The 72089-nt window shown below is 45.0% G+C and overlaps 1 protein-coding gene across 1 annotated transcript; it reads left to right on the plus strand.

Moving 5' to 3' along the window:
* The first annotated feature begins 7 nt into the window (after positions 1-7).
* LOC140108404 (protein Wnt-9a) lies at positions 8-28505 on the plus strand. The gene is made up of 3 exons (XM_072131714.1): positions 8-135; positions 13508-13770; positions 22840-28505. The coding sequence occupies exons 1-3, from the start codon at positions 30-32 to the stop codon at positions 23311-23313; spliced, it is 843 nt and encodes a 280-aa protein (XP_071987815.1). The 5' UTR covers positions 8-29; the 3' UTR covers positions 23314-28505.
* Positions 28506-72089: the final 43584 nt, after the last annotated feature.

A 72089-nucleotide genomic window follows, 5' to 3' on the forward strand; every position in this document is an offset into this window, starting at 1 on the left:
GGCGAGACCCCGGGGTGGCGGAGACCCTGATGGAAGCCATTAGTATGAGCGCCCAGGAATGCGAATATCAATTTCACTTTGAACGCTGGAACTGCACACTGGAGGGACGGTATCGCATCAGTCTGCTGAAACAAGGTGCGGTATTATCACTGATGGCTTCTGCTATGGATGTTGTTGATTCCCCAGATAGTGGGAAACCATGGACTTCACTATCCACGTCTCTGCTACTTTGTTACAAAGGGGCTCATTAACTAAAAGTTCCCAGTATCCTGCATGTGTCACTTCCCCGCTCAGGTCCACGGACTTCTTCTTCCTGGTTCTTTACTGTAAGAGCTGTGACTCTGTAGAATGGTCTCCTCAGGAGCCGGTTCCTTACTGTAAGAGCTGTGACTCTGTAGAATGGTCTCCTCAGGAGCCGGTTCTGTACTGTAAGAGCTGTGACTCTGTAGAATAGTCTCCTCAGGAGCCGGTTCCTTGCTGTAAGAGCTGTGACTCTGTAGAATAGTCTCCTCAGGAGCCGGTTCTGTACTGTAAGAGCTGTGACTCTGTAGAATAGTCTCCTCAGGAGCCGGTTCCTTGCTGTAAGAGCTGTGACTCTGTAGAATAGTCTCCTCAGGAGCCGGTTCTGTACTGTAAGAGCTGTGACTCTGTAGAATAGTCTCCTCAGGAGCCGGTTCTGTACTGTAAGAGCTGTGACTCTGTAGAATAGTCTCCTCAGGAGCCGGTTCCTTACTGTAAGAGCTGTGATTCTGTAGAATAGTCTCCTCAGGAGCCGGTTCTTTACTGTAAGAGCTGTGACTCTGTAGAATAGTCTCCTCAGGAGCCGGTTCTTTACTGTAAGAGCTGTGACTCTGTAGAATAGTCTCCTCAGGAGCCGGTTCCTTACTGTAAGAGCTGTGACTCTGTAGAATAGTCTCCTCAGGAGCTGGTTCTTTACTGTAAGAGCTGTGACTCTGTAGAATAGTCTCCTCAGGAGCCGGTTCCTTACTGTAAGAGCTGTGACTCTGTTGAATAGTCTCCTCAGGAGCCGGTTCTGTACTGTAAGAGCTGTGACTCTGTAGAATAGTCTCCTCAGGAGCCGGTTCCTTACTGTAAGAGCTGTGACTCTGTTGAATAGTCTCCTCAGGAGCCGGTTCTGTACTGTAAGAGCTGTGACTCTGTAGAATAGTCTCCTCAGGAGCCGGTTCTATACTGTAAGAGCTGTGACTCTGTAGAATAGTCTTCTCAGGAGCCGGTTCCTTACTGTAAGAGCTGTGACTCTGTAGAATAGTCTCCTCAGGAGCCGGTTCCTTACTGTAAGAGCTGTGGCTCTGTAGAATAGTCTCCCACGGAGCTGGTTCTATACTGTAAGAGCTGTGATTCTGTAGAATAGTCTCCTCAGGAGCCGGTTCTGTACTGTAAGAGCTGTAACTCTGTAGAATAGTCTCCTCAGGAGCCGGTTCTGTACTGTAAGAGCTGTGACTCTGTAGAATAGTCTCCCCAGGAGCCGGTTCCTTACTGTAAGAGCTGTGACTCTGTAGAATAGTCTCCTCAGGAGCCGGTTCTGTACTGTAAGAGCTGTGACTCTGTAGAATAGTCTCCTCAGGAGCCGGTTCCTTACTGTAAGAGCTGTGACTCTGTAGAATAGTCTCCTCAGGAGCTGGTTCTATACTGTAAGAGCTGTGATTCTGTAGAATAGTCTCCTCAGGAGCCGGTTCCTTACTGTAAGAGCTGTGACTCTGTAGAATAGTCTCCTCAGGAGCCGGTTCTGTACTGTAAGAGCTGTGACTCTGTAGAATAGTCTCCTCAGGAGCCGGTTCTATACTGTAAGAGCTGTGACTCTGTAGAATAGTCTCCTCAGGAGCTGGTTCTGTACTGTAAGAGCTGTGACTCTGTAGAATAGTCTCCTCAGGAGCCGGTTCCTTACTGTAAGAGCTGTGATTCTGTAGAATAGTCTCCTCAGGAGCCGGTTCCTTACTGTAAGAGCTGTGACTCTGTAGAATACTCTCCTCGGGAGCCGGTTCCTTACTGTAAGAGCTGTGACTCTGTAGAATACTCTCCTCGGGAGCCGGTTCCTTACTGTAAGAGCTGTGACTCTGTAGAATACTCTCCTCGGGAGCCGGTTCCTTACTGTAAGAGCTGTGACTCTGTAGAATAGTCTCCTTAGGAGCCGGTTCTATACTGTAAGAGCTGTGACTCTGTAGAATAGTCTCCTCAGGAGCTGGTTCTATACTGTAAGAGCTGTGACTCTGTAGAATAGTCTCCTCAGGAGCCGGTTATGTACTGTTAGAGCTGTGACTCTGTAGAATAGTTTCCTCAGGAGCCGGTTCCTTACTGTAAGAGCTGTGACTCTGTAGAATAGTCTCCTCAGGAGCCGGTTCCTTACTGTAAGAGCTGTGACTCTGTAGAATAGTCTCCTCAGGAGCCGGTTCTATACTGTAAGAGCTGTGACTCTGTAGAATAGTCTCCTCAGGAGCCGGTTCCTTACTGTAAGAGCTGTGACTCTGTAGAATATTCTCCTCAGGAGCCGGTTCTGTACTGTAAGAGCTGTGACTCTGTAGCATAGTCTCCTCAGGAGCCGGTTCCTTACTGTAAGAGCTGTGACTCTGTAGAATAGTCTCCTCAGGAGCCGGTTCTGTACTGTAAGAGCTGTGACTCTGTAGAATAGTCTCCTTAGGAGCCGGTTCCTTCCTGTAAGAGCTGTGACTCTGTAGAATAGTCTCCTCAGGAGCCGGTTCCTTACTGTAAGAGCTGTGACTCTGTAGAATAGTCTCCTCAGGAGCCGGTTCCTTACTGTAAGAGCTGTGACTCTGTAGAATAGTCTCCTCATGAGCCGGTTCCTTACTGTAAGAGCTGTAACTCTGTAGAATAGTCTCCTCAGGAGCCGGTTCCTTTAAGTAAAAACTGTGACTCTGTAGAATAGTTTCCTCAGGAGCCGGTTCTGTACTGTAAGAGCTGTGACTCTGTAGCATAGTCTCCTCAGGAGCCGGTTCCTTACTGTAAGAGCTGTGACTCTGTAGAATAGTCTCCTCAGGAGCCGGTTCCTTTAAGTAAAAACTGTGACTCTGTAGAATAGTTTCCTCAGGAGCTGGTTCTGTACTGTAAGAGCTGTGACTCTGTAGCATAGTCTCCTCAGGAGCCGGTTCCTTACTGTAAGAGCTGTGACTCTGTAGAATAGTCTCCTCAGGAGCCGGTTCTGTACTGTAAGAGCTGTGACTCTGTAGAATAGTCTCCTCAGGAGCCGGTTCCTTACTGTAAGAGCTGTGACTCTGTAGAATAGTCTCCTCATGAGCCGGTTCCTTACTGTAAGAGCTGTAACTCTGTAGAATAGTCTCCTCAGGAGCCGGTTCCTTTAAGTAAAAACTGTGACTCTGTAGAATAGTTTCCTCAGGAGCCGGTTCCTTACTGTAAGAGCTGTGACTCTGTAGAATAGTCTCCTCAGGAGCCGGTTCCTTTAAGTAAAAACTGTGACTCTGTAGAATATTCTCCCCAGGAGCCGGTTCCTTACTGTAAGAGCTGTGACTCTGTAGAATAGTCTCCCCAGGAGCTGGTTTTATACTGTAAGAGCTGTGACTCTGTAGAATAGTCTCCTTAGGAGCCGGTTCCTTCCTGTAAGAGCTGTGACTCTGTAGAATAGTCTCCTCAGGAGCCGGTTCCTTACTGTAAGAGCTGTGACTCTGTAGAATAGTCTCCTCAGGAGCCGGTTCTTTACTGTAAGAGCTGTGACTCTCTGTAGAATAGTCTCCTCAGGAGCCGGTTCTTTACTGTAAGAGCTGTGACTCTGTAGAATAGTCTCCTCAGGAGCCGGTTCTGTACTGTAAGAGCTGTGACTCTGTAGAATAGTCTCCTCAGGAGCCGGTTCTGTACTGTAAGAGCTGTGACTCTGTAGAATAGTCTCCTCAGGAGCCGGTTCTGTACTGTAAGAGCTGTGACTCTGTAGAATAGTCTCCTCAGGAGCCGGTTCTTTACTGTAAGAGCTGTGACTCTGTAGAATGGTCTCCTCAGGAGCCGGTTCTGTACTGTAAGAGCTGTGACTCTGTAGAATAGTCTCCTCAGGAGCCGGTTCTGTACTGTAAGAGCTGTGACTCTGTAGAATAGTCTCCTCAGGAGCCGGTTCCTTACTGTAAGAGCTGTGACTCTGTAGAATAGTCTCCTCAGGAGCCGGTTCATTACTGTAAGAGCTGTGATTCTGTAGAATAGTCTCCTCAGGAGCCGGTTCCTTACTGTAAGAGCTGCAAATCTGTAGAATAGTCTCCTCAGGAGCCGGTTCTTTACTTTAAGAGCTGTGACTCTGTAGAATAGTCTCCTCAGGAGCCGGTTCCTTACTGTAAGAGCTGTGACTCTGTAGAATAGTCTCCTCAGGAGCCGGTTCCTTACTGTAAGAGCTGTGACTCTGTAGAATAATCTCCTCATGAGCCGGTTACTTACTGTAAGAGCAGTGACTCTGTAGAATAGTCTCCTCAGGAGCCGGTTCTGTACTGTAAGAGCTGTGACTCTGTAGAATAGTCTCCTCAGGAGCCGGTTCTGTACTGTAAGAGCTGTGACTCTGTAGAATAGTCTCCTCAGGAGCCGGTTCCTTACTGTAAGAGCTGTAACTCTGTAGAATAGTCTCCTCAGGAGCCGGTTCCTTTAAGTAAAAACTGTGACTCTGTAGCATAGTCTCCTCAGGAGCCGGTTCCTTACTGTAAGAGCTGTGACTCTGTAGAATAGTCTCCTCAGGAGCCGGTTCCTTTAAGTAAAAACTGTGACTCTGTAGAATAGTTTCCTCAGGAGCTGGTTCTGTACTGTAAGAGCTGTGACTCTGTAGCATAGTCTCCTCAGGAGCCGGTTCCTTACTGTAAGAGCTGTGACTCTGTAGAATAGTCTCCTCAGGAGCCGGTTCCTTCCTGTAAGAGCTGTGACTCTGTAGAATAGTCTCCTCAGGAGCCGGTTCCTTACTGTAAGAGCTGTGACTCTGTAGAATAGTCTCCTCAGGAGCCGGTTCCTTACTGTAAGAGCTGTGACTCTGTAGAATAATCTCCTCATGAGCCGGTTACTTACTGTAAGAGCTGTGACTCTGTAGAATAGTCTCCTCAGGAGCCGGTTCTGTACTGTAAGAGCTGTGACTCTGTAGAATAGTCTCCTCAGGAGCCGGTTCTGTACTGTAAGAGCTGTGACTCTGTAGAATAGTCTCCTCAGGAGCCGGTTCTGTACTGTAAGAGCTGTGACTCTGTAGAATAGTCTCCTCAGGTGCCGGTTCCTTACTGTAAGAGCTGTGACTTAGTAGAATAGTCTCCCCAGGAGCCGGTTCCTTACTGTAAGAGCTGTGATTCTGTAGAATAGTCTCCTCAGGAGCCGGTTCTGTACTGTAAGAGCTGTGACTCTGTAGAATAGTCTCCTCAGGAGCCGGTTCCTTACTGTAAGAGCTGTGACTATGTAGAATAGTCTCCTCAGGAGCCGGTTCTTTACTGTAAGAGCTGTGACTCTGTAGAATAGTCTCCTCAGGAGCCGGTTCTGTACTGTAAGAGCTGTGACTCTGTAGAATAGTCTCCTTAGGAGCTGGTTCCTTACTGTAAGAGCTGTGATTCTGTAGAATAGTCTCCTCAGGAGCCGGTTCTGTACTGTAAGAGCTGTGACTCTGTAGAATAGTCTCCTCAGGAGCCGGTTCCTTCCTGTAAGAGCTGTGACTATGTAGAATAGTCTCCTCAGGAGCCGGTTCTGTACTCTAAGAGCTGTGACTCTGTAGAATATTATCCTCAGGAGCCGGTTCTTTACTGTAAGAGCTGTGACTCTGTAGAATAGTCTCCTCAGGTGCCGGTTCCTTACTGTAAGAGCTGTGACTTAGTAGAATAGTCTCCCCAGGAGCCGGTTCCTTACTGTAAGAGCTGTGATTCTGTAGAATAGTCTCCTAAGGAGCTAGTTCTTTACTGTAAGAGCTGTGACTCTGTAGAATAGTCTCCTCAGGAGCCGGTTCTGTACTGTAAGAGCTGTGATTCTGTAGAATAGTCTCCTCAGGAGCCGGTTCCTTACTGTAAGAGCTGTGACTCTGTAGAATAGTCTCCTCAGGAGCCGGTTCCTTACTGTAAGAGCTGTGACTCTGTAGAATAGTCTCCTCAGGAGCCAGTTCCTTACTGTAAGAGCTGTGACTCTGTAGAATAGTCTCCTCAGGTGCCGGTTCTTTACTGTAAGAGCTGTGACTCTGTAGAATAGTCTCCTCAGGAGTCGGTTCTTTACTGTAAGAGCTGTGACTCTGTAGAATAGTCTCCTCAGGAGCCGGTTCCTTACTGTAAGAGCTGTGACTCTGTAGAATAGTCTCCTAAGGAGCCGGTTCCTTACTGTAAGAGCTGTGACTCTGTAGATTAGTCTCCTCAGGAGCCGGTTCTTTACTGTAAGAGCTGTGACTCTGTAGAATAGTCTCCTCAGGAGCCGGTTCTGTACTGTAAGAGCTGTGACTCTGTAGAATAGTCTCCTCGGGAGCTGGTTCCTTACTGTAAGAGCTGTGACTCTGTAGAATAGTCTCCTCAGGAGCCGGTTCCTTACTGTAAGAGCTGTGACTATGTAGAATAGTCTCCTCAGGAGCCGGTTCTTTACTGTAAGAGCTGTGACTCTGTAGAATAGTCTCCTCAGGAGCCGGTTCTGTACTGTAAGAGCTGTGACTCTGTAGAATAGTCTCCTTAGGAGCTGGTTCCTTACTGTAAGAGCTGTGATTCTGTAGAATAGTCTCCTCAGGAGCCGGTTCTGTACTGTAAGAGCTGTGACTCTGTAGAATAGTCTCCTCAGGAGCCGGTTCCTTCCTGTAAGAGCTGTGACTATGTAGAATAGTCTCCTCAGGAGCCGGTTCTGTACTCTAAGAGCTGTGACTCTGTAGAATATTATCCTCAGGAGCCGGTTCTTTACTGTAAGAGCTGTGACTCTGTAGAATAGTCTCCTCAGGTGCCGGTTCCTTACTGTAAGAGCTGTGACTTAGTAGAATAGTCTCCCCAGGAGCCGGTTCCTTACTGTAAGAGCTGTGATTCTGTAGAATAGTCTCCTAAGGAGCTGGTTCTTTACTGTAAGAGCTGTGACTCTGTAGAATAGTCTCCTCAGGAGCCGGTTCTGTACTGTAAGAGCTGTGATTCTGTAGAATAGTCTCCTCAGGAGCCGGTTCCTTACTGTAAGAGCTGTGACTCTGTAGAATAGTCTCCTCAGGAGCCGGTTCCTTACTGTAAGAGCTGTGACTCTGTAGAATAGTCTCCTCAGGAGCCAGTTCCTTACTGTAAGAGCTGTGACTCTGTAGAATAGTCTCCTCAGGAGCCGGTTCTTTACTGTAAGAGCTGTGACTCTGTAGAATAGTCTCCTCAGGTGCCGGTTCTTTACTGTAAGAGCTGTGACTCTGTAGAATAGTCTCCTCAGGAGTCGGTTCTTTACTGTAAGAGCTGTGACTCTGTAGAATAGTCTCCTCAGGAGTCGGTTCTTTACTGTAAGAGCTGTGACTCTGTAGAATAGTCTCCTCAGGAGTCGGTTCTTTACTGTAAGAGCTGTGACTCTGTAGAATAGTCTCCTCAGGTGCCGGTTCTTTACTGTAAGAGCTGTGACTCTGTAGAATAGTCTCCTCAGGAGTCGGTTCTTTACTGTAAGAGCTGTGACTCTGTAGAATAGTCTCCTCAGGTGCCGGTTCTTTACTGTAAGAGCTGTGACTCTGTAGAATAGTCTCCTTAGGAGCCGGTTCTGTACTGTAAGAGCTGTGACTCTGTAGAATAGTCTCCCCAGGAGCCGGTTCCTTACTGTAAGAGCTGTGATTCTGTAGAATAGTCTCCTCAGGAGCCGGTTCTGTACTGTAAGAGCTGTGACTCTGTAGAATAGTCTCCTCAGGAGCCGGTTCTGTACTGTAAGAGCTGTGACTCTGTAGAATAGTCTCCTCGGGAGCCGGTTCCTTACTGTAAGAGCTGTGATTCTGTAGAATAGTCTCCTCAGGAGACGGTTCCTTACTGTAAGAGCTGTGATTCTGTAGAATAGTCTCCTCAGGAGCTGGTTCTTTACTGTAAGAGCTGTGACTCTGTAGAATAGTCTCCTCAGGAGCCGGTTCTGTACTGTAAGAGCTGTGACTCTGTAGAATAGTCTCCTCATGAGCCGGTTCCTTACTGTAAGAGCTGTGACTCTGTAGAATAGTCTCCCCAGGAGCCGGTTCCTTACTGTAAGAGCTGTGACTCTGTAGAATAGTCTCCTCAGGAGCTGGTTCTTCACTGTAAGAGCTGTGACTCTGTAGAATAGTCTCCTCAGGAGCCGGTTCCTTACTGTAAGAGCTGTGACTCTGTATAATAGTCTCCTCGGGAGCCGGTTCTGTACTGTAAGAGCTGTGACTCTGTAGAATAGTCTCCTCAGGTGCCGGTTCTTTACTGTAAGAGCTGTGACTCTGTAGAATAGTCTCCTCAGGAGTCGGTTCTTTACTGTAAGAGCTGTGACTCTGTAGAATAGTCTCCTCAGGTGCCGGTTCTTTACTGAAAGAGCTGTGACTCTGTAGAATAGTCTCCTCAGGAGTCGGTTCTTTACTGTAAGACCTGTGACTCTGTAGAATAGTCTCCTCAGGTGCCGGTTCTTTACTGTAAGAGCTGTGACTCTGTAGAATAGTCTCCTCAGGAGCCGGTTCTGTACTGTAAGAGCTGTGACTCTGTAGAATAGTCTCCTCAGGAGCCGGTTCTGTACTGTAAGAGCTGTGACTCTGTAGAATAGTCTCCTCAGGAGCCGGTTCTGTACTGTAAGAGCTGTGACTCTGTAGAATAGTCTCCTCGGGAGCCGGTTCTGTACTGTAAGAGCTGTGACTCTGTAGAATAGTCTCCTCAGGAGCCGGTTCTGTACTGTAAGAGCTGTGACTCTGTAGAATAGTCTCCTTAGGAGCCGGTTCTGTACTGTAAGAGCTGTGACTCTGTAGAATAGTCTCCTCAGGAGCCGGTTCTGTACTGTAAGAGCTGTGACTCTGTTGAATAGTCTCCTCAGGAGCTGGTTCTTTACTGTAAGAGCTGTGGCTCTGTAGAATAGTCTCCTCAGGAGCCGGTTCTGTACTGTAAGAGCTGTGACTCTGTAGAATAGTCTCCTCATGAGCCGGTTCCTTACTGTAAGAGCTGTGACTCTGTAGAATAGTCTCCCCAGGAGCCGGTTCCTTACTGTAAGAGCTGTGACTCTGTAGAATAGTCTCCTCAGGAGCTGGTTCTTCACTGTAAGAGCTGTGACTCTGTAGAATAGTCTCCTCAGGAGCCGGTTCCTTACTGTAAGAGCTGTGACTCTGTATAATAGTCTCCTCGGGAGCCGGTTCTGTACTGTAAGAGCTGTGACTCTGTAGAATAGTCTCCTTAGGAGCCGATTCCTTACTGTAAGGGCTGTGATTCTGTAGAATAGTCTCCTAAGGAGCTGGTTCTTTACTGTAAGAGCTGTGACTCTGTAGAATAGTCTCCTCAGGAGCCGGTTCCTTACTGTAAGAGCTGTGACTCTGTAGAATAGTCTCCTCAGGAGCCGGTTCCTTACTGTAAGAGCTGTGGATGTGTAGAATAGTCTCCTCAGGAGCCGGTTCCTTACTGTAAGAGCTGTGGATGTGTAGAATAGTCTCCTCAGGAGCCGGTTCTGTACTGTAAGAGCTGTGACTCTGTAGAATAGTCTCCTCAGGAGCTGGTTCTGTACTGTAAGAGCTGTGACTCTGTAGAATAGTCTCCTCAGGAGCCGGTTCCTTACTGTAAGAGCTGTGACTCTGTAGAATAGTCTCCTCAGGAGCCGGTTCTGTACTGTAAGAGCTGTGACTCTGTTGAATAGTCTCCTCAGGAGCCGGTTCTGTACTGTAAGAGCTGTGACTCTATAGAATAGTCTCCTCAGGTGCCGGTTCTTTACTGTAAGAGCTGTGACTCTGTAGAATAGTCTCCTCAGGTGCCGGTTCTTTACTGTAAGACCTGTGACTCTGTAGAATAGTCTCCTCAGGTGCCGGTTCTTTACTGTAAGAGCTGTGACTCTGTAGAATAGTCTCCTCAGGAGCCGGTTCTGTACTGTAAGAGCTGTGACTCTGTAGAATAGTCTCCTCAGGAGCTGGTTCTTCACTGTAAGAGCTGTGACTCTGTAGAATAGTCTCCTCAGGAGCCGGTTCCTTATTGTAAGAGCTGTGACTCTGTATAATAGTCTCCTCGGGAGCCGGTTCTGTACTGTAAGAGCTGTGGCTCTGTAGAATAGTCTCCTTAGGAGCCGGTTCCTTACTGTAAGAGCTGTGATTCTGTAGAATAGTCTCCTAAGGAGCCGGTTCCTTACTGTAAGAGCTGTGACTCTGTAGAATAGTCTCCTCAGGAGCCGGTTCCTTACTGTAAGAGCTGTGACTCTGTAGAATAGTCTCCTCAAGAGCCGGTTCTGTACTGTAAGAGCTGTGACTCTGTAGAATAGTCTCCTCAGGAGCCGGTTCTTTACTGTAAGAGCTGCGACTCTGTAGAATAGTCTCCTTGGGAACCGGTTCTGTACTGTAAGAGCTGTGACTCTGTAGAATATTCTCCTCAGGAGCCGGTTCCTTACTGTAAGAGCTGTAACTCTGTAGAATAGTCTCCCCAGGAGCCGGTTCCTTACTGTAAGAGCTGTGATTCTGTAGAATAGTCTCCTCAGGAGCCGGTTCTGTACTGTAAGAGCTGTGACTCTGTAGAATAGTCTCCTCAGGAGCCGGTTCTGTACTGTAAGAGCTTTGAATGTGTAGAATAGTCTCCTCAGGAGCTGGTTCCTTACTGTAAGAGCTGTGACTCTGTAGAATAGTCTCCTCAGGAGCCGGTTCTTTACTGTAAGAGCTGTGAATGTGTAGAATAGTCTCCTCAGGAGCCGGTTCCTTACTGTAAGAGCTGTGACTCTGTAGAATAGTCTCCTCAGGAGCTGGTTCCTTACTGTAAGAGCTGTGATTCTGTAGAATAGTCTCCTAAGGAGCTGGTTCTTTACTGTAAGAGCTGTGACTCTGTAGAATAGTCTCCTCAGGAGCCGGTTCTGTACTGTAAGAGCTGTGATTCTGTAGAATAGTCTCCTCAGGAGCCGGTTCCTTACTGTAAGAGCTGTGACTCTGTAGAATAGTCTCCTCAGGAGCCGGTTCCTTACTGTAAGAGCTGTGACTCTGTAGAATAGTCTCCTCAGGAGCCGGTGCTGTACTGTAAGAGCTGTAACTCTGTAGAATAGTCTCCTCAGGAGCTGGTTCTTTACAGTAAGAGCTGTGACTCTGTAAAATAGTCTCCTCAGGAGTCGGTTCTTTACTGTAAGAGCTGTGACTCTGTAGAATAGTCTCCTCAGGAGCCGGTTCCTTACTGTAAGAGCTGTGATTCTGTAGAATAGTCTCCTCAGGAGCCGGTTCTGTACTGTAAGAGCTGTGACTCTGTTGAATAGTCTCCTCAGGAGCCGGTTCTTTACTGTAAGAGCTGTGACTCTGTAGAATAGTCTCCTCAGGAGCCGGTTCTGTACTGTAAGAGCTGTGACTCTGTAGAATAGTCTCCTCAGGAGCTGGTTCTTCACTGTAAGAGCTGTGACTCTGTAGCATAGTCTCCTCAGGAGCCGGTTCCTTACTGTAAGAGCTGTGACTCTGTAGAATAGTCTCCTCAGGAGCCGGTTCCTTACTGTAAGAGCTGTGACTCTGTAGAATAGTCTCCTCAGGAGCCGGTTCTGTACTGTAAGAGATGTGACTCTGTAGAATAGTCTCCTCAGGAGCCGGTTCTGTACTGTAAGAGCTGTGACTCTGTAGATTAGTCTCCTCAGGAGCCGGTTCTGTACTGTAAGAGCTGTGACTTTGTAGAATAGTCTCCTCAGGAGCCGGTTCTGTACTGTAAGAGCTGTGGCTCTGTAGAATAGTCTCCTTAGGAGCTGGTTCCTTACTGTAAGAGCTGTGACTCTATAGAATAGTCTCCTCAGGAGCCGGTTCCTTACTGGAAGAGCTGTGACACTGTAGAATAGTCTCCTCAGGAGCCGGTTCCTTACTGTAAGAGCTGTGACTCTATAGAATAGTCTCCTCAGGAGCCGGTTCCTTACTGGAAGAGCTGTGACACTGTAGAATAGTCTCCTCAGGAGCCGGTTCCTTACTGTAAGAGCTGTGACTCTGTAGAATAGTCTCCTCAGGAGCCGGTTCCTTACTGGAAGAGCTGTGACACTGTAGAATAGTCTCCTCAGGAGCCGGTTCCTTACTGTAAGAGCTGTGACTCTGTAGAATAGTCTCCTTGGCTCGGGTGGGACCTGAGTGCCCGATGTTGTTACTCTTGTTGCTGGTTGGACGGTTGTTATCGGTGCAGGAGATACAATGTAACAACTTTCGATGCCTGTGAATATTTCCCGTGAGATGCAGACAGCGTTGTATATCCGAGACCCGCGTCCTGAATGCTCTGGGCTCTGGGTAGGTGGAGGTCGGGTGCTCTTCTCAGTGCGGACCTCCCATTGATGTTGTGTAGCAGGATCTGTGGAGCACATGACCTCCTGTCATCCTCCCAGTCCCCTGCACACATGATCTGCGTCGTTACAATTGGCAGAATTCACTATTTTTATTTTGACAGAAAATGACAGATTTGCACCAAAAACGGTCTAATGTCTTCAGAAATATTTTTAGGCTTTGGATTATCTTTTTGCCTTTTTACCATTTGTTAAAGGGGGTGTTTCCTCGTGAAAGGGGTGTGGTATGTGAGAGAGGGGCGTGGCCAAATTGAAATTAGTCCATGCATCAAAAAATGAAGCAGCGTGCACAGACCACGCCCCCTTTCACACTGCACGTACATCCCCATAGACGCCATAGGTGCCCGGCGGTGGTACCGTGTACGGGGAAAGGATAGAGCCGCGCAGCGCCGTTACCTATGGAGAAGGGAAGGAATTTAGTGTGAATTCCCCCCATTGTGTCCAAATGATCCTCTGAGTTTAACACAACCGAAATCTCTCTCCTCTGCTGGTAGTTTGTTGCAATGTATCAGTACAGGGCGGATCAGCATTTTTTATGGGGCCCTTAATCCTGTAGCCCCCATGCAAGTTGTCGCCCTCACCGGTCCAGTAATCGGAGGATAGGACCCCTCAGCCACTGGAGACGTGGGTAGGGAACGCCTTTTAACTCCTTGAATCCCGGTTACACCTAAAGCGAGGTTCACCCCCTAGCTGGAGCACAAGGGGTTATTGCTGTGGTCAGTGATGCGAGAAGCGCTGAAACCGGAGCCATGTGGGTGGCGGACCCCAGAGACCCCCGAGGGTAGAATGGACGTATTCACTTAGGGTTTAGGAGTCGTTAATTAATATCTTGTGCAGCCAAGTGTCTCGCTGTGCAGGAGGCGGCCATAAGCTTCATGTGCGGCCAGCCCGATCCCGGAGTGGGGCTTATTACACAGGGAGACCTCGAGGCCCCTGTATGGTCAGTGGGGTCCATTGGTCACTAAAGGTGCCCATGATTTCTGGTAGTTTCATTCTTCTAAATTATCATACAAACTCTGTGCCATTTTAAAGATCTCTGCTTGCTGTCAGTAAAAGGAGATATTTCCATTCACTGACCGCAGCAGAGATCCTGATAAATTTTCCTATGTCGCTATTAATCTTTTCCTCTCGTGTTCCCCAGGTTTCAAGGAGACGGCCTTCCTTTACGCCATTTCCTCAGCTGGACTCACCCATGCCATGGCGAAGGCGTGTAGCGCAGGACGGATGGAGCGCTGCACGTGTGACGAGGCTCCGGACCTGGAGAACAGGGAGGCCTGGCAGTGGGGCGGCTGCGGGGACAACCTGAAATACAGCAACAAGTTCGTCAAGGAATTTCTGGGCAAAAAATCTGACAGAGATCTGCGAGCGCGAATGGACTTACATAACACGAACGTCGGGATCAAGGTGAGTGACAGCGGCCGGGGGAGGGAAGACCTACCTTGTAGAGAGGTGGGGAAAGGGGTCACAAAGCCGACATCCGGGGACGGTGACGTTTCTATTTAGCTGTAGGATGACTTCTTCTACCGGCCTCATAGTGCTCCCCTCACACCGGCCTCATAGTGCTCCCCTCACACCGGCCTCATAGTGCTCCCCTCACACCGGCCTCATAGTGCTCCCCTCACACCGGCCTCATAGTGCTCCCCTCACACCGGCCTCATAGTGCTCCCCTCACACCGGCCTCATAGTGCTCCCCTCACACCGGCCTCATAGTGCTCCCCTCACAGCGGCCTCATAGTGCTCCCCTCACACCGGCCTCATAGCTTCTCCTCTCCTCCCTGCACCATACACTGCAGCTTCTCCTCTCCTCCCTGCACCGCACGCTGCAGCTTCTCCTCTCCTCTCCTCCCTGCACCGCACACTGCAGCTTCTCCTCTCCTCCCTGCACCGCACACTGCAGCTTCTCCTCTCCTCCCTGCACCGCACATTGCAGCTTCTCCTCTCCTCCTCCCTGCACCGCACACTGCAGCTTCTCCTCTCCTCCCTGCACCGCACACTGCAGCTTCTCCTCTCCTCCCTGCACCGCACACTGCAGCTTCTCCTCTCCTCCCTGCACCGCACACTGCAGCTTCTCTTCTCCTCCTCCCTGCACCATACACTGCAGCTTCTCCTATCCTCCCTGCACCACACACTGCAGCTTCTTCTCTCCTCCCTGCACCGCACACTGCAGCTTCTCCTCTCCTCCCTGCACCGCACACTGCAGCTTCTCCTCTCCTCCTCCCTGCACCGCACACTGCAGCTCCTCCTCTCCTCCCTGCACCGCACACTGCAGCTTCTTCTCTCCTCCCTGCACCGCACACTGCAGCTTCTCCTCCCTGCACCGCACACTGCAGCTTCTCCTCCTCCCTGCACCGCACACTGCAGCTTCTCCTCTCCTCCCTGCACCACACACTGCAGCTTCTCCTCCTCCCTGCACCACACACTGCAGCTTCTCCTCTCCTCCCTGCACCGCACACTGCAGCTTCTCCTCTCCTCCTCCCTGCACCGCACACTGCAGCTTCTTCTCTAGTCCCTGCACCGCACACTGCAGCTTCTCTTCTCCTCCTCCCTGCACCACACACTGCAGCTCATCCTCTCCTCCCTGCACCACACACTGCAGCTTCTCCTCTCCTCCCTGCACCGCACACTGCAGCTTCTCCTCTCCTCCTCCCTGCACCGCACACTGCAGCTTCTCCTCTCCTCCCTGCACCGCACACTGCAGCTTCTCCTCTCCTCCCTGCACCGCACACTGCAGCTTCTCCTCTCCTCCCTGCACCGCACACTGCAGCTTCTCTTCTCCTCCCTGCACCGCACGCTGCAGCTCCAGCCATGGCTGATGAAGTTCTTCTGGGGGTCCTGGTTGGTCTCCTCCAGCTGCCCCCCCCCCCCCCTGCTTCTTCTGGAGGACTTGGGATGTTTTAAATTTAATTTAATGGAGTTTCTCAGTGGAGAATCATTAGGTAAGATTTTGGTTGCTGCGTTTCTTAATCCCCGGGGTCGGACCTTCTCTGAGGTGTGTGTGATGAAGCATGTCCCAGCGTGGTGAGGGGCACTAGCAGGGGTATGCGGTTACCCGCTCGCCCGGGCACTCACCCATCTGTGTCATGTATTATTTCACTGCTCTCAATGCGGTGCGCTGCGCAGAGCGTGTTCTCAGGAATGTCAGGTCTGTTCTCACTGCCGGACAAATCACAGGCGGGGGGGGCTCCAGACTCCTTGGATTTGTGGGGTGAAACCTGAAACATGTGAAGGTGCAGCAGGACTGTGCGCAGGAATGCACGCTCTGCCTGATCTGCCCCCTCACCCCCCATGTAATGAATACCCAGTGCGGGTCTGGGGCCTGGGGTGACATTGACCTTGGGGTGGACGCGGTTGGGTTACATCTGGTGGACTGAGGCTTTTAGCCGTGTTTTTATCTGCCCCCTCATTGGGTTACATGCGGCTCAGCGCTGCTCCAGGTTTTTGGAGATGATTCCTCGGATATTCTGGAGCTTGCAGGTCTCCATGAGATGATAAACCCCGAGGAGAACATCCCATCCACGATCCATCCCTGACCTCCGGGAGGTGTCACCTGATGTGCAATGACCTTCATTAATGTTCTGATGTCTCCTCCTTGGAGCATCCTGAGGGACAAGAACCTACATAGGATTTTGGATCCAAGCCAAAGGAACCTTGTCCAGGGCCTATTGTCCACTCGTGTTCTTCTTGTACGTTCTTCATGGCGGTGTTATATCTAATGACTGTATGGCGGTGTTATATCTAATGACTGTATGGCGGTGTTATATCTAATCACTGTATGGCGGTGTTATATCTAGTCACTGTATGGCGGTGTTATATCTAATCACTGTATGGCGGTGTTATATCTAGTCACTGTATGGCGGTGTTATATCTAATCACTGTATGGCGGTGTTATATCTAATCACTGTATGGCGGTGTTATATCTAATCACTGTATGGTGGTGTTATATCTAATCACTGTATGGCGGTGTTATATCTAATCACTGTATGGCGGTGTTATATCTAATCACTGTATGGCGGTGTTATATCTAATGACTGTATGGCGGTGTTATATCTAATCACTGTATGGCGGTGTTATATCTAATCACTAAATGGCGGTGTTATATCTAATCACTGTATGGCGGTGTTATATCTAATGACTGTATGGCGGTGTTATATCTAATCACTGTATGGCGGTGTTATATCTAGTCACTGTATGGCGGTGTTATATCTAGTCACTGTATGGCGGTGTTATATCTAATCACTGTATGGCGGTGTTATATCTAATCACTGTATGGCGGTGTTATATCTAGTCACTGTATGGCGGTGTTATATCTAGTCACTGTATGGCGGTGTTATATCTAATCACTGTATGGCGGTGTTATATCTAATCACTGTATGGCGGTGTTATATCTAATCACTGTATGGCGGTGTTATATCTAATCACTGTATGGCGGTGTTATATCTAGTCACTGTATGGCGGTGTTATATCTAGTCACTGTATGGCGGTGTTATATCTAATCACTGTATGGCGATGTTATATCTAATCACTGTATGGCGGTGTTATATCTAATCACTGTATGGCGGTGTTATATCTAATCACTGTATGGCGGTGTTATATCTAATCACTGTATGGCGGTGTTATATCTAATCACTGTATGGCGGTGTTATATCTAATCACTGTATGGCGGTGTTATATCTAATCACTGTATGGCGGAGCTATCTAATCACTGTATGGCGGTGTTATATCTAATCACTGTATGGCGGTGTTATATCTAGTCACTGTATGGCGGTGTTATATCTAGTCACTGTATGGCGGTGTTATATCTAATGACTGTATGGCGGTGTTATATCTAATCACTGTATGGCGGTGTTATATCTAATCACTGTATGGCGGTGTTATATCTAATCACTGTATGGCGGTGTTATATCTAATCACTGTATTGCGGTGTTATATCTAATGACTGTATGGTGGTGTTATATCTAATCACTGTATGGCGGTGTTATATCTAATCACTGTATGGCGGTGTTATATCTAATCACTGTATGGCGGTGTTATATCTAATCACTGTATGGCGGTGTTATATCTAATCACTGTATGGCGGTGTTATATCTAATCACTGTATGGCGGTGTTATATCTAATCACTGTATGGCGGTGTTATATCTAGTCACTGTATGGCGGTGTTATATCTAATCACTGTATGGCGGTGTTATATCTAATCACTGTATGGCGGTGTTATATCTAATCACTGTATGGCGGTGTTATATCTAATCACTGTATGGCGGTGTTATATCTAATCACTGTATGGCGGTGTTATATCTAATGACTGTATTGCGGTGTTATATCTAGTCACTGTATTGCGGTGTTATATCTAGTCACTGTATGGCGGTGTTATATCTAGTCACTGTATGGCGGTGTTATATCTAGTCACTGTATGGCGGTGTTATATCTAATGACTGTATGGCGGTGTTATATCTAATCACTGTATGGCGGTGTTATATCTAATCACTGTATGGCGGTGTTATATCTAATCACTGTATGGCGGTGTTATATCTAATGACTGTATGGCGGTGTTATATCTAATCACTGTATGGCGGTGTTATATCTAATCACTGTATGGCGGTGTTATATCTAGTCACTGTATGGCGGTGTTATATCTAGTCACTGTATGGCGGTGTTATATCTAATCACTGTATGGCGGTGTTATATCTAATCACTGTATGGCGGTGTTATATCTAATCACTGTATGGCGGTGTTATATCTAATCACTGTATGGCGGTGTTATATCTAGTCACTGTATGGCGGTATTATATCTAGTCACTGTATGGCGGTGTTATATCTAATCACTGTATGGCGGTGTTATATCTAATCACTGTATGGCGGTGTTATATCTAGTCACTGTATGGCGGTGTTATATCTAGTCACTGTATGGCGGTGTTATATCTAATCACTGTATGGCGGTGTTATATCTAATCACTGTATGGCGGTGTTATATCTAATCACTGTATGGCGGTGTTATATCTAATCACTGTATGGCGGTGTTATATCTAATCACTGTATGGCGGTGTTATATCTAATCACTGTATGGCGATGTTATATCTAATCACTGTATGGCGGTGTTATATCTAATGACTGTATGGCGGTGTTATATCTAATCACTGTATGGCGGTGTTATATCTAATCACTGTATGGCGGTGTTATATCTAATCACTGTATGGCGGTGTTATATCTAATCACTGTATGGCGGTGTTATATCTAGTCACTGTATGGCGGTGTTATATCTAGTCACTGTATGGCGGTGTTATATCTAGTCACTGTATGGCGGTGTTATATCTAATCACTGTATGGCGGTGTTATATCTAATCACTGTATGGCGGTGTTATATCTAATGACTGTATGGCGGTGTTATATCTAATCACTGTATGGCGGTGTTATATCTAATCACTGTATGGCGGTGTTATATCTAATCACTGTATGGCGGTGTTATATCTAATCACTGTATGGCGGTGTTATATCTAATCACTGTATGGCGGTGTTATATCTAGTCACTGTATGGCGGTGTTATATCTAGTCACTGTATGGCGGTGTTATATCTAATCACTGTATGGCGGTGTTATATCTAGTCACTGTATGGCGGTGTTATATCTAATCACTGTATGGCGGTGTTATATCTAGTCACTGTATGGCGGTGTTATATCTAGTCACTGTATGGCGGTGTTATATCTAATCACTGTATGGCGGTGTTATATCTAATCACTGTATGGCGGTGTTATATCTAATCACTGTATGGCGGTGTTATATCTAATCACTGTATGGCGGTGTTATATCTAATCACTGTATGGCGGTGTTATATCTAATCACTGTATGGCGGTGTTATATCTAATCACTGTATGGCGGTGTTATATCTAATCACTGTATGGCGGTGTTATATCTAGTCACTGTATGGCGGTGTTATATCTAATCACTGTATGGCGGTGTTATATCTAATCACTGTATTGCGGTGTTATATCTAATCACTGTATGGCGGTGTTATATCTAATCACTGTATGGCGGTGTTATATCTAATGACTGTATGGCGGTGTTATATCTAGTCACTGTATTGCGGTGTTATATCTAGTCACTGTATGGCGGTGTTATATCTAGTCACTGTATGGCGGTGTTATATCTAGTCACTGTATGGCGGTGTTATATCTAATCACTGTATGGCGGTGTTATATCTAATCACTGTATGGCGGTGTTATATCTAATCACTGTATGGCGGTGTTATATCTAGTCACTGTATGGCGGTGTTATATCTAATGACTGTATGGCGGTGTTATATCTAATGACTGTATGGCGGTGTTATATCTAATCACTGTATGGCGGTGTTATATCTAGTCACTGTATGGCGGTGTTATATCTAGTCACTGTATGGCGGTGTTATATCTAATGACTGTATGGTGGTGTTATATCTAATCACTGTATGGCGGTGTTATATCTAATCACTGTATGGCGGTGTTATATCTAATCACTGTATGGCGGAGCTATCTAATCACTGTATGGCGGTGTTATATCTAGTCACTGTATGGCGGTGTTATATCTAATGACTGTATGGCGGTGTTATATCTAATCACTGTATGGCGGTGTTATATCTAATCACTGTATGGCGGTGTTATATCTAATCACTGTATGGCGGTGTTATATCTAGTCACTGTATGGCGGTGTTATATCTAGTCACTGTATGGCGGTGTTATATCTAATGACTGTATGGCGGTGTTATATCTAATCACTGTATGGCGGTGTTATATCTAATCACTGTATGGCGGTGTTATATCTAATCACTGTATGGCGGAGCTATCTAATCACTGTATGGCGGTGTTATATCTAATCACTGTATGGCGGTGTTATATCTAATGACTGTATGGCGGTGTTATATCTAATCACTGTATGGCGGTGTTATATCTAATCACTGTATGGCGGTGTTATATCTAATCACTGTATGGCGGTGTTATATCTAATCACTGTATGGCGGTGTTATATCTAATCACTGTATGGCGGTGTTATATCTAATCACTGTATGGCGGTGTTATATCTAATCACTGTATGGCGGAGCTATCTAATCACTGTATGGCGGTGTTATATCTAATCACTGTATGGCGGTGTTATATCTAATCACTGTATGGCGGTGTTATATCTAATGACTGTATGGCGGTGTTATATCTAATCACTGTATGGCGGTGTTATATCTAATCACTGTATGGCGGTGTTATATCTAATCACTGTATGGCGGTGTTATATCTAGTCACTGTATGGCGGTGTTATATCTAATGACTGTATGGCGGTGTTATATCTAATCACTGTATGGCGGTGTTATATCTAATCACTGTATGGCGGTGTTATATCTAATCACTGTATGGCGGTGTTATATCTAGTCACTGTATGGCGGTGTTATATCTAGTCACTGTATGGGGGTGTTATATCTAATCACTGTATGGCGGTGTTATATCTAGTCACTGTATGGCGGTATTATATCTAGTCACTGTATGGCGGTGTTATATCTAATCACTGTATGGCGGTGTTATATCTAATCACTGTATGGCGGTGTTATATCTAATCACTGTATGGCGGTGTTATATCTAATCACTGTATGGCGGTGTTATATCTAATCACTGTATGGCGGTGTTATATCTAATCACTGTATGGCGGTGTTATATCTAATCACTGTATGGCGGTGTTATATCTAATCACTGTATGGCGGTGTTATATCTAATGACTGTATGGCGGTGTTATATCTAATCACTGTATGGCGGTGTTATATCTAATCACTGTATGGCGGTGTTATATCTAATCACTGTATGGCGGTGTTATATCTAATCACTGTATGGCGGTGTTATATCTAATCACTGTATGGCGGTGTTATATCTAGTCACTGTATGGCGGTGTTATATCTAGTCACTGTATGGCGGTGTTATATCTAGTCACTGTATGGCGGTGTTATATCTAATGACTGTATGGCGGTGTTATATCTAGTCACTGTATGGCGGTGTTATATCTAATCACTGTATGGCGGTGTTATATCTAGTCACTGTATGGCGGTGTTATATCTAATCACTGTATGGCGGTGTTATATCTAATCACTGTATGGCGGTGTTATATCTAGTCACTGTATGGCGGTGTTATATCTAGTCACTGTATGGCGGTGTTATATCTAGTCACTGTATGGCGGTGTTATATCTAGTCACTGTATGGCGGTGTTATATCTAATCACTGTATGGCGGTGTTATATCTAATCACTGTATGGCGGTGTTATATCTAATCACTGTATGGCGGTGTTATATCTAATCACTGTATGGCGGTGTTATATCTAGTCACTGTATGGCGGTGTTATATCTAGTCACTGTATGGCGGTGTTATATCCAGTCACTGTATGGCGGTGTTATATCTAGTCACTGTATGGCGGTGTTATATCTAGTCACTGTATGGCAGCATTATTTGAGCACAGTATGGAAATAGTGTGCAAATAATACTGCCATATGGTGCTCAGATATCCTGGCCAAGCAGTGATCTGATAATCCTGCCATACAGTGCTCCCATAATAATACATAGTACCCACATAATACTGCCATAAGGTGTCCTCATCGATGAGCCCTGTATTGTGGTAAATATAGTGTTACATTACTTTACACATCACTCACTGATGCCGGGTAGAAGCCACCGGAATATGGAGCCCACGTATTACTGCCCGGCACTGCTATATACCACTGCTATATACTACTGCTATATACTACTGCTATATACCACTGCTATATACTACTGCTATATACCACTGCTATATACTACTGCTATATACCACTGCTATATACTACTGCTATATACCACTACTCTATACTACTGCTATATACTACTGCTATATACTACTGCTATATACCACTGCTATATACCACTGCTATATACTACTGCTATATACCACTGCTATATACTACTGCTGTATACTACTGCTATATACCACTGCTGTATACTACTGCTATATACCACTGCTATATACTACTGCTATATACCACTGCTATATACTACTGCTATATACCACTGCTATATACTACTGCTATAGTGCGTCCATCACCGGATTCATCCCTCGGGACTTCAATGTTCTTTCTCGTAGTCAGGGCTTCAAGGGTTTCCATGTAAATGAGATGGCGTGGTGGCATGAAGGGGTTAATCAAGGTGGAATCCCCTTCGTAATACGTACAATATGTCATTATTTTAAGAATTTGGGTCGGGCGACAGGTGAATGAGGAGCTGAGATCTGGGAGCGCCACAAGTTTCCATGAGGTCACAAACTTCCCGGAGACTGTAATTGGTCACCACGACCTCTGGATCTGTCAGATCTTCTGGACAGGAAGAAGGGACGGCCACAGGGGAGGGTGGCGGGGGGGGCGGGGGGCGTCAGCTCTTCTGTGTTTAGGGCGGGCACCATGGAGAACACATAGGAGATTTATTAACTGCTTTCTGTATTTTTGTAGGTCATAAAGTCTGGCGTGAAGACCACTTGTAAATGTCACGGGGTGTCTGGATCCTGCACAGTCCGCACCTGTTGGAGGCAGCTTTCTCCCTTTCACGAAATTGGCAAACAGTTGAAACAAAAATATGAGACTTCACTCAAAGTAGGAAGCTCCACCAACGAAGCCACGGGGGAAGGGGACATCTCTCCAGTTAAGAAACCCACCACTGGCCACACCGACCACATCCCAAGGACTACAGACCTCATTTACATTGACGATTCCCCAAATTTTTGTCTGATGAGCAAGTATTCCCCAGGAACCTTTGGGAGGAGATGTTACAAAGACAAAAACTGTGAAAGCATATGCTGCGGTCGAGGACATAATACCCAGAGCAAGGTGGTGACCAAGCCTTGCCAATGTCAGGTCCGCTGGTGCTGCTATGTAGAGTGCAAACAGTGCACTCAACGAGAGGAAGTCTACACCTGCAAAGACTAGCCAATGGGAACAGACAGACCGCCGCCGGCGTGAGGTGGAGACTTCTACATGACATGAGCACTTTGTAGGGTTCAGGAGGACCCAAATATTGTGTTGTCGTCGTTGTTTTTGATGTTCTGGATTTGTGAAGAGTCATGGATACCGACCGAGCACCTTGGGTAGCTCCAATGCCACCTGTTCACATGGTCATTATCCCGGGACCTCCCAAGTTTCTTGAACACGTAGGCTTTGTAACGTACATGGCTGGTGACCCAGGTCCTTGACCATAAATTCAGACGAATGAGAAGGGAACAATTCTGATGTCAGGATAACTTGGGGTGTTTTTCGTTGTTGTTCTTGATCCCAAAGTCTCCTGCACTCCACCGTCATGGGGTTTGGCTCTAGGACCCTCGTGTCTTAGGCGATGCTGAACCTACAAGGTTGCAATGACATCCGTTCCATCACTGAGAGTGATGGTCTTCGTAGCTTGAGTGGTAGGTTGTCGATGACCCCCACATGCCTTATTTTTAGCACTATCACTGTCTTAAAAACCACTAGCAGAATTTTATTTTTCTTTGTATAAATATATAAATATATAGACATATATTTAGCTTTTTTCCCTGTGGAGGTTACCTGAGTCGGGGTGATACCCACTCCCCCATCCCCCTCCCGTAATATTAGTCTAATCCAGAGAGTGACTTGGTCTCGCTCTTTGTATGACTTCATTCCACTTACTGTAAGACTAGGAGCAATAAAACCTTCATAGATACTGTATAAAGCTTGAAAACCACTATATCCAGGACTATGGCGCATTCATCACATGCGCCAGCTACACAAATCTTGAAGGATCGTTTGCCAAAACCACATAAGACAGGAACACTTCCCGTGCCTCTGCTAAGCTGTGAAGTAGACAGATATGTTGTATTCTCCGGGCCAGCTCCATGAATGTTGCTTGGGGATCATGACAAGGCTACTAGATCCTACATGTAGACCAGCCCTCGGGGTCACTGAGGGCTTTAGCTTTCCCATTAGGGGCACAATAGTCTCTACCCTGCCAAAAACATGTTCTAGTAGCAAATAAGACTTGAGAACGTCATCCCCAACCATTCATGGACAGTTGTTCTCACTTTGGACAAACTTCAAGTTGTTTTAGTTTTTAACACTAGAACTTTTTGAATTTCTATTTAACATTTCTCCACCTTCATCAGGTCTGAACACAATTATTATTCAGATAAATTGGTGAATGTAACTTCCTGTTTTCACTCATACGTCACCACCTGTTCACCAAACCAGATGTGAGAAAGAAGGATCATCCATGGTGGATATCAATGTGTCCAAGGGAGGACACGGGAGATTAGTCATGTCTGGAGATGACATAAGGGTCTGGACCAGGGGAGCCTTGAGGGGGACCCTAGATTTAGGAACTGATAGAGAATTTTGAAGAATTGACTAGGTCCTGAAGTGAATCTGGAGAGTCTGGAGGGGAACAGATCAATCAGGAGGTCAATAGTTGGTCTCTGGTGAGCGGAAGGCTCTGATCCTCATGTGGGAGGATTGGCTGTTGCTGTTTGATTGGCTTCATATTAGATGACTATAACAAGAGGTAAACCTCCCACCAGGTAGAGGAGTTCAGAATATTCTTCTCTTTTCTGACGCTTGAAGTTTATTTTACACAGCTCATTCCTAGACAAAATCCCGCTGGACAACAGGCTCGGCCAAGCACATGTTCTCAGTGAGGACAGCAAAGCAAGTAGCTGACGTCTTTTGTGGCCTCCTTGGGGAAGCAACATACCCGATCCTTATCTCCCACATCTGCTGTCAGGGAACAATCAGAACATCACCTTTCACTCCATCTAATTATTATCACATTGCCAATGGGATGGTCTCCATGGACTATACCAATGAGATGGACTATACCAAAAAGATGGTCTACGTGGACTATACCAATGAGATGGTCTACGTGGACTATACCAATGAGATGGTCTACGTGGACTATACCAATGAGATGGTCTACGTGGACTATACCAATGAGATGGTCTACGTGGACTATACCAATGAGATGGTCTACGTGGACTATACCAATGAGATGGTCTACGTGGACTATACCAATGAGATGGTCTATGTGGACTATACCAATGAGATGGTCTATGTGGACTATACCAATGAGATGGTCTATGTGGACTATACCATTGAGATGGTCTATGTGGACTATACCATTGAGATGGTCTACATCGACTATACCAATGAGATGGTCTACGTGGACCATACCAATGAGATGGACATGCCAATAAGATGGTCTACGTGAACTATACCAATGGGATGGTCTCCATGGACTATACCAATGAGATGGACTATACCAAAAAGATGGTCTACGTGGACTATACCAATGAGATGGTCTATGTAGACTATACCAATGAGATGGTCTATGTGGACTACACCAATAAGATGGTCTATGTGGACTATACCAATGAGATGGTCTACGTGGACTATACCAATGAGATGGTCTACGTGGACTATACCAATGAGATGGTCTATGTGGACTATACCAATGAGATGGTCTACGTGGACCATACCAATGAGATGGTCTACGTGGACTATACCATGAGACAGCCTTCTTGGACTTTACCATTGATTCTTGGTAGCCATCACCCGATGGTGTCCACATTGAATCAAATCCAGACGATATTTATGTTAAAAAAGGTTTCTCAAACCCTAATATTCCTGAAGACTAATGTCATCCATAACTGACCCCACGTGATGCTCCCCTCCACCCCAAAACCCCAAATAAATGGACTTCCCAGCCTTGACCAAATACATAGCCACAAAAAGACTAAAAAATAACAAAAAAAAAATAAATGTATAGCAATGATCTGCTTGTTCCAGAGCGGAGCTGTATCCAGTGTGAATGTGCGTATATTCTATATAGAAGCTTTATTTATTGTTTGGTTATATTGTGGTATCACCTCCATATATTACACACATTTTGTGCCTTCAGTAAGGAAGAGACGCGTGGAGGTGGCGGAATCAGATACACGAAGCTTGCACATAGTTTTTATCAACCTGTTTTCAATATTCCAAGAAAATGCAACAAAAAAATGATATAAAATGCAAAAAAAAAAAAAAATTCCCAGTGTGTAAGTGCAGGAGAGGATGAATGAACTACTGAGCAGACCAAGCTCCGGTGAGTGTAGGGTCACACGCGCTGAAGCCCAGACGCTTTCTATTTATGACAATGTGGACATAGGACTTTTTCTCGTGTATATTGTATATAGTTGGGGTTATTTTCCTGTGGTTTTACAATATTTGAAGAAAAAATACAAAAAAAAGTAATAAATGACAAGAATTTGACCCGTTGCATGTCTGACCGATGGTACGCAGTCTTTGGTATTTGGATGGATCACATGACCTACAACTAGTGACATCACTGATTGCGGGAGACGACTCTTCTGGTCTTCGTGATGTCACCAGCTCCCATGATCCTCCCCTACAAGCAGCACTTTCCAATATGTGAACCAGGGATGGGATGGAAGATACAATAATCCCGTAGCTTCATGTTCTTGTTGCTAAAATATTTAGGGTAAAGAATTAAAATTAAGCAAGTTCTAAGAATTCTTTTTTTATTATTTAATACATTGAGACAATATCTACACGTAAGCTACACGTACAGGCTGGAAGGAGATGAAGTAATGGAAGGTCCCTTCTAGGATTTTGACGTGCTTAGAAATCATGTTTTTCTTTCTTTAAGTTAAAAAAACCTTTTTTTTTTTTCAATTAAAGTGAGGTAAAAATTTCTCTTTTTTTCATATCTTGGTCATTCGGGAAAAAGACAAAAAACTAAATGTATCCTGTGCCTTAGAGGTTGACATCTTGCTCCGCCCTAGAGCCGGCCCTGGTCATCGTCTTCTGTATGAATTCACTGTTGTGCCTTAGTCAGGAAGTGAAAGTGTCACACCCGGGGGGAGGGGCTTATTCTGTTACTCAACCAATGAAGCCACGGTTTTACAAATGTCTGATATACATTTTGTAGGTATTATTATTTTTTTAATTAATTTAATAAATCACCCACAAACGACCGGCCACTTTCCGCCATATTCATTTGGCGCATGTTTTGGTTTGTTTTAAGATTTTCTTTAAATAATGTTTATGTAAAACTCTACTTCTACTTAATATTTTATAAAAGTGCGTTAAATATTATTGTGTAACAGAAATTTTTTGTACAAAACAATTGCAAGCCGGTGCCTTGTTTTATAAATGTAAGTCGACAGAAAGTCTCTCCTCTACAGTTCCATGTGTCTGATCCCTGGACCTTACGAGGACCTGCGCCATATTGTTTATCTAGGTCCTGCTGTCTTCTCGGCCATTTGACAAACCCCCAGTAAGACTTGGAGAAGCTGAAGGTCAAAAATCCAGTGTTCCATAAATCGGAGCTTTTCCCAAATCCCCATTTCCTGCTCAAGTAAAATGACACATTTATGCAAAATGTTATTGTGTCAGAAAGACCAATTCCCCGGAGCTCGTGTAAATTCTGGAATCTTTTGATCGGGGCGAGCGACGGCCGCGTCTGCACAGCTGCGCCCAGAGTTTATCCTGTGGATTATTTGTAACACAAAGATTTTTCTCTTTTTTTTTTTTTGTTTCCCATCGAGGGAGAATAATTCGGGGAAATATTAAACCCGGTGAAACTTTACCGAAACACAAAGAGAAATGTTTTTTGAAATTCGTCTTTTTGATCTTGAGAATCTCTCTAATGCAGTCAACTAATTTTTTTAAGTTTTTGTAAATAAATTTATTTTCTTTATGTTGACTAAAAATAGGAAGTCTGAGCCCGGTTCCTCCCGGAGTCATGAAAAATGTAAAAAATCCTAATCCCCATTGAGAAGATGAAATTATTTATTTTTTTGTAAGTTTCATTTTTTATTGTATTTAATATTTCCTCGTTTGATTCCTAAAGTCTTCTAGATTATTTTCTGAAATATCAAAAAAAAAAATTAAATCTGATTAAAAAATGTACAGAAAACGATTGCAAGGCCCGTTAAAAAAATCTATCGTGTGAAAGAAACTTTTAAAGCTGCACTTAAACTCTTTGTACTGAGACATTTTAACTTAAAAGAAAGTAATACTTCTCAAAGACTGTGTTACTGTATATATCAATACTGAGAAAAAATGTACAATGTTTTTTCATGTTTAAATAAAAATCTGTGGATTTTTCATATGATCATTATCTATTTTCTTTCCCATCCTTCTAGACTTGCAGATCTGTTCAGTGGGGAATTGGCACAACCTCTGTAGCCACTCCCCATATAGATCTGTTGATAATGGAATAGTAAGCTGAAGCTTTAGATTTGTAGAATTTTCACCATGTAATTATCATGTGACATCACAAAACCCAATGTTTATTACTTTGGGTGACACAGATCTACGAGTATCTCCATCATCGCCCGGTTGTGGTTTATAATTATCTCACAATGTTAGGTACCGCAATGGGTCCAACAATTACCCCAATATTTTCAATTCTCTCATTCATATGAAACTGGACTCTGAATCTTGTTGTGTGCACTTAGGAGAAGATCTACGATGAAAGGACCTGCAGACAGGACAGGACAGGACTGGAGAATCGGAGGAAGGAATTAGGGGTTCCTTTTTGTACATTTTATTTCTAATGTCTACTGGGAGACTAAATTATTTATCTCTACCTCATGTGTGCAGCTTGTAGGGTTCAATCTGATTCTGAGTGGCTGTTGAGAATGTATTTAAGTTATTTAACATCTTTGTATAACAAAAGAAAAAAAAATAATAAAACAATGAATGTATTTTAAATTGTAAATGACTTTGTTGTATTTTTTTTTCTTTTTCGCAAATATTCCTGGGCCCCAAAAACCCTCTTATTTACATCATGTTGGCCCAACAACACAACAACATCAGGAGGTAGGTACTAAAGACAGCAATGGCTAACTATACGTCTTCCCAGGAGCGCCCTCTGCTGCACCAATGTAGTATTACCAGGGGCTGTGTGATACCTGGTCCATCAGAACAAGACATTCTTATTATCATAGTCTCTGCCACAGTCTCCCAAGCCACGGCACCCATATATGTCGTGTATGTAAGATGGGGGATGCAAGAAGAATTTCTTTATAAACCTCCACATGTATTTATAAAGTGTCTGCATTGGTTTTGTGTCGCGGCTGCTCTGTGTCCAACAAGACAGAAAAGATGTCACCTAAAGGGGCAGTTACTGTATAGCTGGACCCTGAGCCACATCAGGAACAAAGTGCCCAAAAAAAAGATGGTGCCACTTCCCGAGCAGCGCAGGGGGCGCCAGATTCATGAAGACCTGGCGCCAGTATTTAATAATCTGGTGGCCCCTTCACACTACAGAGAACACTGCACGTAGTACAGAGAGCACGAAAAAGTTCTTTTCCCCTCATTAATGTGTCCTCTGCCCCCCAGTAATGTGCCCTCTGCCCCCCAGTAATGTGCACTCTGTCCCCCATTCATGTGCTCTATGCCCCCCTAGTAATGGGCACTCTGAACCCCCAGCAATAAAAATGGCCCCTGGTGATGAGTATTCGTCTCCTGGTTATAAGTATTCAGCCCCCGGTGATAAGTATTCGGCCCCCAGAGATGAGTATTCAGCCCCCGGTGATAAGTATTCGGCCCCCAGAGATGAGTATTCCGCCCCCGGTGGTGAGTATTTAGCCCCTGGGGATAAGTATTTAGCCCCCGGTGATAATTATTCAGCCCCCGGTGATGAGTATTCAGCCCCCGGTGATGAGTATTCAGCCCCCGGTGATGAGTATTCAGCCCCCGGTGATAAGTATTTAGCCCCTGGGGATAAGTATTTAGCCCCTAGGGATAAGTATTCAGCCCCCGGTGATGAGTATTCAGCCCCCGGTGATGAGTATTCAGATTCAGCCCCCGGTGGTGAGTATTCAGCCCCCGGTGATGAGTATTCAGCCCCCGGTGATGAGTATTCAGCCCCCGGTGATAAGTATTTAGCCCCCGGTGATAAGTATTAAGCCCCCGGTGATGAATATTCGGCCCCTTTGCTCAGTGATGAGTAGAAGCTTTGGGGCTGGTGCAGCCCGGAGTCTTCTTGGGAAGATGCTACAAGTTTCTCCCACCTGGACTTGGGGATCCTCTCCAGGTCCCTCAGGTCGGAAGGTGAACGTTGGTGGAGGCCATTTTCCAGTCTCTCCGGAGATGCTCCATTGGGTTTAGGTCCGGGCTCTGGGTCAGGAATGGTGACAGAGATGTTCTGTGGTGTTTGAGCTGGAAGCTTGGGGTCATTGGGGGATATTCATCAGGGCCTTGTTAGTGGCGTAAAAGCCCTGAAATAATCGCAAATGCTTATAACTTATTGCTATCACTTGTGATTATTTACCCTAATCTTCCACCTTCATGCCAATAAGGGGGCGTGGCCAGCCGATAGTGGGCGTTACTGTCCCCACCTGACTCCCACCAGGGCCTGGCATAGTAATAAAGGTTATCATACATGATAAATATGATAAATATTCCCCGGTGTCTTGTTCACGTTTATCTGTCCTCCCATTACCCCCAGTGGTCCTGACCCCCCCCTCCCATAGCCTGATGCTGCCCCCTACCCCCCAATATTGGGCACAGCCCCCCCTGTAGCATGATGCTGCACCCCCCATTGCCTGATGCTGCCCCCCATGTGTCACTGCTGGGGTTGTATTCGGCAGGTGATGAGCGGTGCCGGGTTTTCTCCATCACTTAGAGTTATCACCAGAAAGTCCAATCTCCATCTCATCAGAGCAGAGAATCTTATTCCTCGTAGTCCGGATCCTCCATCATGTGTCTTACACTGAGGAGAAGCTTCCAGACTCCCTCCTGCAGTGATAGGTGACCCCCATCTCCCTCCTGCAGTGATAGGTGACCCCCATCTCCCTCCTGCAGTGATAGGTGACTCCCATCTCCCTCCTGCAGTGATAGGTGATCCCCATCTCCCTCCTGCAGTGATAGGTGACCCCCATCTCCCCTCCTGCAGTGATAGGTGACCCCCATCTCCCTCCTGCAGTGATAGGTGACCCCCATCTCCCTCCTGCAGTGATAGGTGACTCCCATCTCCCTCCTGCAGTGATAGGTGACTCCCATCTCCCTCCTGCAGTGATAGGTGACCCCCATCTCCCTCCTGCAGTGATAGGTGACCCCCATCTCCCTCCTGCAGTGATAGGTGACCCCCATCTCCCTCCTGCAGTGATAGGTGACCCCCATCTCCCTCCTGCAGTGATAGGTGATCCCCATCTCCCTCCTGCAGTGATAGGTGATCCCCATCTCCCTCCTGCAGTGATAGGTGACCCCCATCTCCCTCCTGCAGTGATAGGTGACTCCCATCTCCCTCCTGCAGTGATAGGTGACCCCCATCTCCCTCCTGCAGTGATAGGTGATCCCCATCTCCCTCCTGCAGTGATAGGTGACCCCCATCTCCCCTCCTGCAGTGATAGGTGACCCCCATCTCCCTCCTGCAGTGATAGGTGACCGCCATCTCCCCTCCTGCAGTGATAGGTGACCCCCATCTCCCTCCTGCAGTGATAGGTGACCCCCATGTCCCTCCTGGGGCTCAGACACAGGGATCTTGTGGTTCTTCTTTACCTCTCACCAAGGCTCTTCTACGATGATTGCTTAGTTTCGCTGGACAGCCAGGTCCAGGAGGAGTTGTGGTCATCCCAAACTTCTTCCATGTAAGGCTGATAGAGGCCACTGTGCTCTTAGGAACCTTGAGAGCTGCAGAATTTTTTTTGTATTTTTGGCCAGATCTGTGTCGAGCCACAATTCTGTCACAGATCCTTGGGCAGTTGCTTAGCCCTCATGATTCTCATGTGCTCGGACCTGCACTGTGAGCTGTGAAGTCTGGTGTGCGCCTTTCCTAATCAAGTCCAGTCAGTTAAATTAAACACAACTGGAGTCCGATGAAGGAGTAGAAGCATCTCAAGGTGGATCAGAAGGAAATGGACAGCATGCGAGCGACATATAAGAGTTGAAGCAAATGGGCTGAGGGGATGTACAAGAATATAACTACTATAATACTGCCTCCTATGTACAAGAATATAACTACTATAATACTGTCCCCTATGTACAAGAATATAACTACTATAATACTGCCCCTATGTACAGGAATATAACTACTATTATACTGCCCCCTATGAACAGGAATATAACTACTATAATACTGCCCCCTATGTACAGGAATATAACTACTATAATACTGCCCCCTATGTACAGGAATATAACTACTATAATACTGCCTCCTATGTACAAGAATATAACTACTATAATACTGCCCCCTGTGTACAAGAATATAACTACTATAATACTGCTCCCTATGTACAGGGATATAACTACTATAATACTGCTCCCTATGTACAGGGATATAACTACTATAATACTGCCCCTATGTACAAGAATATAACTACTATAATACTGCCCCCTATGTACAGGAATATAACTACTATAATACTGTCCCCTATGTACAGGAATATAACTACTATAATACTGCCCCCTATGTACAGGAATATAACTACTATAATACTGTCCCCTATGTACAGGAATATAACTACTATAATACTGCCCCCTATGTACAAGGATATAACTACTATAATACTGCCCCCTATGTACAAGAATATAACTACTATAATACTGCATCCTATGTACAGGAATATAACTACTATAATACTGCCCCCCATGTGCAGGAATATAACTACTATAATACTGCCCCCCATGTACAGGAATATAACTACTATAATACTGCTCCCTATGTACAGGAATATAACTACTATAATACTGCCCCCTATGTACAGGAATATAACTACTATAATACTGCCCCTATGTACAGGAATATAACTACTATAATACTGCCCCCTATGTACAGGAATATAACTACTATAATACTGCCCCTATGTACAGGAATATAACTACTATAATACTGCCCCTATGTACAGGAATATAACTACTATAATACTGCCCCCTATGTACAAGAATATAACTACTATAATACTGCCCCCTATGTACAAGAATATAACTACTATAATACTGCCCCCGATGTACAGGAATATAACTACTATAATACTGCCCCTATGTACAGGAATATAACTACTATAATACTGCCCCCGATGTACAGGAATATAACTACTATAATACTGCCCCTATGTACAGGAATATAACTACTATAATACTGCCCCCTATGTACAAGAATATAACTACTATAATACTGCCCCCTATGTACAGGAATATAACTACTATAATACTGCCCCTATGTACAGGAATATAACTACTATAATACTGCCCCCTATGTACAAGAATATAACTACTATAATACTGCCCCCTATGTACAGGAATATAACTACTATAATACTGCCCAATATGTACAAGAATAAAACTACTATAATACTGCCCCTATGTACAAGAATATAACTACTATAATACTGCCCCCTATGTACAAGAATTTAACTACTATAATACTGCATCCTATGTACAGGAATATAACTACTATAATACTGCCCCCTATGTAAAGGAATATAACTACTATAATACTGCCCCCCATGTACAGGAATATAACTACTATAATACTGCCCCCCATGTACAGGAATATAACTACTATAATACTGCCCCCTATGTACAGGAATATAACTACTATAATACTGCCCCTATGTACAGGAATATAACTACTATAATACTGCCCCCTATGTACAAGAATATAACTACTATAATACTGCCCCTATGTACAGGAATATAACTACTATAATACTGCCCCCGATGTACAGGAATATAACTACTATAATACTGCCCCTATGTACAAAAATATAACTACTATAATACTGCCCCCTATGTACAAGAATATAACTACTATAATACTGCCCCCTATGTATAAGAATATAACTACTATAATACTGCCCCCTATCTACAAGAATATAACTACTATAATACTGCCCCTATGTACAAGAATATAACTACTATAATACTGCCCCTATGTACAAGAATATAACTACTATAATACTGCCCCCTATGTATAAGAATATAACTACTATAATACTGCCCCTATGTACAGGAATATAACTACTATAATACTGCCCCCGATGTACAGGAATATAACTACTATAATACTGCCCCTATGTACAGGAATATAACTACTATAATACTGCCCCCTATGTACAAGAATATAACTACTATAACACTGCCCCCTATGTACAGGAATATAACTACTATAATACTGCCCCTATGTACAGGAATATAACTACTATAATACTGCCCCCTATGTACAAGAATATACTACTATAATACTGCCCCCTATGTACAGGAATATAACTACTATAATACTGCCCCCTATGTACAAGACTATAACTACTATAATACTGCCCCCTATGTACAAGAATATAACTACTATAATACTGCTCCCTATGTACAAGAATATAACTACTATAATACTGCCCCCTATGTACAAGAATATAACTACTATAATACTGCCCCCTATGTACAGGACTATAACTACTATAATACTGCCCCCTATGTACAAGAATATAACTACTATAATACTGCTCCCTATGTACAAGAATATAACTACTATAATACTGCCCCCTATGTACAAGAATATAACTACTATAATACTGCCCCCTATGTACAGGAATATAACTACTATAATACTGCCCCTATGTACAGGAATATAACTACTATAATACTGCCCCCTATGTACAGGAATATAACTACTATAATACTGCCCCTATGTACAGGAATATAACTACTATAATACTGCCCCTATGTACAGGAATATAACTACTATAATACTGCCCCCTATGTACAAGAATATAACTACTATAATACTGCCCCTATGTACAGGAATATAACTACTATAATACTGCCCCCGATGTACAGGAATATAACTACTATAATACTGCCCCTATGTACAGGAATATAACTACTATAATACTGCCCCCTATGTACAAGAATATAACTACTATAATACTGCCCCCTATGTACAGGAATATAACTACTATAATACTGCCCCTATGTACAGGAATATAACTACTATAATACTGCCCCCTATGAACAAGAATATAACTACTATAATACTGCCCCCTATGTACAGGAATATAACTACTATAATACTGCCCAATATGTACAAGAATAAAACTACTATAATACTGCCCCTATGTACAAGAATATAACTACTATAATACTGCCCCCTATGTACAAGAATATAACTACTATAATACTGCATCCTATGTACAGGAATACAACTACTATAATACTGCCCCCTATGTACAGGAATATAACTACTATAATACTGCCCCCCATGTACAGGAATATAACTACTATAATACTGCCCCCCATGTACAGGAATATAACTACTATAATACTGCCCCCTATGTACAGGAATATAACTACTATAATACTGCCCCTATGTACAGGAATATAACTACTATAATACTGCCCCCTATGTACAAGAATATAACTACTATAATACTGCCCCTATGTACAGGAATATAACTACTATAATACTGCCCCCGATGTACAGGAATATAACTACTATAATACTGCCCCTATGTACAAAAATATAACTACTATAATACTGCCCCCTATGTACAAGAATATAACTACTATAATACTGCCCCCTATGTATAAGAATATAACTACTATAATACTGCCCCCTATGTACAAGAATATAACTACTATAATACTGCCCCTATGTACAGGAATATAACTACTATAATACTGCCCCTATGTACAAGAATATAACTACTATAATACTGTCCCCTATGTATAAGAATATAACTACTATAATACTGCCCCTATGTACAGGAATATAACTACTATAATACTGCCCCCGATGTACAGGAATATAACTACTATAATACTGCCCCTATGTACAGGAATATAACTACTATAATACTGCCCCCTATGTACAAGAATATAACTACTATAACACTGCCCCCTATGTACAGGAATATAACTACTATAATACTGCCCCTATGTACAGGAATATAACTACTATAATACTGCCCCCTATGTACAAGAATATACTACTATAATACTGCCCCCTATGTACAGGAATATAACTACTATAATACTGCCCCCTATGTACAAGAATATAACTACTATAATACTGCTCCCTATGTACAAGAATATAACTACTATAATACTGCCCCCTATGTACAAGAATATAACTACTATAATACTGCCCCCTATGTACAGGACTATAACTACTATAATACTGCCCCCTATGTACAAGAATATAACTACTATAATACTGCTCCCTATGTACAAGAATATAACTACTATAATACTGCCCCCTATGTACAAGAATATAACTACTATAATACTGACCCCTATGTACAGGAATATAACTACTATAATACTGCCCCTATGTACAGGAATATAACTACTATAATACTGCCCCCTATGTACAAGAATATAACTACTATAATACTGCCCCCTATGTAAAGGAATACAACTACTATAATACTGCCCCCTATGTACAAGAATATAACTACTATAATTCTGCCCCCTATGTAAAGGAATACAACTACTATAATACTGCTCCCTATGTACAGGAATATATCTACTATAATACTGCCCCCTATGTACAAGAATATAACTACTATAATACTGCCCCCTATGTACAAGAATATAACTACTATAATACTGCATCCTATGTACAGGAATATAACTACTATAATACTGCCCCCTATGTACAGGAATATAACTACTATAATACTGCCCCCCATGTACATGAATATAACTACTATAATACTGCCCCCCATGTACAGGAATATAACTACTATAATACTGCCCCCTATGTACAGGAATATAACTACTATAATACTGCCCCTATGTACAGGAATATAACTACTATAATACTGCCCCCTATGTACAAGAATATAACTACTATAATACTGCCCCTATGTACAGGAATATAACTACTATAATACTGCCCCCTATGTACAGGAATATAACTACTATAATACTGCCCGCTATGTACAGGAATATAACTACAATAATACTGCCCGCTATGTACAGGAATATAACTACTATAATACTGCCCCCTATGTATAAGAATATAACTACTATAATACTGCCCCCTATGTACAGGAATATAACTACTATAATACTGCCCGCTATGTACAGGAATATAACTACTATAATACTGCCCCCTATGTATAAGAATATAAGTACTATAATACTGCCCCCTATGTACAGGAATATAACTACTATAATACTGCCCCCTATGTACAAGAATATAACTACTATAATACTGCCCCCTATGTACAAGAATATAACTACTATAACACTGCCCCTATGTACAGGAATATAACCACTATAATACTGCCCCCTATGTACAAGAATATAACTACTATAATACTGCCCCCTATGTACAGGAATATATCTACTATAGTACTGCCCCCTATGTATAGGAATATAACTACTATAATACTGCCCCCTATGTACAGGAATATAACTACTATAGTACTGCCCCCTATGTATAGGAATATAACTACTATAATACTGCCCCCTATGTATAGGAATATAACTACTATAATACTGCCCCTATGTACAATAATATAACTACTATAATACTGCCCCTATGTACAAGAATATAACTACTATAATACTGCCCCCTATGTATAAGAATATAACTACTATAATACTGCCCCCTATGTACAGGAATATATCTACTATAGTACTGCCCCCTATGTATAGGAATATAACTACTATAATACTGCCCCCTATGTACAGGAATATAACTACTATAGTACTGCCCCCTATGTATAGGAATATAACTACTATAATACTGCCCCCTATGTACAGGAATATAACTACTATAATACTGCCCCCCATGTACAAGAATATAACTACTATAATACTGCCCCCTATGTACAGGAATATAACTACTATAATACTGCCTCCTATGTACAGGAATATAACTACTATAATAATGCCCCCTATGTACAGGAATATAACTACTATAATACTGCCCCCTATGTTTAGGAATATAACTACTATAATACTGCCCCCTATGTACAAGAATATAACTACTATAATACTGCCCCCTATGTACAAGAATATAACTACTATAATACTGCCCCCTATGTACAGGAATATAACTACTATAATACTGCCCCCTATGTACAGGAATATAACTACTATAATACTGCCTCCTATGTACAGGAATATAACTACTATAATACTGCCCCCTATGTATAGGAATATAACTACTATAATACTGCCCCTATGTACAATAATATAACTTCTATAATACTGCCCCTATGTACAAGAATATAACTACTATAATACTGCCCCCTATGTATAAGAATATAACTACTATAATACTGCCCCTATGTACAGGAATATAACCACTATAATACTGCCCCCTATGTACAAGAATATAACTACTATAATACTGCCCCCTATGTACAGGAATATAACTACTATAGTACTGCCCCCTATGTATAGGAATATAACTACTATAATACTGCCCCCTATGTACAGGAATATAACTACTATAGTACTGCCCCCTATGTATAGGAATATAACTACTATAATACTGCCCCCTATGTATAGGAATATAACTACTATAATACTGCCCCCTATGTACAGGAATATAACTACTATAATACTGCCCCCCATGTACAAGAATATAACTACTATAATACTGCCCCCTATGTACAGGAATATAACTACTATAATACTGCCTCCTATGTACAGGAATATAACTACTATAATACTGCCCCCTATGTACAGGAATATAACTACTATAATACTGCCCCCTATGTATAGGAATATAACTACTATAATACTGCCCCCTATGTACAAGAATATAACTACTATAATACTGCCCCCTATGTACAAGAATATAACTACTATAATACTGCCCCCTATGTACAGGAATATAACTACTATAATACTGCCTCCTATGTACAGGAATATAACTACTATAATACTGCCCCCTATGTACAGGAATATAACTACTATAATACTGCCCCCTATGTATAGGAATATAACTACTATAATACTGCCCCTATGTACAATAATATAACTACTATAATACTGCCCCCTATGTACAGGAATATAACTACTCTAATACTGCCCCTTCGTACAGGAATATAACTACTATATTACTGCCCCCTATGTACAAGAATATAACTACTATAATACTGCCCCCCTATGTACAGGAATATAACTACTATAATACTGCCCCCTATGTACAGGAATATAACTACTATAATACTGCGCCCTATGTACAGGAATATAACTGCTATAATACTGCCCCCTATGTACAGGAATATAACTACTATAATACTGCCCCCTATGTACAGAAATATAACTACTATAATACTGTGCCCTATGTACAGGAATATAACTACTATAATACTGCCCCCTATGTACAGGAATATAACTACTATAATACTGCCCCCTATGTACAGGAATATAACTACTATAATACTGCCCCCTGTGTACAGGAATATAACTACTATAATACTGCCCCCTATGTACAGGAATATAACTACTATAATACTGCCCCCTGTGTACAGGAATATAACTACTATAATACTGCCCCCTATGTACAGGAATATAACTACTATAATACTGCCCCCTATGTACAGGAATATAACTACTATAATACTGCCCCCTGTGTACAGGAATATAACTGCTATAATACTGCCCCCTATGTACAGGAATATAACTACTATCATACTCCCCCCTATGTACAGGAATATAACTACTATAATACTGCCCCCTATGTACAGGAATATAACTACTATAATACTGCCCCCTGTGTACAGGAATATTACTACTATAATACTGCCCCCTATGTACAGGAATATAACTACTATAATACTGCCCCCTATGTACAGGAATATAACTACTATAATACTGCCCCCTATGTACAAGAATATAACTACTATAATACTGCCCCCTATGTACAGGAATATAACTACTATAATACTGCCCCCTATGTACAAGAATATAACTACTATAATACTGCCCCCTATGTACAAGAATATAACTACTATAATACAGCCCCCTATGTACAGGAATATAACTACTATAATACTGCCCCCTATGTACAAGAATATAACTACTATAATACTGCCCCCAATGTACAAGAATATAACTACTATAATACTGCTCCCTATGTACAAGAATATAACTACTATAATACTGCCCCCTATGTACAGGAATATAACTACTATAGTACTGCCCCCTATGTACAAGAATATAACAACTATAATACTGCCCCCTATGTACAAGAATATAACTACTATAATACTGCCCCCTATGTACAAGAATATAACTACTATAATACTGCCCCCTATGTACAGGAATATAACTACTATAGTACTGCCCCCTATGTACAAGAATATAACAACTATAATACTGCCCCCTATGTACAAGAATATAACTACTATAATACTGCCCCCTATGTACAGGAATATAACTACTATAATACTGCCCCCTATGTACAGGAATATAACTACTATAATACTGCCCCCTATGTACAAGAATATAACAACTATAATACTGCCCCCTATGTACAAGAATATAACTACTATAATACTGCCCCCTATGTACAGGAATATAACTACTATAATACTGCCCCCTATGTACAGGAATATAACTACTATAATACTGCCCCCTATGTACAGGAATATAACTATTATAATACTGCCCCCTATGTACAAGAATATAACTACTATAATACTGCCCCCTATGTACAGGAATATAACAACTATAATACTGCCCCCTATGTACAGGAATATAACTACTATAATACTGCCCCCTATGTACAAGAATATAACTACTATAATACTGCCCCCTATGTACAGGAATATAACTACTATAATACTGCCCCCCTATGTACAGGAATATAACTACTATAATACTGCCCCCTATGTACAGGAATATAACTACTATAATACTGCCCCCTATGTACAGGAATATAACTACTATAATACTGCCCCCTATGTACAGGAATATAACTACTATAATACTGCCCCCTATGTACAGGAATATAACTACTATAATACTGCCCCCTATGTACAGGAATATAACTACTATAATACTGCCCCCTATGTACAGGAATATAACTACTATAATACTGCCCCCTATGTACAGGAATATAACTACTATAATACTGCCCCCTATGTACAAGAATATAACTACTATAATACTGTCCCCTATGTACAAGAATATAACTACTATAATACTGCCCCCTATGTACAGGGATATAACTACTATAATACTGCCCCATATGTACAAGAATATAACTACTATAATACTGCCCCCTATGTACAAGAATATAACTACTATAATACAGCCCCCTATGTACAGGAATATAACTACTATAATACTGCCCCCTATGTACAAGAATATAACTACTATAATACTGCCCCCAATGTACAAGAATATAACTACTATAATACTGCCCCCTATGTACAAGAATATAACTACTATAATACTGCCCCCTATGTACAGGAATATAACTACTATAGTACTGCCCCCTATGTACAAGAATATAACTACTATAATACTGCCCCCTATGTACAGGAATATAACTACTATAGTACTGCCCCCTATGTACAAGAATATAACAACTATAATACTGCCCCCTATGTACAAGAATATAACTACTATAATACTGCCCCCTATGTACAGGAATATAACTACTATAATACTGCCCCCTATGTACAGGAATATAACTACTATAATACTGCCCCCTATGTACAAGAATATAACAACTATAATACTGCCCCCTATGTACAAGAATATAACTACTATAATACTGCCCCCTATGTACAGGAATATAACTACTATAATACTGCCCCCTATGTACAGGAATATAACTACTATAATACTGCCCCCTATGTACAGGAATATAACTATTATAATACTGCCCCCTATGTACAAGAATATAACTACTATAATACTGCCCCCTATGTACAGGAATATAACAACTATAATACTGCCCCCTATGTACAGGAATATAACAACTATAATACTGCCCCCTATGTACAAGAATATAACTACTATAATACTGCCCCCTATGTACAGGAATATAACTACTATAATACTGCCCCCTATGTACAAGAATATAACTACTATAATACTGCCTCCTAGAGGTGAGGTTGTGCGTGGTGTGAGCTCCTGAGACCTCTGCATGTCTGGAGATAGCCCAGGGCGGGGCCACCCTGGGTGGGGAAGCTCCCCAAGCAAGGCCCAGGCTTCTAGGCCTAATTTGGCGAACAGCAATCAGCAAGCTGAAGTAAGAGATGTTAACCCTAAAATGTCTGTTATTGGAACAAATGTCAGCAGTTCCAGTGGTGTCAGGAAAGTTGGTGTAGAAAAAGAAGCAACAGTAAGCAAGAATTTGGTGAAACCACCTACCAGTAGGAAGGTTGTTCTGCCTGTGAACAAGCATGAAGTATTGCAGAGTCCAAAGTCAGGTATCATCCAGAGTGTGCAGCAGCGTCCAGTGCAGGCCTCAGGTGGACAATCCACCTCCACCCCGAGCAGGCAGAGGAGGACATCACTGGAAAGGCAGACCATCCAGGAGAACCTGCAGCAGCAGGTGATGTTACCATCTGATCGTACCAGGTTTGGGGGAATGCAGGCTGTGAAAGAGACCAAAGGCAGCCAAGAAGCAAGATCCAAAGGTGCTACCAGCGTCGTGTCTGCAAGACATCCGGGATCCAGTCGCCCATCAGGAGATTGTGACCCCCGAGCAGTGACAGCAGCCGGGAAAATCCAGGAATCTCTGAACTCTGCACCAAAATCACGGGGTTCAGTGCCAGGAAACAGCAGTCATGGTGCACCTGCAGGGTCCAGTACTGCAAGCAGGCCGGAACAACAGCGCAGCAGCAAACTGCAGCCCCCATCACCTGAGCTCCAGCTGGCCAGACAGATCCCAGGACTGGTGAGGAAGATGGAGGCATTGAAAGAGCAGAAACTTTTCCTGCAAAAACAGATTGACTGCACGTATAAGCTAAAAGCAGCAAACCCGGGGAAGCAGGTCCTGCTAGACAAGAAGCTGGACACGTGCGCAAAACAACTTGCTGACATTGTGCAGGAGATGGAGTCCATCATTGAGCAAATGGGGCCAGTGGGAGAGACTTTCAGAAACCAGCAGAGGTTTGAGAGAGACAAGGCCTCATCATCCAGGACTGAGACTCAGCAGTCCCATGTAAGGCCCATACTACAGCCAGCTACTCTGCCCTTTGAAGAGGGACAAGTCTACAAGAAAGAGCAACAACAGCCAAGTCCTGCCACTACACCTGATGAGGTACTACAAGTCCCAGCATGCCCTGGCGAGGTACTACAAGTCCCAGCGTGCCCTGACGAGGTACTACAAGTCCCAGCATGCCATGACAAGGTACTACAAGCTCCAGCAGTAAGTAAACCTGATGTTGCCAGTGAAGTAGTGGAGGAGACACCAAAAGTCCCAGCAGGCAGCGCACTGCAGGAGGACTCTGGACTCTCACATGCAGGTAACACTGTATCTGTACCCCAAGGTATATCTGAGCAGGACTGTGAGGTTCAGGATGAATCTGAGCAGGACATTCAGGACTGTGCTGTGCAAAGGGTTAATTCTGATACTGTTGCTGACATGTCTGATATTGCAGATATTTCTGATAATGTTGATGTTTTTGTGGTTGATAATGTCCCAGCTGAGGAGTCATCTCAGGTACAATCTGTGGCAGCTGGTGACACAGAGACCCCCAATGTTGATGTTGTAGAGGGCGAGGAATTTCCCCCTTTAGTTACACCACAAGCAGCAGAGCCCTATGGTCCAGCTGCTCAGATGCCCCATGGTCCGGGTGGTCAGCTGCCCCCTAGTACAGACAGTGCACAGCCCACACATCCCCCACAGCAGGACAGGGGTCAGTCATCTGGGAATGCGTGGAGCCGGGGTTCCCCATTTTTCTCCTCCAGCACCCATTACACCGGCCAGGCCTTCAAGAGGAGGAATGTTGTCAGGTTTAGGCATAGAGGGGCTAAGGAAGATCTACCTGACAGGAGACATGTGGTCAGGGACATGTTGTGCACCCAGATGGGTTTCCAGCCAGCCGACATCCTGGCCGTAATAAATCTTCCAGACAGACAGGGGTATGATATCAGCTTCAAGCTCATGTGTAATCTGGACCGGTTCTGGGCTCAATGCCCCCGATACAGAGATACTGAGGGGTGGAGTAAGTTTAGTTTCATTCCCATCTCCAAACTAGATACAGCGATTGTCACCATAATGTTCTGGAACGAGTCTGTCCCACCTCAAGACATCATCATATGGCTCAAGAGACATTGCACCCTCATGTCAGACATGACTAAGACCAGGGATGAGGATGGGATCTGGACCGGGGGGTGGAGGGTCCTGGTTAAATTACACCAACACCAGAACATCACCCATCACCTCCCCAACTCATTCTTTATCGGCAGAGAGAAGGGTGTATGCTTTTATTTTGGTCAGCCCAGGTTATGCTTTAGGTGTGGGAGATCCGGTCACATGGCGAGTAACTGCACCACAGTGAAATGCACCCTGTGCGGAGACCTCGGCCATGTGAGCGCCAACTGCAAGACCATCAGGTGCAACCTTTGTGGTCAGATTGGTCACCCCCATAGGGACTGTCCTGAAGCCTGGCACAACATCTGTAGGGACCTCCCCGATGAAGACCTGATGGAAGGGGCAGATATACCAGAGGAGGAGCAGGAGGAGGAGGCCCTATTGTCAGGGTCAGTTCAAACGGTACCAGAGACCCCTGACATTGGTGGTAGTGCCCCGGACCACCCAGAGATAGCTAACATTGAGGGGGACATGGAGGTAGTGGAGCAGCCTGCAGAGCAGCCAGTGCCTGTCCCTTCCCCTGCCTCAGCACCTGCCACTGGGGATAATAATAGTGCTGTTAAAAAGAGGAAAAAGGACAGGAGCACCAGAAAACCTGAGACTGCATGGACCACTGTCCAAAAACCCTCTAAAATGAAAGTACAGAGTCAGGCTGATGTTACCGTAACCACTAATAGGTACAGCGTACTGTCCGAGTCAGATGGAGAGGAGGAAATAGAGAGAGAACTGAAGCGCATGATGGAGGAGTATGATGATGATCCAGGGGGGGATCCTCCCACAAAAAGGAAACCGCTTCATGCCGAGTCTCAGTCTGTATGGGATATGGAGATTAGTAGTCAGCAAGACAACTCTGACTCTGATCTATGATGATGGGGATGCTCTTTCTATTTCTTCTCCTGATGGCAGACTTCCATCTTTCTGTGGTCACCAGCAATGTGAATAGTATTAGGGCTAGAAGGACCAGGCATGTTGTATATGACCACCTGAAGTATCTCGAGGCCGATGTATATTTCTTACAGGAGACACGATTAAACACCTTGGGTCTCATACGAGAGGCGGAGAGAGATTGGCAGTCTGGTCCTTCCTTTTGGTCGCTGGCTGTGGAGCCTTATGCCGGGGTCTCTATCTTGTTTAACACCCATGATGTCACCGTCCACAGACTCACAGAGGTATCGATGGGACGGTGCCTGCTGCTAGAGGTCACCATCAGAGGCAGAAGACTCCGGCTCATTAACATCTATGGCCCACAAACAGTGACCGAAAGGACTCAGCTTTTTAACGATGTAAAGCCTTATCTATTCACGTCTATTCCTGTCATCATGGCTGGGGACTTTAATGCCACCACTACCACCAGGGACAGGAACGGTAGGCCCCTTACCAGAGACTGTAAGGTCCTTAATAGTATAATTCAGCAGTCTGGCCTGTCTGATGTTTTTGTACAGGGTGGTAGGAGTCCTAAGTTCACCTACACTTGTGCAGGACGCAGCAGTAGGATAGATCTTGCTCTGGTGAGTCCTACTGAAGCCATAAGGGAAAGAAGGGAAAGAACGGTCCCATACTCCGATCATTTGGCCTTATATTTTTGTTTGGGTGCCAATAAGTATCCTGATGTTGGTAGAGGGCTATGGAGACTAAATTCTAGTCTATTAGATGACAATTCTGTTGAGGAATACTTGCACTATTTTTTCCAGAACCAACTTGACAGAGTGGATTTTTATGACAACATGGCCGACTGGTGGGAGGACGTCAAGGAGGAGATCCGATCCCTCTTGCAGAGACTGTCAATTAAGAAAGGGAGAAGTAAGTACAGCCAGTATCTGAGACTGCGGAAAGAATTGGAGTCGCTCTATTCGGCGGGTGGGGATGACCAACAAAGGATTGACCGGCTGAAATCTGAGATAAGACAGTATCAGTACAGTAGGTACACCTCCCTGGTAGTCGAACGTGACTATGGCACCCGAGGGGCACCGGATCCATTTGAGAATTGCCGGGAGCGTGTGGAGAAAAAACTGATCGCTGGTCTCACTGACTCCCAGGGTGTTTTACAAGAGTCTCGGGAGGGAATCCTGGGAGTGGTGAGATCGTACTATACTGACTTGTTTCAGAAGAAAGCTTTGGATAAGGAAAAAGTGACCCAATTCTTGGAGGCAACTCCAGGCCCTGACACTAGAGAATTGGACTTTTCTCCTTTAACAGCAGAAATAACGGTGGAGGAGATAAAAGAGGCCATTGATAAGTTAAATCTGAAGAAGGCACCAGGTCCTGACGGTATTACAGCAGAATTTTATAAGAAGTTCAGAGACCTCTTGGCTCCAATCCTCGTGGATGTTTACAGAAATTGTCTAGAAAATAACCTGATGCCTTCATCCATGAGGGTCTCATCGCTAATTCTGCTGTCCAAAGGTAAGGAGCCTAGTGACATCAAGAACTGGAGGCCGATCGCCCTCTTGAATGTTGACAGAAAAATTTTGGCAAAAATTCTATTCTGTAGATTAGTCTGTTTGTCCCCGGCACTGTTGGCAGGCTCTCAGTACGGCACGGTAAAAGGGCGGAACATCTCTGGAGCAGTCATCTCGATAAGGGAGATGTTTGAGAGATGTAAAGCTCTGAGGTGTGGGAGATATGTTGTAGGTCTGGACCAGGCTAAAGCCTTTGACAGGATTGATCACGATTATCTATGGGCCACTTTATCAAAGTACGGTATCCCGGGAGAATTTGTGGATTGGCTCAGGACTTTGTATAGAGAGGCGAGGAGCTTTCCTCTGATCAATGGTTGGCAGGGGGACACTTTCAGGGTAGAGGCAGGGGTGCGACAGGGCTGCCCCCTGAGTCCACTTCTGTATGTGTTTGCCATCGATCCGTTCCTGAGATCACTGCAGCGGTGCGATTTTCAGGGGGTGCCGGTCCCCCATTGCTTGCCCCTGGATGTTGTTGCCTACGCGGATGATGTGACTGTGGTGATATCTGAACCTCGAGAGGTGGAGATGTTGTCTGCAGCCATCAGAAGTTACTCAGAGGCCTCCGGGTCTCTGGTCAACCTTGAGAAGAGTCAAGCTTTCTGGACATTGGATACTGCTCCTGGCTTTGATCTGCCACAGTTTGCAAAGGCCTCCACCCATATTAAAATCCTTGGGGTGAAATTTGGGAGGGAAGATAATTCCAAGTTAAATTGGGAAGAGAAGTTGGATACCGGAAATGTAAAGGTTCAGCGATGGAAGAACTGGAGGCTGACCTATAGAGAAAGGGTTACTCTGCTGAAGACTTACCTGGTCCCTGTCTTCCTCTACGTCTCTGTCGTATTTCCTTTGCCAGAATCTTTCTCCGCTCGGCTCTTTAGCCTGTTCTTCCAGCTTTTATGGGGGAACAGGTTGAACCCAGTAAAAAGAGGGATAACCTACCTACGGAGGAGAGAGGGTGGACTGGATATGTTAAATCCAAGGGTTTTCTTTGACTCCATGTTTCTGAAAGCTAATTTTGGTAACTTGGACTCAAACCACAGTCTCCTGTGGGTAAGTAGTGTCAGGGACTGGATATTGCCTTTTGCAGAATCTTGGATGCGAGGCGGCAGTCTCAAGAGGGGTCGGTGGACTCCTGGCTTTCTCCCCCAGTATCTGGAGTATGGAATAAGGTGTCTGAAGAAATGGGGTATAGACAAAGGTTTTATTGAGAGTAAGACCAGGAAAGATCTGTACTCCAGAGTCTGTAGGACCTTCTATTGTTTACAGCTGGCAATTCCAGACTGTCCAACCACCACCCTAAAGGACAGTCTGAGGTTTTTGAATGGTCGGAGGCTGCCCCCCAAGTTCTGTGACATCGCCTGGCTCTCATTACAGGGAAAGCTCTTTGTCAGGGGAAATCTAAAGTTCCTTAGTGTGGCAGACCGTATGTGTCCCCTCGGGTGTCAGACAGAGGAGACTATGGTCCACTTTATATCAGAGTGCTGGGGTGGACGGAATATCTGGCGTCACATATGCACCAAGATAAGAATCCCATCACTGCAGTCCCTTCAGTACCCAGAGATCCTTTATGGTATAAGATCTAATGTACATAACATCAACCAGGAGACCATGTATATAGTTATCCAAGTCATTAAATACTATCACTGGCACATGAGAACCAGAGTGTCCGTCCATAGCGAGCCATTCCACCATGATAAAGCCATAAGCCTCATCATGTCAGAACTCAGGTGGATCCGGTCACTAGAGGTCAAGAAAAAGAGCCAGAATATAAGACTCTGGAGGAACATCCATCTAGACTGATTGTAATATGCGATTGTATCTTTTTTTTTTTTTAAGCCAAAATTGACTTTTAAGTTACAGTTAATCTAAATTTTATTTTTATGAACATGTATGATTTATACTGATGACCTTTAATGTTGATTTATTTGATGGAAAAGTATTTATGTATTTATGTTTGTTTTATACTAATAAAAATTGCCCCCTATGTACAGGAATATAACTACTATAATACTGCCCCCTATGTACAAGAATATAACTACTATAATACTGCCCCCTATGTACAGGAATATAACTACTATAATACTGCCCCCCTATGTACAGGAATATAACTACTATAATACTGCCCCCTATGTACAGGAATATAACTACTATAATACTGCCCCCTATGTACAGGAATATAACTACTATAATACTGCCCCCTATGTACAGGAATATAACTACTATAATACTGCCCCCTATGTACAGGAATATAACTACTATAATACTGCGCCCTATGTACAGGAATATAACTGCTATAATACTGCCCCCTATGTACAGGAATATAACTACTATAATACTGCCCCCTATGTACAAGAATATAACTACTATAATACTGCCCCCTATGTACAGGAATATAACTACTATAATACTGCCCCCTATGTACAAGAATATAACTCCTATAATACTGCCCCCTATGTACAGGAATATAACTACTATAATACTGCCCCCTATGTACAGGAATATAACTACTATAATACTGCCCCCTATGTACAGGAATATAACTACTATAATACTGCCCCCTATGTACAGGAATATAACTACAATAATACTGCCCCCTATGTACAGGAATATAACTACTATAATACTGCCCCCTATGTACAGGAATATAACTACTATAATACTGCCCCCTATGTACAGGAATATAACTACTATAATACTGCCCCCTATGTACAGGAATATAACTACTATAATACTGCCCCCTATGTACAGGAATATAACTACTATAATACTGCCCCCTATGTACAAGAATATAACTACTATAATACTGTCCCCTATGTACAAGAATATAACTACTATAATACTGCCCCCTATGTACAGGGATATAACTACTATAATACTGCCCCATATGTACAAGAATATAACTACTATAATACTGCCCCCTATGTACAAGAATATAACTACTATAATACAGCCCCCTATGTACAGGAATATAACTACTATAATACTGCCCCCTATGTACAAGAATATAACTACTATAATACTGCCCCCAATGTACAAGAATATAACTACTATAATACTGCTCCCTATGTACAAGAATATAACTACTATAATACTGCCCCCTATGTACAGGAATATAACTACTATAGTACTGCCCCCTATGTACAAGAATATAACAACTATAATACTGCCCCCTATGTACAAGAATATAACTACTATAATACTGCCCCCTATGTACAAGAATATAACTACTATAATACTGCCCCCTATATACAGGAATATAACTACTATAGTACTGCCCCCTATGTACAAGAATATAACTACTATAATACTGCCCCCTATGTACAAGAATATAACTACTATAATACTGCCCCCTATGTACAGGAATATAACTACTATAATACTGCCCCCTATGTACAGGAATATAACTACTATAATACTGCCCCCTATGTACAAGAATATAACAACTATAATACTGCCCCCTATGTACAAGAATATAACTACTATAATACTGCCCCCTATGTACAGGAATATAACTACTATAATACTGCCCCCTATGTACAGGAATATAACTACTATAATACTGCCCCCTATGTACAGGAATATAACTATTATAATACTGCCCCCTATGTACAAGAATATAACTACTATAATACTGCCCCCTATGTACAGGAATATAACAACTATAATACTGCCCCCTATGTACAGGAATATAACTACTATAATACTGCCCCCTATGTACAAGAATATAACTACTATAATACTGCCCCCTATGTACAGGAATATAACTACTATAATACTGCCCCCCTATGTACAGGAATATAACTACTATAATACTGCCCCCTATGTACAGGAATATAACTACTATAATACTGCCCCCTATGTACAGGAATATAACTACTATAATACTGCCCCCTATGTACAGGAATATAACTACTATAATACTGCCCCCTATGTACAGGAATATAACTACTATAATACTGCGCCCTATGTACAGGAATATAACTGCTATAATACTGCCCCCTATGTACAGGAATATAACTACTATAATACTGCCCCCTATGTACAAGAATATAACTACTATAATACTGCCCCCTATGTACAGGAATATAACTACTATAATACTGCCCCCTATGTACAAGAATATAACTCCTATAATACTGCCCCCTATGTACAGGAATATAACTACTATAATACTGCCCCCTATGTACAGGAATATAACTACTATAATACTGCCCCCTATGTACAGGAATATAACTACTATAATACTGCCCCCTATGTACAGGAATATAACTACAATAATACTGCCCCCTATGTACAGGAATATAACTACTATAATACTGCCCCCTATGTACAGGAATATAACTACTATAATACTGCCCCCTATGTACAGGAATATAACTACTATAATACTGCCCCCTATGTACAGGAATATAACTACTATAATACTGCCCCCTATGTACAAGAATATAACTACTATAATACTGTCCCCTATGTACAAGAATATAACTACTATAATACTGCCCCCTATGTACAGGGATATAACTACTATAATACTGCCCCATATGTACAAGAATATAACTACTATAATACTCCCCTTGCGTTGTAGTGGTGTATACTGTATACGGTATGTTTTAGTTGTGATCTATTTGTGACCTTTTCTCTATTAATTGACTTTTTCTTGTGGTTGTTGTTCTATTTTCTCGGTTCTGCGGTGATAATTTTACCACTTGTTTTCTCTGTTTTGCTGATTCTTCACTTTATTTTTTCCTGTTTGCCCCTTTTTGTGGTCGTAGCAGCATATTCTCCTGAAATGTATAAATGTGCAGCGTGTTCCAGGGTCTCTGTGGTTACAATGTGGCAGCGCAGCCCCCTGATAACATGGGGCGATGCCTCCTCTGCCTCCTCTTCCTCCTCTGCCTCCGCCTCCTTTTCCTCCTCTTCCTCCTCTTCCTCCTCTGCCTCCTTTTCCTCCTCTTCCTCCTCTTCCTCCTCTGCCTCCTTTTCCTCCTCTTCCTCCTCTTCCTCCTCTGCCTCCTTTTCCTCCTCTCCCTCCTCTGCCTCCTCTGCCTTCTCTGCCTCCTCCTCCTCCTCTGCCTCCTCTGCCTCCTCTTCCTCCTCTTCCTCCTCTACCACCTCTTCCTCCTCTTCCTCCTCTCCCTCCTCTGCCTCCTCTGCCTCCTCTGCCTCCTCTTCCTCCTCTGCCTCCTCTTCCTCCTCTACCTCCTTTTCCTCCACTGCCTCCTCTTCCTCCTCTGCCTCCTCTTCCTCCTCTCCCTCCTCTGCCTCCACTGCCTCCTCTTCCTCCTCTTCCTCCTCTTCCTCCTCTGCCGCCTCTTCCTCCTCTCCCTCCAGTGCCTCCTCTTCCTCCTCTTCCTCCTCTACCTCCTCTTCCTCCTCTTCCTCCTCTGCCTCCACTGCCTCCTCTTCCTCCCCTGCCTCCTCTTCCTCCTCTGCCTCCTCTTCCTCCTCTGCCTCCTCTGCCTCCCCTTCCTCCTCTTCCTCCTCTTCCTCCTCTGCCTCCTCTTCCTCCCCTGCCTCCTCTTCCTCCCCGCCTCCTCTTCCTCCTCTTCCTCCTCTTCCTCCTCTGCCTCCTCTTCCTCCCCTGCCTCCTCTGCCTCCTCTGCCTCTTCTGCCTCCTCTGCCTCCTCTTCCTCCTCTGCCTCCTCCTTCTCCTCTTCCTGAGGGAGAGGACATTGAGTCTCCGCTGCTCTGACGCTTCATGGACCATTAGTAACAGCTACTAAAAACACAACGTGCAGCGAAAACCTCCCATAAACCTTCAGCAGGGGCTCCACACATCACACAGCGAAGGAGGTTATAAACCCGCCACATCCCGACATAAAGACATGAAATCATCCACAGCAAAAGCTGCAATCCTGCAGCCAGAATCTTTACATCCCATATACTGCATATACGTTATATATACTCACCACAATACCTGGTGACACTGCAGATCACAAAACCCAAAGAATACACACAACCTATAGAATACATACAACCTATAGAATACATACAACCTACAGAATACATACAACCCATAGAATATATACAACCTACAGAATATATACAACCCATAGAATATATACAACCTACAGAATATATACAACCCATAGAATATATACAACCCATAGAATATATACAACCTATAGAATACATACAACCCATAGAATATATACAACCTATAATTATGTGTTTTGGATAATTGTTAAAATAATATTTGTTAATAAATGCTGTGACCCAACATGAGCCTCGGTCCTTACTGTTATGCATGTTTAAAATAAAATTGTTACGGGTTTAATTGAAATTGGTGACGGAGAAAGTGCCGGGCTGGGCCTTACCATCGGTCTTTAGAACAGACATAACATGAAATTGGGCCCCACACCAACATGACCAACTTCCAACTGAGATTACTCTCTGTATCTTGGTCTTTGCCGCTGAGGGCAGGTAGGTGGGGACACAGTTGGAGGGTTGTAGTCTATTCATACAGGTTCCCCCTATCCCAGTATTCTGCACAGTTGCTCACAATATAGAGGCAATCCTCCTGGGACCCCTCCAGGCTTAGCACTCCCCCAGCAAGGCTAAGACCAATGTCAGATCATATGGGGTGGCACTGCGCCACCAGGAGCATCTCAGGATCGTTGGCTTTACCATGCCAAGTCCAGCGCAGCCTGACACTTGCTGCACTCATCCACTTCTCCATTCACTCACTAGGAGGAATGAAAATCAGCCCAAATGTGGTGTGACTGTGTGCATGGCCCGGGTAACATGCTCCGCCGCTCCACCTGGTAACATCTGCGTAACATCTGATAATTCCATAGAGCCTGGCGAAAAGACTATGCAAAATCATGCTCTGTGCAGGCACTGAACAAGCAGGACATGCTGGAAGATTTCATAATACAGGTTTTTATAATGGTCCAGTTCTAATTTCTCACGGCATTCCGCTAAATGTCAAGTTGTACGTGACAAAACCGGCTGCCCGATATCGTATGTGACAGCCCTGGCTGCCCGATGTCGTATGTGACAGCTCCGGCTGCCCGATATCGTATGTGACAGCTCCGGCTGCCCGATATCGTATGTGACAGCTCCGGCTGCCCGATGTCGTATGTGACAGCCCTGGCTGCCCGATGTCGTATGTGACAGCCACGGCTGCCCGATGTCGTATGCGACAGCCCCGGCTGCCCGATGTCGTATGTGAGAGCCCCGGCTGCCCGATGTCGTATGTGACAGCCCCGGCTGCCCGATGTCGTATGTGACAGCTCCGGCTGCCCGATGTCGTATGTGACAGCCCTGGCTGCCCGATGTCGTATGTGACAGCCACGGCTGCCTGATGTCGTATGCGACAGCCCCGGCTGCCCGATGTCGTATACGACAGCCCCGGCTGCCCGATGTCGTATGTGACAGCCCCGGCTGCCCGATGTCGTATGTGACAGCCCTGGCTGCCCGATGTCGTATGTGACAGCCACGGCTGCCCGATGTCGTATGCGACAGCCCCGGCTGCCCGATGTCTTATGTGACAGCCACGGCTGCCCGATGTCCTATGCGACAGCTCCGGCTGCCCGATGTCGTATGTGACTGCCCCGGCTGCCCGATGTCGTATGTGACAGCCCCGGCTGCCCGATGTCGTATGTGACAGCCCTGGCTGCCCGATGTCGTATGTGACTGCCCCGGCTGCCCGATGTTGTATGTGACAGCCCCGGCTGCCCGATGTCGTATGTGACAGCCCCGGCTGTTTACTCTCGAGCACAGTGACCTCATCACCTTCCAGTTCCCACAATCCTCATATATTCCCGTGAATCCCCCACCTCAGCCGTCGCCTCATTCCGTTTTGAGGTTGTTTATTTTTTTAGGTGACGCAAAGTGTAAAAAGTTGTTGAATATGAAGAAAACTTGTCACTCAGGAAGTTCTGCTTAACGTGCAATCTGCCAGCTGACACCCCCCACCCCTCACATTCATCAGGTAACAACTTACAGAGGTGATTGTGGAGGCAGCGGAGAAGGGCACAAGGGTCCATTATGTGACCCGTTCCGAGAGGTAGGTCACTGCGAGGTTCTGCTTTATCTACAATTAAAATGTGACATCATTTTTGGAAAATTTTGTGTAAAAAATATAATATAAATGGTGGAAGGCAAGAGAAATAGAAAGAATAAATTGGGGCAAGAAAAGGACTGACGTGGGGTCAGGATGAGGGCGGGAGGAATAGGAGTACTTATCCGGAGTTGGACTGACCCAAGAGGATACCAAAGGATCCTCCAATGGACCCGCGCTGTAAGATAATACTGTCCACCCGAGGTCAAACAATAGACAACACGATGTGACGTCCACTTGGGACTATTTCCTATGGGTTGAGGATGCGCCCCAGGAACCCTTGTCTGACCCATGGGTGTAACTAGTAAACATGATGAAGGGATGTCGTTAGAAAAGGCAAAAAAGGGGCTGTAGAGTGTTACCGTAAAGCCACTCTGATTTTGCGGGGCTATTAGATACAAAGCTAGGGATGTCGATCCCATGTGAGGGTCTTCCATTGGGCACCACTCCATCATTCATGTCCATCTTCATAAAGAGTAAGTTTTCATTTGGAGTTGGGTTTTACAGTAGGTAAGTAGCAGCAATAGATGGAGTGACCATGGTACCAGAGTATCCCCTGGTGGGCCTTGGCTTGGGGATACCACAAGTAAAGTCTAAATGGGCTGATGGAATTTGCCCTCACAATCAATCTGTTGAGCACAGGGATAACAGGGGTAAAACAGGGTTGGGGTAAAAGGACATGTGACCTGTTGGTTGTAGAAAGGTTCTCAATAAGTCACTCTGTATTTAAGTAATTCAGATGCAGGACATCAAACAGAACCCATGTGAGGGTCTTCTGAGAGTCTACATAGCATAATAGGCAATTGGGCACCAGACCAACATGAGCAACTTCCAAAATCGATTAGTCGGGAGCACACAAAGCTTCGGAGCTCTTGGTCTTCTCTGACGGGAGATGGATACTTGGCAGCTTCATTACTTAGTCTACTAGGAGTCAAACCTAAGTGTTCTTGGGATTTGTGGTGGAAGTCTACTGGAAGCTCTTCCAATCTGATAAAGTCTATACAAGTAGTCACAGGGTGCGGGAATGAGATGAAAGTAGAAGTCCTTAGTGTAACAAGTCACTGGAAATACGATGGATTATCTTTAAGAAATGGAACCAAAATGAATCTAGAGAAACCGAGACAGATTCTTACCGCATTATTACATCTAGACCATATGATATATATGATAGGCGCAGGAGGCTCATAGGGAGATAATTAGTGATGGAATATCTTCCCCTGGAAAGGGCCACTGACTACTCTGAGACTTATGGACCTTCTGACCTCCATGAGGGCCTCTCGGAGAGCCTCAGTTCAGATGTTTTGTTGTGGAGGACGGTTCTCCTGTGACACTTCATCATGATCCTGACTGTGGGGGTGAGGTCGTAGGTTTCGTACTAATCAGATTTTCTCTCCAATGATATACATTTACACGTCACAGACATTCCCCAATCTCTAAAAGTCAATGTTCAGGTTCAACATCTTTATGAAGACTCATTCATCATGGTCAGAGTCAATGATTGTGCAGATAGATCTGGTTTTGGCATCTCCTGTGGATTGTGTTACATAAATGCTCCTCTGCTGTGTAATAGTCCGCTTCCTTCCCACGTGTGACTGAAACTGCATCCGAGCAAATCAGGAAAGTGTGTGACCTCGGGGAAAATGTGAGGATACACTCAGACACGAGTGCTCGGGTCAGCTGTAGGAGAGGAGCGCTGATTACTGGAGACCAGTAAATTCTTATTTACTCCTGAGTTATTCTTATAGATCTGTGCACATCTGAGCCACCGGGAATCTCCACTCTATAATAATGTAAAACTGTGCTGTGATTTACTGCTGGAAGAGAGGACGAAAGAGCTGACTGAGACTGAGAACCCAGACAAGGAGCTGTTGACATGACTATGACTAAGAGTAAAAGGAAAATCCTTGTTTTTCAAAAGGTTTTTTATGAATTTCCCAAATATAGATGAAGAAAATTGTTCCTTCTGGCCAATGAAGAGCTCCAGGATCCCAGTCAGGGGTCTGAAACCCGGCACCACGGTTTTAGTTGAGGATTTGGTTGGGATTGGGTGCCTGGCTTGGTCAGAGTTGGGGAGTGGAGATGAAGGTCTGAACCTGGTGTTACGGAAGCTTCAGTGGGTTCTGGACCTAGAATTCTGACCCGGGCAGAGACCTTGGCTTTTCCTAAACTGAAACGGTTCTGTGGCCCTAAACTATTGCTGACGTCTCCAATGGAAAGATTGTGAATAGGTGATCGGCAGACATGTGCCACCCAGCAACCCCATCAATCAGGTTAGTACAGCAAGCTGGTGGCTCTACCCTTGGGACAGCTCCTCTCTTATTCACTTCAATGAGAATTGTGCCTGCAGTAAGTGGAGGAGACCACTGCACTTTGGATGGAGTTGTGTCCATGCTACAAAGTGCACAGTGTAAATAAGATGGGCAGTCGGGGGCTCTGGTGTTGCACCCCCACCATTTCCCTATACATGACCCATCCTATCAATTAATCAGGAGCACATAAGCTTCTCAGCATGGTGGTCTCTACACCGATCAATTCTTTCCTCCCTAGATTTCTAGAAGTCTTACGAGCTCTTCCAATCCTATAAGGTCTATACAAGTGGTCATGGGGTAAAACAATGAGATCAGAATTGAAGCCAAAGTGTAGGAAGTCACTGGAAGTATGTTGGAGTAATGGAGTAATAGATATAGATATATCTAGAAGAACTCTACGAAACTCTTCAAATTCCTACCATGTTATTACAGCTTAACTCTTGACCAGAGTATAATATATCTGATGGGTGCAGAAGTCTCATAACCAGAGATAAAATATCTTCCCCCAAGAGGGACCACTGACTGCTTAGAGACTTATGGACCTCCTGACCTCTATGAGGATTTCTTGTATATGCCTTCACATGTTTTGTTGTGGAGGATGGTCCTCTCCTGACCTACCCCATCAACCTATTCTATTAACAGGCCTGCAATTTTACTAGAGGGCAATTATAAAATCCCTCTCGGTAGCCACCATGGCCAAAGAGGGCCCCATGGAGGAACTTCACCGATTCCATTGTTCAACGTCTTTAGCTGGTCTAGATTTATAAAGCTGCTAAATTCTCTCCAGCCATGTACAGAAGACGTGCATGTAATAGGGGTCTGATGATGTCCCCATGACTGCCATCTGCTGAGACATCGCTCCTTGACCTTTTCCATGAGTCTTCCTCTTCCTTGTGACTTTGGATAAAGGTATCACCCACACTTAATTCCTGTTCCTGCCGTTCTATCTCCAGTTCTTTACCGCATGCTTGAGACCAATTCAGATATTCTCAACAGCGATGTCATCACTCGACCAACAGCCACAGGAACTGAGTGCTCCTTATCTCCTGATAGTGGCCAGACTCTGATTACTGTGCAGCGCTCAGGCGGAGGAGTCGCGTCTACACTGTGAAACGCTACAAAGATGGGAAAACCCGTTCTGCATATTCCACATAAGACCATGATTGGTGAAAATTGGGTTGAACCAATTGGTTTCATCAATGGGTTAGAGATGAAATATCAAGCAATGACTCAAACGCTATAAGAGATTTAACTTGCGTGATGAAGTTAAGAGCATAAGCCTGGCAGAACCAATGATATACTGACCCAGAGGACCCAGGCTCTGATACAACCATATGGACACATGTTCAGTTCTTCAGTTACAGCCTTTGCCCACCTATACAGTTATGGCCATAAGATATGAGAATGATACAAATGTAAATTGTTACAAAGTCTCTGGCATCAGGTGTTATAATGGTAATTTGCATATTCTCCAGAATGTTATAAAAAGGGATCAGCTTATCAGCAATTCATTACAGAGTCAGTATTTGCCTAGAAAATGAACTTTTCCCCCCAAAACACATTTCCCCTTCATTGCAGGCGCCTTAGGCGGTGCAGCGGCCATGGTGTCAGTGATGTCTCCAGTAACACAGGTGCGGGGGCTGATGGGGGCAGGGCTGGAGGACAATCTTTCAGGATTAAGTAACAATCCCACCCCTGGACACTTTACAAAGAGGCTGGTGCTTGGCATCATTGTTTCTCTTCTGTTAGCCATGGTTATCTCTAAAGAAACACGTGTAGTCATCATTGCACTGCACAAAACTGGCCGAACAGGGAAGAGTATCGCAGCGAGAATGATGTCACCTCAGTCACCAATCTATCGCATCATCAAGGAATCCAAGGAGAGAGGCTCCATTGTTACCAAAAAGGCTCCAGGAGCCCAAGAAGGAGCAGCAAGCGCCAGGAGCGTCTCTTACAAGTGTCTCAGCTTGGGGATGGGGCTCCCAACCCATTGCAGAGCTCAGGAATGGCAGCAGCAGGTGTGAGGCATCTGCACGCACTGTGACACTGCGGAGACTCATGGAGCAAGGCCTGGTGTCCAGGAGGGCAGCACAGAAGCCGCTTCTCTCCAGGAACCATCAGGGACAGACGGATATTCTGCAGGAGGTGCAGGGAGTGGACGCTGAGGACTGGGGGGGGGGGGTCATGTCTCTGATGAATCCCCTTTCCGATTGTTGGGAGAAGACAAGGTGAGCGATGCCCCCAGTCCTGTCTCCTGCACCTGTAAAGCTCCTGCAGCCATTCATGTGGGGGGGGGGCGGCTTCTCAGCCAAGGGAATCGCCTAAAAACATCTCCATGAATAAAGAATGGAGCAGAATGTCCTCCAGGAGCCGCTTCTCGCAACCCTCCCGGAGCAGATGGTGATGAGCAGAGCCTCCTCCAGCATGATGGAGCACCGGCCATAAAGGGGAGAACTAAATGGCTCCGGGAACAGAACACAGAGATTCTGGGTCCATGGCCCGGGAACAGAACACAGACATTCTGGGTCCATGGCCCGGGAACAGAACACAGACATTCTGGATCCATGGCCCGGGAACAGAACACAGAGATTCTGGGTCCATGGCCCGGGAACAGAACACAGAAATTCTGGGTCCATGGCCCGGGAACAGAACACAGAGATTCTGGGTCCATGGCCCGGGAACAGAACACAGAGATTCTGGGTCCATGGCTCCGGGAACAGAACACAGAGATTCTGGGTCCATGGCCCGGGAACAGAACACAGAGATTCTGGGTCCATGGCCCGGGAACAGAACACAGAGATTCTGGCTCCATGGCCCGGGAACAGAACACAGAGATTCTGGGTCCATGGCCCGGGAACAGAACACAGAGATTCTGGGTCCATGGCCCGGGAACAGAACACAGAGATTCTGGCTCCATGGCCCGGGAACAGAACACAGAGATTCTGGGTCCATGGCCCGGGAACAGAACACAGAGATTCTGGGTCCATGGCTCCGGGAACAGAACACAGAGATTCTGGGTCCATGGCCCGGGAACAGAACACAGAGATTCTGGGTCCATGGCCCGGGAACAGAACACAGAGATTCTGGGTCCATGGCCCGGGAACAGAACACAGAGATTCTGGGTCCATGGCCCGGGAACAGAACACAGAGATTCTGGGTCCATGGCTCCAGGAACAGAACACAGTGATTCTGGATCCATGGCCCGGGGACAGAACACAGAGATTCTGGATCCATGGCTCCGGGGACAGAACACAGAGATTCTGGATCCATGGCCCGGAAACTCCCCGGATCTTATCCCATTGAGAACTTGTGGTCAATCATCAGGAGACGGAGGACAAACAAAACCCAACACATTGTGACAGAATGCAGCAGTGATTGTGCAGGAATGGACGGCGATCAGTCAGGATCTGGTGCAGGAGGTTAGTGAGAGCTGCCAGGGAGAATTGCAGAGGTCCTGAAGAAGAAGGAGAGGTCCTGCAGATACATTCTCACAACTTATGGCCATGACTGTAGAATTAGACCTCACGTATAATGATGGAGTAGGAAGCCAATGGGACCCCATTTCATCATTGCAACCATCTCTAATGTTGTCTCATGGCCTGGGACAGTAGAGCGGACTAAAAATTCAGGTTCCACTACTTCTGGGACGAGGTTGAGAGGTATTCCCCAGCTCCAAGGGTGAACCAGAAGATAACTCTATCCAATCTAATCTTATCTCATTTAAATTATTACAGCAACCTCTATAGATGGAGGACTGTGGCAGACGTCACCTTCTCTGGTGGGCCCAAGGAAGCGCCGGTCAGTACAGAGCACCAGCCTCTAGACAGAAGAAGAAGAACATGGAGAAGGTCCCGTCTATTCAAGAACATACATTGAATTAGGAACCACTTTTACAGGTTTTGTCCATAGTGTAGAACATGAACAGGCTGAGTGACATGTACCACCTCACATGTAGCCCCTTATCCCCCATGCTTTACCCTACAGCTTTCGCCATCCATAAAGTTGGCCATAAGCCATAAGAAGACACAGGAAGGACCTGAGTGAGGAGGAGGTGCCTGGAGTCTTACAGATGACAGTATGAGCTTCTCGTCTTGGTGGCGCTGTGCCCGTACCCCCCCCCCCTCCTCTTGGTGTCTTCTCCATGACCCACATTGTTCTAGATGTGGCTCTTCCTGACATTGCTGTAAGAGAAGATTTCAGGCACAGTCCTGGCCCTATCCTCCATCCTTCAGGCCAGACCCTTAAAGAGCTGCTAATGAGAGTCGTAAAGCCCCAGTAGTCCGTCATCCTCGGCGTTTGGACAGCTGTTCCCGCAGAGGATGTGGGTGCAGCAGGAACACACGCTGTAAAAATTTGGAATTTATTTTATTTCTTCCACTAGACGGGTCTGCAGAATAATAGCAGAATGAGATGAATCTGTGGCTGATGCTGAGCGCAGCAGAAGTTTTATCTGTGGAAGGAAGGAAGCGATCCCACCACGAGCCAAGAACCAGACAGCGAATACTAAGCAGTCACATGGTCCGTCCATCTCCACCAAACCCACAAGACCACTCCACACCTTCCCTGCTAAACTATAAATGATAATCAGTGAGTCCCATAAACAAGTGCATTGTCCACCTGCAGAACCACCCCTGAAAAATGTTATGATGATAATCATGGTAAAGATTATAGTGGTGATGATCATAGTCATGATGATAATGGAGATTATAGTGGTGACGGTGATAAGTGTGGTAACTATGGTAGTTAAGATTCTATAGCCCCAAATCAATTAGAGAAGGGGCTGAAGACTGCGGGGGATTTAGGGTTAAAGAATTAGAATTTTAATGGCGGTGATGATTATAGTAATTGTGTTGATGATGATTCTGGTGGTTGAGGTTACAGTTGTGGTGGAGATTATATAAGTGGTGTTGGTGGAGATTACAGCGGTGCTGGAGATGATGATGGTGGAGATTATTGTAGTGGTGATGATGGTGATGATGGTGTTGGAGATTGCAGTGGTGATTGAGATGATGATGGTGGAGATTACAGCGGTGCTGGAGTTGATGATGGTGGAGATTATTGCAGCGGTGATGATGTTGGTGGAGATTACAGTGGTGTTGATGATGATTATGGTGGTTGAGATTACAGTTGTGGTGGAGATTATATTAGTGGTGATGATGGAGGTGGAGATTACAGTGGTGCTGGAGATGATGATGGTGGAAATTATAGTAGTGGTGGTGATGGAGGTGGAGATTACAGTGGTGCTGGAGATGATGATGGTGGAGATTATAGTAGTGGTGATGATGTTGGTGGAGATTACAGTGGTGCTGGAGATGATGATGGTGGAGATTATAGTAGTGGTGATGATGTTGGTGGAGATTACAGTGGTGCTGGAGATGATGATGGTGGAGATTATAGTAGTGGTGATGATGTTGGTGGAGATTACAGTGGTGCTGGAGATGATGATGGTGGAGATTATAGTAGTGCTGATGATGTTGGTGGAGATTACAGTGGTGCTGGAGATGATGATGGTGGAGATTATAGTAGTGGTGATGATGTTGGTGGAGATTACAGTGGTGCTGGAGATGATGATGGTGGAGATTATAGTAGTGGTGATGATGGTGGTGGAGATTACAGCGGTGCTGGAGATGATGATGGTGGAGATTATTGTAGTGGTGATGATGTTGGTGGAGATTACAGTGGTGCTGGAGATGATGATGGTGGAGATTATAGTAGTGGTGATGACGGTGGTGACAGCACATCTACTTCCCCGGACTTCCGGGTCCCTCAGAATAATTTCCATATTTGATATTTTGCAGACAATGAGGAGATGTGTCATCGCTTGTGTCAGACCCCTGATGACTCGGAGGAGAAGACTGATCTATCATTGTTTTATAATTTGCCTTGTTACTTCTTGTTAGATATCAGGATATTCCTCGATATTAGTCATGATGGCCCCGTGTGTCAGGCTTCATAGATAGATGTGGTATAAATCCACTGATGGCCACCACCCAATGTATGTGACATCATGGAGACCTTCACCATGTGCTCCACCACTGATCTCATCTGGGTACCACTATGGGCACTGATCTGGAGTCTGTATTTATGAGTCTGTATTAATTTAGGGGGGAAGTGTTTATTTTGTTCTGGGGTCAGCATTTATTCTAGGGTATGTAATTATTTAGGATTTCTTTAATGAGATGGATGGTCTTTATTTAGAGGGGTGGATTCTAAGTTGAAATTCATTTAGGGTTGCTAATTTGGACTCTGTATGATCCACCTACTTGGATCAGACATTTGTATTCATCTTGGGGTCTAGCCTGGGGTTTGTATTCATCTTGGGTCTTGGCCTGGGGTTTGTATTCATCTTGGGGCCTGTTTTGATCTTAGGGTCTAGTTTGGGGTCTTTAATAATTGTGGGGTCTAGTCTGGGTCTGCATTCATCAATGGGTCTGTATTGGGGGTCTGTAATCATCTTGGGTTCTGTACTGGGGTCAATAGTCATCTTGGGGTCTGGTCTTAGGGGTCTGTATTTATCTCAGGGTGTAATCTGGGTCTGTATTCACCTCGGGTCTGGTTTGGGTGGCAGTATTAATCTGAGGGTCTGTTCTGGGTGATTTTATTAATTTTGGGGCGTGGTCTGGGGACTGTATTCCTCTTGGAGTCAGTTCTGGGGTCTTTATTCATCTTGGGATCTGATGCAGGGTTTTTCAAACATCTTAGGGTCTGGCCTGGGGTCTGTATTAATCCTAGGTTCTTGTCAGGGGTCTGTATTCATCTTGGTATGTGTTCTTGTGGTCTAGTTTGGGGTCTTTATTAATTGTGGGATCTGGGGTCTATGTCCATCTTGGGGGTCTGGATTAGAAGTCGGTAATCATCTTGGTTTGGGTCAGTACTTATCTTATAATCTGGTACATTGGTCTGTATTAATGTTGGGAGTCTAGTCTTGGTTTTGTTTTCATCTTGTGGTCTGGTTTGGGGATCTATATTCAAGGTATGGTCCGGCCAGGAGTCTGTGTTTATCTCGAGATCAGGTCTGGAGTCTGTATTCATTTTGGGGGTCTATTCCTGATTTTGTATTCATCTTGGGGTCTAGTCTGGAGTCTGTATTCAACTTGCGGTCATGCCTGCAGTCTGTATTCATCTTGGGGTCTAGCCTGGGGTCTGTATTCATCTTGGGGTCTAGCCTGGGTTTTGTATTCATCTTGGGGTCTAGCCCGGGTTTTGTATTCATCTTGGGGTCTAGCCTGGGTTTTGTATTCATCTTGGGGCCTGTTTTGATCGTAGGGTCTAGTTTGAGGTCTTTGATAATTGTGGGGTCTAGTCTAGGTCTGCATTCATCTAGTCTGTATTGGGGGTCTGTAATCATCTTGGGTTGTAATCTGGGGTTTTTATTTATCTCTGGGTCTAGTCTTTGGTCTGTATTAATCTTGTGGTCTGTTTTGGGGTCTGTATTCATCTCGGAGTCTGGTTTGGGGATCTATATTCAAGGAATGGTCAGGTCAGGAGATTGTGTTTATCTCGAGATCAGGTCTGGAGTCTGTATTAATTTTGGGAGTCTAGCCGTGAGTTTGTATTCAAGTTTGTATTTGGTCTGGGTGATCTATATTCATTTTGGGGTCTAGTCTGGAGTCTGTATTCAACTTGTGTTCTGGTCTGAAGTCTGTATTCATATTGTGGTCTGGGGTATGTTTTTATCTCGGAGTCTAGTTTGGGTCTGTATTCCTCTTGGGTTCTGGTCTGTGGTTTGTCTTTATCTTTTAGTCTAGTTTGGGTTTGTATTCCTCTTGGGTTCTGCTCTGGGGCTTGTTATAATCTTGGGTTCTGGTCTGGAGTCTGTATTCATATTGTGGTCTGGGGTATGTTTTTATCTCGGAGTCTAGTTTGGGTCTCTATTCATCTTGGGTTTGGCTCTGGGGCTTGTTATCATATTGGGTTTGGCTCTGGGGCTTGTTATCATCTTGGGTTCTGATCTAGGGCTTGTTATCATCTTGGGTTCTGATCTAGGGCTTGTTATCATCTTGGGTTTGGCTCTGGGGCTTGTTATAATCTTGGGTTCTGGTCTGGAGTCTGTAAGTTTAGTCTGTGGGTCTCTATCTTAGAGTTTGGTCTAGAGATTTGTATTCATCTTTCGGTCTGATCTAGGGGTCTGTATAGATCTTGGGTTCTAGTCTGTGGTCTGTATTTATCTTTGGATCTGGTCTAGGGTTGGTAGTCATCTTTGGGTCCATATTTATATTGGGGTCTAGTTAGGTTTCTGTATTCATCTTGGGGGGGTCTAGTCCGACGTTTTCTATCAATCTTGAAATCTAATCTGGGTTCTGTATTCATCTTGGGGTCCAACATTTGGTCTATACTAAACCAGGGTTCTGCTCTGGTATTTACATTCGTCTTGGCATTGATATCAATCTTTGGGTCTGTATTTTCTTGAGGTCTAGGTTGGGGTTTGAATTCAACTTGGGGGTCTGTTTTTCTCTTGGGGTGGAGTCTGGGGTGTGTATTCATATTGGGTTCTGGTCTGTGGTCTTTATTCATCTTTTGATCTAGTCTGAGCTTTGTATTAATCTTGGGGTCTATATTCATATTGGGGTCTAGTCAAGTGTCTTTGTTCATGTTGGAGTCTGTATTTAACTTGGGGGCCTAGTCTGAAGTTTCAATTAATCTTGAAAACCTGAGCTATGTAGTCATCTTGGGGACTAGTATGGGGGTCTCTTTTCATTTTGGAGTCTGGCATGTGGTCTATACTCATATTGGGTTCTTCCCTGGTTTTTGTATTTATCTTGGGTTTGATATTCATCTTGGGGTCTGGTCTAGATTTTGTAGTCATCATGGGCTCTGTAGTCGTCTTTGGGTCTCTTCAGGGCTCTGTAGTCATCTTGGGGTCTGTTCTGGTCTCTGTAGTCATCTTGGGATCTGTTCTGGGCTCTGTAGTCATCTTAGGGTCTGTTTTGGTCTCTGTAGTCATCTTGGGGTCTGTTCTGGGCTCTGTAGTCAACTAAGGGTCTGTCCTGGTCTCTGTAGTCATCTTGGGGTCTGTTCTGGTCTCTGTAGTCATCTTGGGGTCTGTTCTGGTCTCTGTAGTCATCTTGGGGTCTGTTCTGGGCTCTGTAGTCATCTAAGGGTCTGTCCTGGTCTCTGTAGTTATCTTGGGGTCTGTTCAGGTCTCTGTAGTCATCTTGGGGTCTGTTCTGGTCTCTGTAGTCATCCTGGGGTCTGTTCAGGGCTCTGTAGTCATCATGGGATCTGTTCAGGGCTCTGTAGTCATCTTGGGGTCTGTTCTGCTCTGTAGTCATCCTGGGGTCTGTTCTGGGCTCTGTAGTCATCTTGGGGTCTGTTCTGGTCTCTGTAGTCATCCTGGGGTCTATTCAGGGCTCTGTAGTCATCATGGGATCTGTTCAGGGCTCTGTAGTCATCTTGGGGTCTGTTCTGGTCTCTGTAGTCATCTTGGGGTCTGTTCTGGTCTCTGTAGTCATCTTGGGGTCTGTTCTGGTCTCGGTAGTCATCGTGGGGTCTGTTCAGGGCTCTGTAGTCAACTTGGGGTCTGTTCTGGGCTCAGTAGTCATCTTGGGGTCTGTTCTGGTCTCTGTAGTCATCTTGGGGTCTGTTCTGGTCTCTGTAGTCATCTTGGGGTCTGTTCTGGGCTCTGCAGTTATCTAAGGGTCTGTCCTGGTCTCTGTAGTTATCTTGGGGTCTGTTCAGGGCTCTGTAGTCATCTTGGGGTCTGTTCTGGTCTCTGTAGCCATCCTGGGGTCTGTTCTGGGCTCTGTAGTCATCATGGGATCTGTTCAGGGCTCTGTAGTCATCTTGGGATCTGTTCAGGGCTCTGTAGTCATCTTGGGGTCTGTTCTGCTCTGTAGTCATCCTGGGGTCTGTTCTGGGCTCTGTAGTCATCTTGGGGTCTGTTCTTGTCTCGGTAGTCATCCTGGGGTCTGTTCTGGGCTCTGTAGTCATCATGGGATCTGTTCAGGGCTCTGTAGTCATCTTGGGGTCTGTTCTGGGCTCAGTAGTCATCTTGGGGTCTGTTCAGGGCTCTGTAGTCAACTTGGGGTCTGTTCTGGGCTCAGTAGTCATCTTGGGGTCTGTTCTGGTCTCTGTAGTCATCTTGGGGTCTGTTCTGGTCTCTGTAGTCATCTTGGGGTCTGTTCTGGGCTCTGTAGTTATCTAAGGGTCTGTCCTGGTCTCTGTAGTTATCTTGGGGTCTGTTCAGGGCTCTGTAGTCATCTTGGGGTCTGTTCTGGTCTCTGTAGTCATCCTGGGGTCTGTTTTGGGCTCTGTAGTCATCTTGGGGTCTGTTCTGGTCTCTGTAGTCATCTTGGGGTCTGTTCTGGTCTCTGTAGTCATCTTCGGGTCTGTTCTGGGCTATGTAGTCATCGTGGGGTCTGTTCTGGTCTCGGTAGTCATCTCGGTGTCTGTTCTGGGCTCTGCAGTCATCTCGGGGTCTGTTCTGGTCTCTGTAGTCATCTTGGGGTCTGTTCTGGGCTCTGCAATCATCTAAGGGTCTGTCCTGGTCTCTGTAGTTATCTTGGGGTCTGTTCAGGGCTCTGTAGTCATCTTGGGGTCTGTTCTGGTCTCTGTAGTCATCTTGGGGTCTGTTCTGGGCTCTGTAGTCATCGTGGGGTCTGTTCAGGGCTCTGTAGTCAACTTGGGGTCCGTTCTGGGCTCAGTAGTCATCTTGGGGTCTGTTCTGGTCTCGGTAGTCATCTCGGGGTCTGTTCTGGTCTCTGTAGTCATCTTGGGGTCTGTTCTGGTCTCTGTAGTCATCGTGGGGTCTGTTCAGGGCTCTGTAGTCAACTTGGGGTCTGATCTGGACTCAGTAGTCATCTTGGGGTCTGTTCTGGTCTCTGTAGTCATCTTGGGGTCTGTTCTGGTCTCTGTAGTCATCTTGGGGTCTGCTCTGGGCTCTGTAGTTATCTAAGGGTCTGTCCTGGTCTCTGTAGTTATCTTGGGGTCTGTTCAGGGCTCTGTAGTCATCTTGGGGTCTGTTCTGGTCTCTGTAGTCATCCTGGGGTCTGATCAGGGCTCTGTAGTAATAATAGGATCTGTTCAGGGCTCTGTAGTCATCTTGGGGTCTGTACTGGTCTCTGTAGTCATCCTGGGGTCTGTTCTGGGCTCTGTAGTCATCTTGGGGTCTGTTCTGGTCTCTGTAGTCATCTTGGGGTCTGTTCTGGGCTCTGTAGTCATCATGGGATCTGTTCAGGGCTCTGTAGTCATCTTGGGATCTGTTCAGGGCTCTGTAGTCATCTCGGGGTCTGTTCTGCTCTGTAGTCATCCTGGGGTCTGTTCTGGGCTCTGTAGTCATCTTGGGGTCTGTTCTGGTCTCTGTAGTCATCCTGGGGTCTGTTCTGGGCTCTGTAGTCATCATGGGATCTGTTCAGGGCTCTGTAGTCATCTTGGGGTCTGTTCTGGGCTCAGTAGTCATCTTGGGGTCTGTTCAGGGCTCTGTAGTAAACTTGGGGTCTGTTCTGGGCTCAGTAGTCATCTTGGGGTCTGTTCTGGTCTCTGTAGTCATCTTGGGGTCTGTTCTGGTCTCTGTAGTCATCTTGGGGTCTGTTCTGGGCTCTGTAGTTATCTAACGGTCTGTCCTGGTCTCTGTAGTTATCTTGGGGTCTGTTCAGGGCTCTTTAGTCATCTTGGGGTCTGTTCTGGTCTCTGTAGTCATCCTGGGGTCTGTTCAGGGCTCTGTAGTCATCATGGGATCTGTTCAGGACTCTGTAGTCATCTTGGGGTCTGTTCTGGTCTCTGTAGTCATCCTGGGGTCTGTTTTGGGCTCTGTAGTCATCTTGGGGTCTGTTCTGGTCTCTGTAGTCATCTTGGGGTCTGTTCTGGTCTCTGTAGTCATCTTGGGGTCTGTTCTGGGCTCTGTAGTCATCGTGGGGTCTGTTCTGGTCTCGGTAGTCATCTCGGTGTCTGTTCTGGGCTCAGTAGTCATCTTGGGGTCTGTTCTGGGCTCTGCAGTCATCTCGGGGTCTGTTCTGGTCTCTGTAGTCATCTTGGAGTCTGTTCTGGGCTCTGCAGTCATCTAAGGGTCTGTCCTGGTCTCTGTAGTTATCTTGTGGTCTGTTCAGGGCTCTGTAATCATCTTGGGGTCTGTTCTGGTCTCTGTAGTCATCTTGGGGTCTGTTCTGGGCTCTGTAGTCATCGTGGGGTCTGTTCTGGGCTCTGTAGTCAACTTGGGGTCCGTTCTGGGCTCAGTAGTCATCTTGGGGTCTGTTCTGGTCTCGGTAGTCATCTCGGGGTCTGTTCTGGTCTCGGTAGTCATCTTGGGGTCTGTTCTGGTCTCTGTAGTCATCGTGGGGTCTGTTCAGGGCTCTGTAGTCAACTTGGGGTCTGATCTGGACTCAGTAGTCATCTTGGGGTCTGTTCTGGTCTCTGTAGTCATCTTGGGGTCTGTTCTGGTCTCTGTAGTCATCTTGGAGTCTGTCCTGGTCTCTGTAGTCATCCTGGGGTCTGTTGTGGGCTCTGTAGTCATCTTGGGGTCTGTTCTGGTCTCTGTAGTCATCCTGGGGTCTGTTCTGGTCTCTGTAGTCATCATGTAGATAGCAACCTGATGTTTCCACAATCACGCGGATTCGAGCGCTCAAGGATCTTCTGGACACCCGATATTTTACTATCAGCGTATATTTATTGTTTATAAAATAATAAAATGCACTGTTGCGACGCGTTTCGGTCCGGTACCCGGACCTTCTTCAGGATACTGCCTGAAGAAGGTCCGGGTACCTGACCGAAACGCGTCGCAACAGTGCATTTTATTATTTTATAAACAATAAATATACGCTGATAGTAAAATACCGGGTGTCCAGAAGATCCTTGAGCGCTCGAATCCGCGTGATTGTGGAAACATCAGGTTGCTATCTACATTTGGAATACCATCCCCGGTGACCCTGGAACACGGAGGACGGGCTTCAATCCAAAATAGAGCTGCCAGGACACATTGGACCACAAGGATGACATGCTGATATTAATCACGGAATAGGTGAGAGTCCATTTGGACAAACCTTCTATTCACACGTGCCCACCTTTGATAATCCACTAGGAGAGCGCTCCTGTCTTTTTTCTCCCCTGTTCTCTCTCCTATTCTCTTGGAGGGAGATTGCATAGTGTGCATTCCACTCTGCTCCCAGGTTTTACGCCTGTAGTCATCATGGGATCTGTTCTGGGCTCTGTAGTCATCATGGGATCTGTTCAGGGCTCTGTAGTCATCTTGGGGTCTTTTCTGGTCTCTGTAGTCATTCTGGGGTCTGTTCTGGGCTCTGTAGTCATCTTGGGGTCTGTTCTGGTCTCTGTAGTCATCCGGGGGTCTGTTCTGGACTCTGTAGTCATCATGTGGTCTGTTCTGGACTCTGTAGTCATCATGTGATCTGTTCTGGGCTCTGTAGGCATGCTGGGGTCTGTTCTGGGCTCTGTAGTCATCTTGGGGTCTGTTCTGTTCTCTGTAGTCATCATGTGATCTGTTCTGGGCTCTGTAGGCATGCTGGGGTCTGTTCTGGGCTCTGTAGTCATCTTGGGGTCTGTTCTGGGCTCTGTAGTCATCATGGGATCTGTTCAGGGCTCTGTAGTCATCTTGGGGTCTGTTCTGGTCTCTGTAGTCATCTTGGGGTCTGTTCTGGTCTCTTTAGTCATTTTGGGGTCTGTTCTGGGCTGTGTAGTCATCGTGGGGTCTGTTCAGGGCTCTGTAGTCAACTTCGGGTCCGTTCTGGGCTCAGTAGTCATCTTGGGGTCTGTTCTGGTCTCGGTAGTCATCTTGGGGTCTGTTCTGGTCTCTGTAGTTATCTTGGGGTCTGTTCTGGGCTCTGTAGTCATCTAAGGGTCTGTCCTGGTCTCTGTCGTTATCTTGGGGTCTGTTCAGGGCTCTGTAGTCATCTTGGGGTCTGTTCTGGTCTCTGTAGTCATCCTGGGGTCTGTTCAGGGCTCTGTAGTCATCATGGGATCTGTTCAGGTCTCTGTAGTCATCTTGGGGTCTGTTCTGGTCTCTGTAGTCATCCTGGGGTCTGTTCTGGGCTCTGTAGTCATCTTGGGGTCTGCTTAGGGCTCTGTAGTCATCCTGGGGTCTGTTCTGGGCTCTGTAGTCATCATGGGATCTGTTCAGGGTCTGTAGTCATCTTGGGGTCTGTTCTGGTCTCTGTAGTCATCCTGGGGTCTGTTCTGGGCTCTGTAGTCATCTTGGGGTCTGTTCTGGTCTCTGTAGTCATCCTGGGGTCTGTTCTGGGCTCTGTAGTCATCATGGGATCTGTTCAGGGCTCTGTAGTCATCTTGGGGTCTGTTCTGGTCTCTGTAGTCATCTTGGGATCTATTCTGGGCTTTGTAGTTGTTTTGGGGTCTGTTCTGGACTCTATAGTCGTTTTGGGATCTGTTCTGGGCTCTGTAGTCATCTTGGGGTCTGTTCTGGGCTCTGTAGTCGTCTTGGGATCTGTTCTGGACTCTGTAGTCATCGTGGGGTCTGTTCAGGGCTCTGTAGTCATCTTGGGGTCTGGTCTTGATTTTGTAGTCATCATGGGATCTGTTCTGGGCTCTGTAATCATCTTGGGGTCTGTTCTGGTCTCTGTAGTCATTCTGGGGTCTGTTCTGGGATCTGTGATCATCTTGGGGTCTGTTCTGGTCTCTGTAGTCATCTTGGGGTCTGTCCTGGTCTCTGTAGTCAT

The sequence above is a fragment of the Engystomops pustulosus genome, unplaced genomic scaffold (genome assembly GCF_040894005.1).
Source record: "Engystomops pustulosus unplaced genomic scaffold, aEngPut4.maternal MAT_SCAFFOLD_126, whole genome shotgun sequence".
In the NCBI taxonomy this organism is placed as follows: domain Eukaryota; kingdom Metazoa; phylum Chordata; class Amphibia; order Anura; family Leptodactylidae; genus Engystomops; species Engystomops pustulosus.

What these genes read in the sequence shown, in the direction of transcription:
- LOC140108404 (XM_072131714.1), top strand. Translation starts at nt 30, where the DNA reads ATGGAAGCCATTAGTATGAGCGCCCAGGAATGCGAATATCAATTTCAC. An exon ending in CATCAGTCTGCTGAAACAAG is followed by an intron (nt 136 to 13,507) that starts GTGCGGTATTAT and finishes CGTGTTCCCCAG; the next exon opens with GTTTCAAGGAGACGGCCTTC. An exon ending in ACACGAACGTCGGGATCAAG is followed by an intron (nt 13,771 to 22,839) that starts GTGAGTGACAGC and finishes GTATTTTTGTAG; the next exon opens with GTCATAAAGTCTGGCGTGAA.